Consider the following 72089-nt stretch of genomic DNA (forward strand, 5'->3'; position numbering starts at 1 on the left):
GTCCTTTGTGATTGACTTACTTCACTCAGCATAATGGTTTCCAGGTCCTTTCAGGCCATGCAGCATTTCATCCATTGTGTGGATGTCCACAGTTTCTTAATCCATTCTTCCACTGGTGGGCGTTTGGGCTGCTTCCAGTTTCTTGCTATTGTAAACTTTGCTGCTATAAGCATAAGGAAGCATTTCTGCACTTGAGTTTTCTTTATTATTTCTTTAGGCTATGTGCCTAATATTGGTATTGCTGGATCATATGAGATTTCAATTCCCAGTTGCTTTAAGTATCACCATATAGTTTCCCACAGTGGCTGTATGTTTTTACAAGTCAACCAACAGTGTCTACAAGTTCCAATCTCTCCACATCCTCTCCAGCATTTGTTGTTTTCTGTTTTTATTTTATTTTTTATTTGGGTTAGTATTGTGGGTGTAAAGGGGTAACAAATTGTGGTTTTAATTTGCATCTCCCTGATGGCTAGTGCCTGTGAGCATTGTTACATATGTTTATTAGCCTTTGTGCTTAATTTTTGGTGAATTTTCTGTTCATATCTTTTTCCCATGTCTTAATTGGGTCTCTAGTTATTTTCTTATCAAGCTGTTGTTAGGGTCTATATATTTTGGTAATTAGCCCTTTGTCCAACATGTTGTTGGTAAAAATTGTTTCCCATTTCACTCTCCTGAAGCAGTCCTTTGATGTGCATAAGTGATCTAATTTCAGCTGTCCCAACTGTCTGTCTTGTCTGCTGTGTGTGCCTCCTCCAGCACACTGGGTGGTCTATGTATGCCGTGCAACAGGGTCCTTAAGTTTGTCCCAGCCTTCTCAGTGATGATCCGGAGAGCTTTGGGGTTTACATTGAGGTCTTTATCCATCTTGCGTTCACTCTTGTGCATGGGGAAAGGTATGGGTCTTGTTTCATTTTTCTGTATATGGAAATCCAGTTTGTCCAACACTATTTGTTAAAGAGCCTGTCTTTTTAACATTGGATGATTTCTAGGTCCTTTGTCAAAGATTAGATGCTAGTAGGCTGGTGTACTTACATCTGAGATTTCTGTTCTGATTCATTGGTCCACGTATCACTCGTTGCACCAGTACCAGGCACTACTGTGACTGTAGTAGGTTTTCAGGTCAGGGGCTTTCTACTTCTTTTTCTTTCTTCCTTTCTTTCTTCTTTCTTTCAGAAGTTATTTGCTTATCCTGGACCTTTTTCCTGCTCATAAGAATTGATAATTAGTCTTTCCATTTCTTTAAAGAATTTATTTGGGATTTAAATTGGTATTGCATTGTATCTGTGGATTGTTTTAGGTAGTATTGTCATTTCCACTATATTATGCCTGCCTGTCCATGAGCATGGGATATCAATCCATTTGTGTAAGTTCTTTTTAGTTTCTTATAGTAATGTTCAGTAGTTTTCTCTGTATAATTTGTTTTTTAAGCTGTTTATTCCTAAGTATTTCATCTTCTGTGTGGTTATTGCAAATGGTATTGCTTTCTTTTTTATAATAGTTTTATGGACACATCTTTAAAAAATAATAATTTTATTGGGGGCTCATACAGCTTTTATCACAATCCATATACCCATCCATTGAATAAAGCAAAATCGTACATTTGTTGCCATATCATTTTCAAAAGATTTTCTTTCTACTTGAGCCCTTGGCATGAGCTCCTCATTGTGTTGGGAAGGTGAGCATCATGGAATACCAGTTTAATAGAAAAAGGTGTTCTTGCATTGAGGGAGTACTTGAGTGGAGGCCCAAGGTCCATCTGCTACCTTAATACTAAACCTATCAATATATACACATAAATCGATTTACACATAATCATATATAAATATATCTACATATGTACATGCCCCTATTTAGACCTCTGTAAATGTCCTTTGCCTCCTATTTCTTTCCTCTATTTCTTTATACTTTCCTCTTTTCCCACTTGTTCAGCCTTCATTTGGGTTTCAGTAATTCCTCTCGGTTACATTGCCCTTGATCAAGCTCTACCAGGCCTCTAATACTCTCCTCACTATTGATTTTAGATCACTTGTTGTTCCCTTGCCCCTGGGTTTGTTAACACCACTTCCTTTCCCCCTCTTCCCCCTCTACCATGTCCCCCTGGAACCATTGGTCCCATTGTTTTCTCCTCCAGATTGTTTATCCCACCTATCTTATCTAGATAGACCTGCAGAGATAATAATAGGTACAAAAACAAGACAGAGGAAAACAAAGCAACAAAAGAAAAGAAAACATCAACAAACCACCAACCAACAACAAAAAGAAAAGCCTATAAATAGTTCAAGGTCTGTTTTTTGACCTTTCCAAGTGTTTTCCTTCGAGTTTGATTGGGTCCCACACCCTGGCCCCAAAGTCTATTTTTGGTATTCCCTGGGGACTTTGTTGCTCTGCTCCCCTTGCTGTTCTGTTGCATTCCCTTATTGTTCTGCCTCAGTGTGGTGAGGTCAGTTTGGGAAGAATTCCTGCACTGTGTCTCCAGTGTTATCCCTGTATTACTATGGGTTGGTGAGGGACGTTGCGTCTCGTGGTGGGGCCAATCCTATTGGCTTCTCTGAGTGGGAATATCATCCTCTGGGCTTGGTGGGCCAGAATGTGTTCCATTCTCTCTTCCTCCCACTTCATTTGCTCCTGTGTTCTGATACAACATATCCCTCTCCCTGAGCTTTAGCTTCAGTGCTGTTGTCTGAAGTGAATTCTTCTGTGGGGAGGGGTGCTGTCCACATAGTTGGGATTGGGGCCGGCCCCTCAGACCTCTATATTGGTTCCTTGTTTCCAGCTCTTATCTGTACCTGCGTACATGCTCTGATCCAGCTGGATTTGTAAGGTAGAATTGGGATCATGATAATTGAGTGGGCGTGGGGGTAGGGGAAGCATTAAAGAGCTAGAGGAAAGTTGTATGTTTTATCGGTGCTACACTGCACCCTGACTGGCTTGTCTCTTCCTTGTGACCCTTCTATCAGTGGATGTCTAATTTTCTACAGATGGGCTTTGTGTTTCTACTCTGCACGCCCCTCATTCACATTGATATGATTTTTATGTTCTGGGTCTTTGTTATTGACATATCTTACACAATCCAGTATGTCCATTCACATTCAGTACTGTCGTTCAATCCCATCGAGTGGAGTTATACAATCATCAATGCTACCAGCCTCCCATTCCCTACCCCCACTTCCATGCCTTCTCCCTCTCATACCTTCAGGGAACCATTACTCCTGTTACTGCTTATGCAGGGTTATCTATCTTGACTTTCATGTACTGAATAATCTTAAATATACAAATGAACCCATGCAGGTCAATATAATTGATGAAGTAAAACAAGTAAAAACCTTACTAGTAAGGGAGGAAATATTAAAGAATTCATGGATAATTAGGTGGTTCATCAGTGCCATATTGCACCCTGGATTTGTCATCCTTTCCATGTGCCCCTTCTAAGGCTACTTACCTTGTAGGTGAGTTGTGGGTCTCTATTGCATTCACGGCCCTTCCCATCAATTTGGTTGCTTGTTTTAGAAACTTCTGATACATGATCCCATCAACACCTCATGATAAAACAGACTGGTGTGCTTCTTCCATGTGGAATTTGTTGCTTCACTGCTAGATAGCTGTTTGTGTAATTACAAATCTTTAAGAACCCAGACACTACATCTTTTAAAATATAATTTTATTGGGACTCTTACAGCTCTTATAACATACCAAATATCAGTTATATCAAGCATATTTGTACATATGTTGCCATCATCATTTTCAAAACAGTTTCTTTCAGTTGAACCCTTGGTATCAGTTCCTGTATTTTCCCCTCCCTCTCCGTTTCCCACCCTTGTAACCCCTTGATAAGTTACAAATTATTATTTTTTTCATATCTTACACTGACCGCTGTCTACCTTACCCATGTTTCTGTTGTTCATCCCCTTGGGGGTGTGGTGTTATGCTTCAATCATTGTGATTGGTTCCCCCTTCTTCCCTTTCCCCTACCCTCCTGGTATGGTTACTCCCATTTCTATTCCTGAGGGGTTTATCTGACCTGGATTCTGTGTGCTGTGATCGCTTATCTGCACCAGTGTATGTGCTCTGGTCTAGGCAGAACCGAAAGGCAGGACTGGGGTCATGATAGTGGAGGGTGAGGAAGCCTCCAAGAACCAGAGGAATATCATGTGTCTCATCAGTGCTATACTGTGCCCTTGTTGACTCATTCCTTCTTTGTGACCCTTCTGTGAAAGGATGTCCTATTGTCTACAGATGGGTTTTAGATCTCTGCCCCAGATGCTATATCTTCTAATAGTTGGGCACCATCATCTTTCTTTACCACATTTGCTTATGCACCCATGTTGTCTTCACTCACTGTCAATTTTAGAACATTTACTATTCTCTTGTACACATCATTATTGGTTCCCCACACCCCAGTAGCCCCCTCCACCTCTCTCATGCCCCCAGGAACCATCTGTCCAGTCATTGTCTCTGTAAGGTTGCCTATCCTTGGTTACTTGTATAGATCAACATAAAAAAAATACAAAATACAAAATACAAATAGTCACAAGTCTCACAAGAATAATGACATAGAGCCAATAAATACTTCTACATTTAGAGAAAGAAAAAGACATGTTAAAAACCATCCCTCTAGTCCCCATGTCTTTCAGGGTTTCCAGCTGCCGCTTCCTTCCCTCACCACTCATACGTCCTTATAGTCTTCAATCGTGTCCGAAAGACGAGCATCCTGAAAGTCCTCTCTGCTATTCCAGCAATCAGGGGTGGAGCAATCGTGGATGGAGCAGCCCCAGCCCACCACACCTAGTTACACCTTTAGTCTTTCAGTGTGCCCCTTGTGAATAGTCCCCATCCAGTTCAGATGAGGTGCCAAGGGTTGCCCTCCAAGTCAGAAGTCTATGCTCAGGGTTCCTGGGGGACTTCTTGATTTCACACACATTGCTGGTCTGCTTCACTCCCATCTTGGTTTGACCCCAGGTCAAATGTCTTTTTTGTAGTGTTTTTACTGGCATAGAGGAATCTAATTGAATTCTATTGTTAACTTTGTGTCCAGCCACCTTGCTGAACTCCTCGTCATCTTCCGCATGCTTTATGTGGAGACTTCATATCATCTGTGAGTAGTGAGAGTCTCACTTCTTCTTTTCCTATGTAGATTCCTTTGGTTTCTTTTTGCTGTCTGGAAGCTCTAGCTATACTTCCCAGCAAGATGTTGAATGAGAGTGATGGTAGGGGACATCCTTGCCTGGTCCCTCTTTTTAGTGGGAATGTTTCTACATTTTCCACATTGAGCATGATGTTGGCTGTTGGTTATTTATATATTTTTATTGTGTTGAGGAATTTTCCTTCTATTCCTATTTTGTTGAGCGTTTTGAACAGAAGTGGGTATTGAATATTGTCAAATGCCTTTTCTGTATCTATTGATATGATCACATGGCTTTTATTTCTTGGTTTATTTATGCGGTGGATTACACTGATTGTTTTTGAATATTGCACCATTTCTGCATTCCTAGAATGAATCCCACTTGATCGTGGTGCATTATTATTTTTCTTAATATGCTGCTGTATTCTATTGGCCTGGATTTTGTTGAGAATTTTCGCATCTGATAGGTCATATGTCAATGTGGGTGGGCCAGGATTCTCTCATGATATGATATAGCATGGTTAGTCAACTCCATAATGGGGTCTTCTGTGAAGTAGCCATCAAGCAGGTGTGGAAAGAGTAGGGTGGAGAGTCACCTCCTTAATCTGGTCCCAGTCTTGATACAGTTCAGGGAGGTTTCATTTGAGGTGTGGCCGACTCTTGGTATGCACTGACAGTGTGAGGAAGCGAATTTATTTCTGCTAGATTTGGATCTTGAATCTGGATCACTGATCTCCTGTTATACTGCCTAGCTTATTCCAAGAGCCGTCACAAGCTTGCCAACCTTTGGTTCATTCTACTAACCTCAGGTTATTCAGCTTTGCATTCAATTATTGGCCTGGCCTGTGGTCTTCCAGATCCATCTTCCTGATTCCTGTTAGTCATTCCCTGTGGCTACAGCAGTTAGTAGAAGCCTCCAGCTTACAACTGACGTATGGATTGGAATCAGACTCAACCACATCTACAATGATGTGAGCCATTTATTGATATCTCTTTCTCTATATATCCACATACAAGTGTCATTGTTTTGCTTCTCTTGAGAACCAAGCCTAACACAAGGTCTTTCACTTTGCAATATATATAATACATGTAAAATATAATACTTAAAAGAGTGAGCTTACTTGACATGTAACAAATGATTTGAATTGCCATGCTTCAGTCTGCATAAGATGGAACCAATTTGAATCAATCACAAATAATTAAAAAAAATTTTAACATCAGCAGATGGGTAGGCTAAACTTTTAGGCTGAAAACCATCCACTCTAAGTGAAGGATTGGTTTTCTTCAGTTCTGCTGCATCCCACTCACTGAGACAAGTTGGTGTCATTTGAAGCTACTTGGAATCCACAGCTCTTTATTGCCAAGATTTGTTGTTAGAACATAAAAATCAAGCAGTATCATGGCTTAAAGATTTTTAAAAATAATAAATTCTCTTTAAATTTTCAAGCTGAGAGCATACTCAGCAGAAATTTTAAAAATTAAAAAAGGAATCTCATAAAAGGTTTATGAATTTATTAACTTGTCTGCTTTACTCATTTCTTGAGGTATATCATTCATAAAACCAAATGCACAGATCTTATAACTGTCGAGTTAAATGGGGTAAATTCATATAACTACTGCCCAAATCAAGGAAAAGAGCATTTCCAGTGACATCCCATATTTACCTCAAGATAATATGATCTTTTAATTTAATCAGAGTTGAATTTAAATCACACTTTGAAGCATTAGACAAAGAAAGGGGTCAGGGGAAAACAGGAAAGGAAACGTCTTACGGAATCTAAAGTGACACAGTGAAAAATGTAAGTGACTCTTCACATCTTCAGTCTGATGACTTTAGTTACCTGTTGACTACCCCTTCTCTGTTTATAAATGACTTCACTATTTTTTAACATGATTGACATTAACCTCATGTAGTAAACAACATGGAATGCCTTAGACCCACCGTCACGTGGAAACATATTTCTAGTGAGCCTGGGTCAGGTAGAATGTGCTTTCTCATCTCATTTTGGGATGGAGACACTACATAGATTCATCTAATACATGACTTCCAGTCTTAGCCCAAGGTTGTTGAACTTTATAATGTGATTTTGCTTTACTAATTATTTAAAAAAAAACTTCCTTTGGGGGCATACACTACAGTCAAGGAGAGCAAGAACCATGGGCAACTTGTGTCAACTCCTCTATATGGAACTGGGTTAGGAGTGATCCACGGACTCTTTTGCCCATTCATACTTTCTTCATGGCTCTGAATGTGATCCAGGAAAATGCATAGGCAATAGCTGGCTTGACCCAAAGATGTGCCAATGTGATTGAGGGAAAATAAAAGCTGATGGGAAGTAGATTCGAAATAACAAGAAAAGTGAACTATAATCTGTTTAGGTATCTCCCATAACCACCCATTCATTCAAGAGTCATACAGCTTACAAATACGGAGTGGCTTTTATATACCAGACACTGTGCCAGGAGCGAAAGATGGCACAGAAATGGCTCCTCATCTCAGGAAATGCCTACAGTAGAGGGGATGTCGACCTATACGCAATTGTCATACAGATGACAAAGTGCACGCAGGACAAGACAGGAATACAGGAGGGGTGCTCAGTTCAGACTAAGAAGGTGGGGTGGATTCGGATCTGAAGGACAAATAAGAGGCTGCCAAGCAAAGAGGTGAGAAACATCTTCTTAAAAAGGCAAGGAAGTAAAGAGCCCAATATTTGGAAATCTGATTGTGTTTCATCCAGGGAGAATCACGCTCAGTAAACACAAAGAATGCTGTCAGTAAGAGATGTTACAGGCTAACTAACATTTCGAAGGAAAAAGCAAGCACGCATAGGATTTTATCTAACACTGTGTTAAACACAACAACACAAAGGTGCCTTCCAGTGTGTGTGCCAGAGTAAAGTTTTCAGGGAGTCGTTCTGAAGTACACTGCCAGGCCTTTCTTCCAAGGTGTCTGGGAAAAACACAAACCTCCACCCTTTTGGTTTGCAGATGATTCTTACCATCTGAGGCAGGGAGTCCGACAGCACCCATGGGTGGTGTGCTACAATCTAGCTTTTTATTACAGAGCGCTAAGATTGGAAGAGAGTGCTTTGAAAATGATGATGGCGGCATACGTGCAAATGTGCTTGACACATGGGAGGAATGTATGGATTGTGATAAGAGATGTAAAAGCCCCCAATAAAAGTATTTTTAAAAATCACCAAAAGAGACAAAGGAAGAGGTGAAGTCAGAGGAGAAGAAGGTGTGTGTGTGTGTGTGTGTGTGTGTGTGTGTGTGTGTGTGTGTGTTGGGTGGGGTGGGGGAGGAACTGGGGGCTGGGGGAAACAGGGATGTGTGGGGGGAGAGCAAGGGAGAAGAGAGAAGGAGAAAGTATTCTTTCTAGGTGATAATAGTGCCACAAAGTAAAATATTTTGGTTTCCTTGGTCTTTTTCACTCCTATTAAAACAATAAAAGGAAGAAGTGAAAAACAACAGGGAAATATGCAACCATCTACCACATAAAGGACTATTGTCTTGATCTAGATTGTGTCATAAAAACTGATGAAACAGAGCTCCTCTGTTACACTGGCCGGGCAATACATTGCTGGCATTGTGAAATTCTGAGATGCAGGCAGGCAGTCTCATCCACTTCTATGATTCCAACAGGCTGCCGGTTACCAAGGGTGTATGTGGGTGTGTGTTTGAGGTCTCTCTCCCCATTCACATTACGACATTTTGGAGCTGTGTTGCTAACAGTCGTTTGCTCAGGACCGGGTATGACGCATCATCATCATCATCAGTGTTAGTAGTACTCTTACGTGCCATCTGTTCTGACTTACAGGCATCCTATGCAGAACAGAACAAAACACTGCCTGGTCCCACCCCAGCCTCACAATTGTTTAGTTTGAGCCCAGGGCTGCAGCCATGATGTCAATCCATCTCGGTGGGGATCTTCCTTTGTTCTACTGACCTTCTGCCTTGCTGCTCATGGGTTCTTTGCAGGAACTGGTCTTTCTTGTTAATATATCTTTTACCAACTCTATTCAATTCCCCCTCCGTTCTTCTTCCTATGGTTCCTCTTTCTTTCTTTCTTTCTTTCTTTCTTTCTTTCTTTCTTTCTTTCTTTCTTTCTTTCTTTCTTTCTTTCTTTATTTCCCTTCATTAAGCATAAGGCAAAACTTAAGACCAATGACTGTTTTCATTCTGTGTGTTGATCCCAAGTTGTGGTAACCTATGAACCTCCCTAATAAAACCCTTAAATTGTGAGTGTGGTCTGTGAGTTCTGTGTGGCCATTGCCATGAACTAATTGTGCCCAGCATAGGAGTAGAGAGGCGGTGGGGGGTGGGCTGGGGGCTGGGGAGTGGTTGGGGTCAGAAGAGCTAGAGAAGGTGGACCATGGAGGCTTGCCTGGCCTCTGCCTCCTGGCAATAGGGAAGCCAGAGGAGGTCAGATACATACACCGCCACTGTCCATCACTCAGAGGGTTTCCCATGAAGTGACCGGGAACCACAGTGGCTCTCATCGGTGAGCTGTACTCAGCATTGCGGAGGAAGTGTAGGGTCACTAGGAAGCCTGGGTCACAGTAGAGTGCTCATTTGCTAACTGAGTGGTCAGCAGTTTGAACACACAAGTACCCATGTAAGAGTAAGATGGGGCAGCTTGTTTCATTGAAGATTACTAGCCCCTGGAAATCCGTGGGGGCAGTTCTACTCTGTCTTATAAATTGGCATAGGCTTAACAACAGCGAGTTCGATGTTTAGGTATAACGTCACTGTGAGTTGGAATCGACTCGATTATTTATCAAAGACTGCTTTGGCATGCTTGAAGCAAATCATTCACAAAAGGGTATGATTAGAGCCATGCTCAAATTCCCATTGATCTTCTAGGCTATTTTGTTATCTCAGTGAAAAATACATTTGTCACCTTTACGCTGTAGAAGAACACCAAGAATTATGGTCAATTTACACCACTGTACTTTCAGAAGACTGACAACAGTATTTCTCCTTTGGGATATTTTGGGAGGTACAGGCTACTTCTCCACCCAGTTCCTCCCACCTGCACGACGTGGTTGACCTTAGCAGCCTCTGCACAGAGCACCATGAAGGAATTGGCCACCGTTGCACATTGTTTTGACTCATCTAGCCTGGAGCTGCGGAACACAAGGACTTGCCACGTTCATCTCTGTGTCATGTTGCGTTAGGTCAGCATCCAAGAACAGTCTGTGAAATGAGTTGATACAGGGACCCCTGCCGCAGAACTGGCAGCACCACCTCTTGGAGTTCAGGTTCATTTAGTAAGCTGCCATTTGAAGCTTCCCTTGTTCTTTATGCTTCATGGGTCCTGAAAGCAATTACACGTGTCTCATTGTCTTAATATGATCATTTTTCTTATCACACCCTATTCTCCTTCATATGATGATTGTCAGCTTTTAGACACGATGCCAACACTTAGCCCCTCCTAATGCTCTTTTAAAAGGAGGCCTGGTGGCTTAATGGTTACCGACCACAAGTTTGAAACCACCCGTGGCTCTTTGGGAGAAAACCGAGACTCTCTAGTTATGGTTCAGAATTGCTCAGAGGCAGTTCTACCCTGCTACACTGTTGCTATGAGTGCACATTGACTTGATGGCAGTGAGTTTGATTTTGGAATACTCTTTAAGTTACAAGTACCAATGCACACCCAAGTGAGGAGACCTGGTGGTGTAGTGGTTGGACTGCAATCTGCATGGTCGGCAGTTCAAAACCACCAGCAGCTCCTGGGGAGAAAGATTAGGCTTTCTATTCGGTACACAGTTCCAGTCTGGGAACCCCACAGGGGGTCACAACCAGTCAGCATTGAGTTATGTTCCAGTGGACTTGACTTAGAGTTTCGACACTTGATCTTAGAGTTGAACATTGAAGTGTCTGCATGAGTGAAGGCTAGGCTGTTAACGAAAACATTGACGGTTCTAACCTACCAATGGCTCTATGGGAGGAAGTACCTAGCTATCTTCATACATTCCGTTACAGCCCAGGAAACCCATGGGGCAGTTCTACTCTGCCTGTAGGGTCACTATGTGTCAGAATCGACTTGATAGCACCCAGGAACAATATATTTCCATATTTCTTTATTTGTTTGTTTGGGGGGATCACATGCTCATGTAAAGAATATACCCACATATACAAACATTCTAATAGTCCTGGCACAGTTTATCCATGTGTGGTAGTTACATAATCAATTTGTGGAGGGATGTCAATTTGTGGAGGGGTGGAGTCTAGCCTGTCAATCAAGTCACAGCTTGATGATGTCATTTGGAGGCTCTAAGGAGATAAATAGCTTGCTGGAGGCAGGACACTCGCTCTCTCCCTGGGAGACATTCCTGACATGTGTCTTGCTGACAAGACACACGGAGTTATGCTAGTGTCCTGGAGTAACCACGTGGAGACCCACACCAGTTCTGAGATGGCTCTACCGCCACTGGATCCATAAGACTTTCTGCCCTCAGGCCTGTGATCTTCCTGCATTCAGCACTGCTTGTGCTTCATGTTCTGAAGGGGAATTTATAGACGGGTATCAAACATACGGGATAATATCGGATTTATGGCCTTGATCTGGACTGCGCTGGGATTCTCTGATTTTGTTTCTCTAGTTAACCCAGACTAACACACCATGCATAAACTGTGAATGTCTCACGACATTTTCAGAAGTGAATTTGGTCCTCCTTCCCCCATCTGTGAATTTTCTTTCATCCCATGCATTAAAAAACATCTCCACCTCATGTCTAGAAAGAACTTGAAAATGCAACTTGTGTCATTCTCCATCCTCTTTCAGACACGGTGCCCCATTGCTACACTCTTGAGAATGAGGATGATTGCTCAATTAATAGGAAATTACAAATGTAAATTTCTCTCACTTTTGGTTTACTGGTGAATGCTCTGGGTGTACATTTCACATGCTATAAAATCAAAAGCTCTCTCAAGTGAAGTTTTTCTATGTGCTCCAAAATATCAGTTAATGTCAGCAGTATGTAAAACACACAAACAAAAAAACTGGTATAATGTATTTATGAAAATATCGTGTGGGAGTGAGGTGGAGCAGGCTGGTTAAAAAACCATCACAAATCCAAACTCACCACCATAGAATCGACGCCAACTCATAGCAACGCTCTAGGGCACGATAGAACTTCCCCTGTGTTTTTCTGAGACTGTAACTATTTATGGGAGTTGAAAACCTGTTTTGGAGTGACTGATGGTTTTGAACTGCTGACCTTGCAGTTAGCAGCCCAACTCGTTACCATTCCTCCAACAGGGCTCATTAAAAATGTATAGGTTATTTGCAAAAAATAAACAGATAAAATTTGATCTTATTCATGGACTGTTAGAAGTGTTTTCCTAAAATATGGAAAAGAATGATCCTGGGCCTAGTGCTTGAAGATGGAAGTGAGAGAGTGCAGAGTGCTAAGAACTTGCTCAATCCCAGCAAATTTGTGCCAGGGAGTTTAGGAGACAAATACATGACAGAAGTTCACACGCACACAGAGCAAACGTCAGGTAATGAGATCGTTTTGCAAACAAGGACACATTTAATGGTTAGACAACCTGACAAAACAGCCATTTGGAAATGGAAAGTAAATAAATAAATACAAGAGAGACACGAGCTTTCAAACATTCAAAGGGGGGAAAGAGTTCTTTAGGAAAGCTGCACCTACAAACAGGCCTGTTCTAGCAACCCTAGAGATAAAAGAAAAGGAGAGAGAGAGAGAGAGAGAGAGAGAGAGAGAGAGAGAGATTGCTGGAACTGGAGACATTCATTCCACGTTTAAATATTTAGAATGTTCAGAAGCCTGTGAACACAAGACAATGTATTCCATTAAGGTCGACGTCAGCTCTTTGATGTGCAGCTGATATTTTCTTAGTGTGAGAAATATCAAGCTGACATTCTGCTGTCTCTGTGACGATTCTTTCCAAATGTCAGAGAGCAGAACCACGTTCGTGGGACGCCAGGGCCTTACGATAGTGTCAATTTAGAGGACATTCCCAGCGACTTCTTTTTCTTTTTCTTTAAACGTGCTAAATGAAGTATGAGAAGCAGGGTTGAGAGTTCTGGGGAGCAAGGAAGAGCGAAGAAGAAACCTATTGACAAGAAAATTCTAAATAATAGATTGATGTGCTCTTACATCAATTTCCATGGACCCCTCGCTGACAAGCAGGCTTCAGAGACTGACTGCTTCCTAATATTTCGGACAGCTGGAGTCTCGCTGTTCATGTTATTACACTTACCGACAACTGAGCCGCCTAACAGATCGCTGGAATGGAATTTGGGAAGGAGTCGTGAAGATAAGAACTATTTGATTATCTTGTAACGATCTTTAATACATAGAGCAGATACCCATATGAATATCCCTGACTACTTTTAATACTCACACGGGGCTTCTGGCTAAAATAAAAAATCAAATCACCTACTCGTATAAATGAAATAGTCACTCTTTTGTTCACCAATTTCTTTAACAGCTAATTATGAACTACCGAACTGCTGCTATTTTGGATATAACTCAAAGGAGGTTTTTGTTTTTTTTTAACAAATGGGCCACATCAGAGACAATTATAAGCTTAAATAAACCTTTGTCTTTCCAATTATGTGCACAGCAGGGCTCCTAATTACTTGAGTCACTGAAATTCTGTGGCGACCTCTGAGAAGCACGTTCCCTACAGTTCTTATATATACATTTCTGTTCTCGGAAACCAATATCCTTTGTTCTTTCAACCCCCTTCTTAAGCATCTGATGATGATAGGTCCCAATCTTAAATTCTGCCGCGTTCTTTCTCACTTCCGTAGGTCAACAGAAGGGGTCACCAGATGCCTCGGCTTATCTCATGACATGTTATTTTGGTTGCGAACAAAGCTGTGAGACTTCTGTGAGCCGGATCAGCTACTTTGGGGGAAACTTTAAACAAATTATGAAGGAGCACTGGAATTTTGTTCCCCAAATCAAAACCCAAACAGAATGGGCTGATAGGATAATTTTGTTACAATGTCCTTCTGTGTTGCTGAGTGTATGAGGAGGCTTCTTCAAGACATTTGCAGAAAAATCCCATGATCTTTTCAATTCCATTTCCTCACGGACTTCCTGAAGTCCCCTTATGGAAGAGGACGGTTTCCCAGACATGCTCCAACCGTCCCTCCACCCAAATCATTGCTGTATTTGAGCCCCTTGTTGCAGCCAATGTGTGGGTATGTTTTGGGGAGACTCTCCTGCTTTTTCACCGACCAAGCATTTAAGGATCCCTGGTGGCACTGAGAGTCAGGCACTGAGCTGCTGACCAAATGGCTGCCTGTTCAAACTAGACAGCGGTGGGCTCAGCTGCTTAATGTTCAGGAATGTTACCAAGCATGATGCGTCTCATTAATGACTGGTCCCTCTCAGCGACTCCCTGACAGCCTGGAAGGAATGGGAGGAAGTCTTGTCCTTCTTAGTTCTAAGGAGCATTCTGCTTGCACTTCCTTCAAACCAGATTTGCTGGTTTTTCTGGGAGCCCACAGTGTGTTCCATGTTCTTTGCGCACACCATCATTCAAATGTACCTATTTTTCTTGGATCTTCCATTTTCCTTGTCCAGCTTTTCCAAGCAGGGCATGAGGTAATGGAAAACATCATGACTTGGATTAGGCACTTGGATTAGACTTCAAAATGACATCTTTACTTTAGCCTGTTAGTGTGACACAAAGCCCTGGATTATGGTGCTGATTCAAAGATTGGATTGCCTGAGAGCCACAAAGGTCGGACCCACATGATTTTGTTTGCATTGAGGAGCACACTTATTGTCTTCATAAACTTGACTGTGGTCTCAAAGACCAAAGATTCCCACTGGTGCTTTGAGCAGAAATGCCTTTGGGAAAGCAATGGACGCATGAAGGGACTAAGACTGCTTCCAGGATGTTGGCGCACAGCTCCCTTTCATAGCCCAGGGCCACCCCAAGAACAAATAGCCGGAGGATGCCAGGGTGGCAGATCCACCCCGCCTGCTCCCATTAAGGGAAATGAGGCCCTCAGAGAGTCCCAGTCTTTGCCCAAAGTCCCAGCGCCAATTACAGCCAGACACCAGGGGGTTCTTAATGACTCGATCCTGTCATTTGACGGAGACTCCAGGCGGCTGCCCAGGTCTCTAATAGCTCCAGGAGGGCAGGGAGGCTCATTTGGTTTATTTACTGCAGTATCGCCAACAGTTCAATTTTGAGCTCAGCAAGGGCTAATTTTGCCTTCTGGTCACTTCCTTACTGCGTTTTCTTCTTTACTGTTAAGTCCTTTCTGCTCTGGAGCTACTGGAGCTGGATGATCCCCTCTGGACACGGCCTTGCCCACCTTGCCCAGGGTTCGCGTTGTTGTATGTGATTGGATTTCAATCCACAGCCATCCAATATGACAGCGAACTGGCCCGTAAGGTATCCTAGGCTGTAGTCTTTACAGTAGGAACCTGTGAGGGAGGTGTTGGGCTGCTAACCATGAGGTCTGCAGTTCAAATCCACTAGTTTCTCCAAAGGAGAGAGATGAGGCTATTTGCTCTCCCAAAGAGTTATAACCCCGGAGGGCAGATCACCACGTTTTTTCTCCCATTTAGTGGCTTTCGGGTTTGAACCATTTACCTACCTGATAGAAGGCGAGAGCATAAACCAATGCACTGCCAGGGTTCCTTAACCTGAACCCACCCCCCCAAAGACCCCCCCACCGCCCCCTGGCCCTAGCCACCCAAACCTAAACCAAACCCATTGCCCTGGAGTGGATGTGACCTATAACAACCCTGTCTCGGGGTTTGGAGACTGTAAAACTTCACAAGAGCAGCCGGCGGGTTCGAATCCCAGACCTTGCCATTAGCAGCCTAAGGCTTATTCGACAGTGCCACCAGAACGCCTTCCAGGGTTCCTTCCCCAACCAAACACACTGCAAGAATCGGTGCCGACTCCGAGCAAGCCTAGCGGGCAGGGCAGAACTGCCCCTGCGGGTTTCTGAGACTATCATGATTTACGGGAGTAGAAAGCCCCTTCTTTCTCCCGGGAGCGGCTGGTAGTTTCGAACTGCCAACATTTCCGATCGCAGCCCAACGGGGCTCCAGGGCTCCCTGGGGAAAAAGCCCACGTCAGGCAAGGGCACCACCAGGGGCCTGGGTGGGGTCAGGTTACGCCCCACCCCTCTCCCGATTGGCCACGCCCCCAGTTGCGCCGCTCCGGCCCGCGGCGCCGCGAGGTGCGGGGCGCCCCCTGGTGGCCGCGGGGCCGCGCTGCGCCGGGCGGCGGCGGCGGCGGCGGAAGGGGCGGTGCTGAGCCGGCGGCCATGGCGGAGGCGGTGCAGGAGGAACTGGTGGCCTTGGCGGCGATTTTCTGCGGGCAGGACGAGTGGGAGGTGCTGAGCCGATCAGGTGACTGCCCCCGCGCCGAAGAACTGGCGCCCTCGGACCACCGGCCGCCCGTGCCTGCCCACGCCCTCCTCCCAGGCAGCTGGGCGCCCTGGCCCGGCCCGGGGTCCTCGGGAGACCAGGGCCCCCCTGACAGACCGCCCTTTCCGTGGAATGATTGAAATGACACACGCTGGGGCGGGAGTGTGAGGCGGCCCCATAAAACGGGAGGAGTGTCGCTCCCCTGGTTGCAACGCGGTCCCAACCGTGAATCAAGCGACAAGTGCGCTGCCTTGCGCCCCGCGCCGGGTCCCCTCAGGAACCCCAAAACTGCTTGTCCTGCCCTTAGCTGTGGGTGCCCTCCGACCCACGTTTCCTTAGTCAACACCCATCTATTCGTTCCCACCTTAAAAAGAGGCCTGTTCTGACGCCACTAGCTTAAATCCAGCCATTGCTTTGTGTCCTTTAACTTCACAGCTTTTCCTACAGTTTTAACTAGTTACAGCTCTGGTGTTATCAGTGGCTAGTGGTCTGACGTTGTCTGGGAGCAAGGACCTTGTCTGTCTTGTAAATCACAACACCCAGGCACTTAAAACAGGCACGTGGTAGGCAGCCAGGGAATAATGAATGAGTGATTGAATTAGACGGGTGCGCAACAGTGGTAAAATTGTGCTCTTCCATGATGAACACCACCTTGGCCCATGGCCCCCAGTTACCGGAGGCTTGCTTGTTACTGTGATAGGGAGCCCGTTTCAGTAAAACTTCCAGACCAAGACAAACTAGGAAGAAAAGTAGTGTTCTGGTTGCCAAAACCGGCCAGTGCAAACCCTATGGCTCACAGTGGCCCCATCCGCAACCTCCATTGTAATGGTACATTTACCCTGTGCCTACGTGGTGGACGAGGGGGCTAGGCAGGGAGCTGCCAACCACAAAGTCAGCAGTTCAAACCCGTCAGCTGCTCAAGGGAGAAAAATGAGACTATCTACTCCCATCTGTCCTGTCCTATAGGGTCAGTGTGAGTCAGAATGTACTTGATGGCAGTGAGCTTGGGGTTCACTGTTGTGCATGGCGACAGCACGAGTCAGTTGCTTTATGGGAGTAAAATCCCTTGGCTTATTCCCATGGAGCAGGTGGTAGTCAGATGTAGGCAACCAGATCGATGTGAAGGAGTCGGGATGTAGTGGAGACCCCAAGCCCACTGTAAGATAATTGGACAGTCCCTCACAGAAGGGCCAAAAGGAAGGGATGATGAATCCAGGGTGCAGTATAGCACTGGTGAACCACATGACTATCCTCTAGTTCTTTAATATTTCCTCCCCCTGCTATAATGACTTCAAATCTTTCCCATTAACCTTGCTAGACTTGCATATCTTCATTGTAAATTTGAGATAGTTCCATGCTTGAAAGCCAACATAGATAACCTTTCAGAAAAAGTAAAGGGAGTAACGGTTTCCTGTGATTTTTTTCCTCCCACCTCAATGAAGATGGTGTGCAAGGGACCTAGGTTGTGGGTACACAGTTGAGAATACAAATCTACTGACAGAAAAATTTAGGAAAATGGATGATCCCTTGCAATCCACTTTCTCAAAGCCACAAAACCCCTGCCAGTGGATTGCAAGGGATCATCCATTTTCCTAAATTTTTCCTTTACTGTGACTCAGTTGGGAATATCCTGGGCAACTGAACTTGTGATTTTTTTCTCCCACCTTAATGAAGATGGCATGCAAGGGACCTGGGTTGTGGGTACACAGTTGAGAATACAATTCTACTGACAGATCAGAGAAACACTCATAAAACTAAGCACAGAAAGAGAGAGCATTTTCTATTGTTGTTTTAAGGATTGAGAACATCCTGAGCCCTTTATCTACTGTTAAATTGAGCATGACTTTCAAGCCATGCCTCCTAATTAATTTAATTCAGTGATCTGGCATCAATAAGTAATTGAATTATAAAAGAAGTCAGTGTAACAACTTAGGACATGTTGTTGCTGAAAGGTTCACTGGGGAGCAGAACAATTCAGTAACTGAAATGGGGATGTTTGATGGTGACAGCTGGGAATTAAAGGGCAGGAAGGCCCTTGCACAGATCAGGATGAAGGTGAGGCGGTCGGCAGCTGGCCATCACGCATGCTGTCCCTGTCTGGTGCAGTCGGAGGACAAATGCTCAATACCTCTTGTATCGAATGTATTGAACGGTGACCCCAGAAGATATGCACAGGCCCTAGCTCCTGGGACCTGTGACTGTGGCCCTTATGCGTTGTGAGGAGCTGACTTGGAGCAGCCCCAGGGGGGCAGAGTAGAACTGTCCCATAGGGTCTTCTAGGCTGCAGTCGTGATGGAAGCACATTGCCAGGTCTTTGTACTGCAGAGCTGCTGGGTAGGTTCAAATCACCATGAGTAAGGGAGTGTTTGAACTGCGGCACCACCAAGACTGCATACTGGACTGGGGGGGGGGGGGGCTAATCCAAGACCTAGTGACCTTGTAAGATGAGGCAATTTGGATCTAGAGACACAGGAGAGAAGCTGTGTGAAGACAAAGGCAGAGACTCAAGTGATACAACAATAAGCCAAAGAACACCAAATGTTGCTCTGTGACACCTAGGTTTAGATTACACCAAAAGAAACGCCAACCCATTGCCATCGAGTCCATGCCACCTCATAGAGACAGGGTAGAGGAGTGGAAAGCCCATCTTGAGCTCACAGAGTGACTGGTGGTTTCAGACGGCTGACCTTGAGGTTGGAAGCCCACTTGTAACCTATGCCACCAAGACACCTAGGTTTAGGCTTCCGGTCTCTAAAAAGGTGAGGGAATACATTTCCGTTGCGTTCAGCCGCCTGAGTTGTGAGACTTTGTTATGAAAACCTCAGGAAACCTAATCAGAGTGTAATATGAGGACAATTGGAGTTCCCGCAGGTGCTTCCCAGCTTTCTCCCAACAAGCTTCTTCCAGTTGCCACTGGAAACCAGGATTGACCTTCTGGTGTCCAGACAGCCCGGGAATGCTTAGGCTGCTGACTATTAAGGCCCTAACAGTGAAGAGACTGAGTAGTTGGATTCATTATAGTTTTATACTCACTGCCGTTGAGTTGATGCCCACTCACAACCACGCTACAGGGCAAGGGTAGAAAGCACTGCCTCTGTGAGTTTCTGAGACTGTCACTCTTTAGGGAGGAGAAAGCCCCATCTTGCTCCCAAGTAGCAACTAGTGGTTTTGAACTCCTGACCTTGAGATGAGCAGCCCAACGGGTAACCACTATGCCGCCAGGGCTGGTTTAATTTACACTGAGAATTTTCGTTAACTCTACGTTAGCTTCTTGACAGTAGTTATAGTAAGGTAGGAATGAAAGGCACTAGGGGTAACTGTCTTCTGGGTGCAGATTATATAAGCCCCCACATCCTGTGGGGCCAAATTAGGGATATTGTTTCTCCTGGAGCTGTACCCAAGCACCCAGGTATAAAAGAGTCGCGTAACAGACCGGACACCAATGCATCGTCCTCCGTGAGGGTACTCAGCCTAACTTCACAGAGAAAACAAAGTGCCCCTCGGCTGCAGAGTAGGAGATGGACTCATGCACTGCGCCCTTCTCTACCCATTGCTCCTTAATAGCCACCAGGCTGCAGCGTTAGGCAGAGAGCATCCAGAGCAAAGACGGGGTGCGGCTCGCACTAGGGCCAGGTGGAACTCTGCAGGGGTGTGATTAGAATTGTTCTTCAGCTTTGTTTTCCTGGTGGGGGAATGGACGGTCACCAAGCTTCCACAGCTCTAGTTACTGCCTATTATGTGTAGAAGGGGGGTTTCTGGAAATGATCTGAGAGATTCCAAATTAGCAAAGTGGAAGAGTTAAAAACAACCCAGCATCTTTAAGATGTTTGCGCAGTAGCTGCAGATTGAGAGTTTAGGCGCTTCCGATGCTAATCCTTGGCTTGGGCTGAGCCCTCTTATGAAATGAATCTTCGCTGGCTCTCCTTGGGCAATTCAGTTTCCTGTGGTGGTCAGAGCTGTGCCCACCGCTATACACTTGGTTCAGCCTTGAACTTCACTTCTGAAAGGTGAACGTGCCGCTTTGAGCTTCATTTATCTGTGGTTGTTTCGTGGAACCTTATTTTAAACCTGTATATTTAAGCATATTATATTTAAACCTGTGTATTTGTGGTGAGCTGCCTGGGAGGAGAGAAGAGAAAATCCATGTGCTTGAAGTAGGGGTGGCTGGGCTTCCCAGTGTTTTATGTTAGATTTCTTGGGTGGGGAATACCTCAGTCCTTGGCTTAGCATGAGAAAGAATTCATGCAGAAGCCTGATTTGGAGTCCAGGTGGGTTTTTAAAAGGATAGAAGTTTCAGGCTTTGCAGTTAAGTGAACACAGGACTACACTCCCACACATGGTGACCTGGGGGAGTTAGGGTGGGGATATCTATATAGAGATATATGTAGATATATATAGATATATAGAGAGAGACCCCAAGGCATGGCCGAGCAGAATGCAGAGGAGCAGCAGGAAAAAGAGCGGTGTGCTCCAGGTTCTGGCTTTTTAGGGCCTTTGGTTGGGAGGCATGGTTGATAGTACTGGTTGACCTCATTGGCTGAATTAAGCCCACCTGGCCTAGTTTGGAGCCAATCCAGGTGTACCGCCCACCTGGGTGAGCCCCCACCTTGGGGTCTGAATGGGTGCATGCCCTTTAGTCTTTGTCAGCTTCCATTGTCCTGGGGTGGGGGTTGTCATGGAGAGGAACAACGCCTGGGCCCTGTTCTGCTGCCTAACAGCTTTAAGGATCTCTAAAAATTGAGGAAGGGGAAAAAGGCTCTTCAATTAGATCAAGCATGATTGTGCAGTTGTTGCCACCATCATTTTCAAAACATTTTCTTTCTTCTTGCATTCTCTGATCAGCTCACTTCCCTTTATCCCCTCCCTCCCCTCCCCTTCCCCCAGGAACCCTTGTTATTATATTAAATATTATTATTGTTATTTCTACCCCCCTATCTTACACCATCCAGTGTATGCTTACCTCCATTCTGTTATTCATTCCCCTTAAGTGGGGCTATATGGTCATTATTGCTGCCAGTCCCCGCCCTCCCCTTCTCTACCCTCAGGAATCATTACTTCTGTTATTATTTCTGAAGGGCCTGTCTTAGATTTCATGCATTGAATGATTTTAATTATACAAATGAACATATGCAGGTCTAACAATATTAATGAGGTAAAACTAAGACCATACTAATAGGGGAAGGAGATATTAAAGCATAGTTATGTATTTCAACAGTGCTATACTGCACCCTGGATATAGCATGCCTTCTGTGTGGCCCTTCTGTGAGGGACTGTCCAATTATCTCACAGCTGGGTTTTGGCTCTCCACTTTGCCTATGCTCCTTCATGCCCATTTGGCTGCTTGTTTTTGAACTTCTGATACCTATTCCTGTTGACACCACATGATCACACAGGCTGGTGTGCTTCTTACATGTGGACTTTGTTGTTTCCCTGCTAGATGGTTGCTTGTTTAACTATAAGCCTTTAAAATGCTATATCTTTTGATAGCCGGGCACCATCAGCTTTCTTCACCACATTTTCATATATACCCATTTTGTCTTCAGCGATCGTGTTAGGAAGGTGAGTATCATACATTGCTACATTATTTAAAAAAAAAACATTCTTGAACTGGGGTAAGATTAAAGTAGAGGCTCAAAGTCCATCTGCTTCCTTATTGTATTTACATATACATATATACAAAGATACACATATAGACACTTATCTTTATGTATTTTCTTATATACATATCTATATTGATGCCTATATATAATTTTTACTTTTTATTCTTCTATTTCTTTTTCCTTTCCTCCTGGCCCACTGTCATGTTTACCCCTCGTTTGCCACTCAGTAATTCCTCTAGGATACATTTCTATTGATCAAACATGACCAGGAATACTGCCCCCTCCTCACCATCACTTTTAGACCCCTTGCTATTCCCCTGCCTCTTCGTTATTGGCTCATTGCTTCTCCTGCCTTCTCCTCTCATGTCCTTGCACCCCCACTCCCACCCCCAACCTTTGCTCCTGTTGCTGTCTCCTTGGGATTGGTGATCCTGCTTATCTTATATAGATAGACACCAAAAGAGAAAGAAAATTAAAAGAAAATCAACACACACACCCACACACACCAGCCCACACAAACAGTTCCATGTCTTACTATTGTCCTGGCCCTGAGTAGATGAGTATCCCTCTGTTAAATAACGAGCAGGCCCTGATAAAATCCATAAAATCCATGTCTATTCCCTGTTTCTTTCTGGGATCCATCTCCCAGGATCCACCTATCCAATAGTAACTTATACCCTTTTATTCCTCATGTCTGAGGGGGCGTGCCCTCTATAAGACCCCATGCCTCTTCCTGCAGCAAATTATTTATTTTAAAAAATCATTTTATTGGGGCTCGTACAAATCTTATGACAATCCATACATCCATTGTGTCAAGCACATTTGTACATTTGTTGCCACCATCATTCTCAAAACATTTTCTTTCTACTTGAGCCCTTGGTATCAGCTCCTCATGTTTCTCCCCTCCTTCCTGAGCCATTCTCACCACTGGTCCTGAAGGGATCATCTGCCCTGGATTCTCTGTGATTTCAGCTCTTATCTGTACCCTTGTACATGCTCTGGTGTAGCTGGATTTGTAAGGTAGAATTAGGGTCATGATAATCGGGGGGAGGAAGCATTAAAGAACTAGAGGGAAGTTGTATGTTTCATAGGTGCTAGACTGCACCCTGACTGGCTTGTCTCTGCCTGTGACCCTTCTGTAAGGGCATGTCCAGTTGTCTACAGATGGACTTTGGGTCTCAACTCCATATTTCCCTCATTCACATTGATATGAATTTTTGTTCTCAGTCTTTAATGCCTGATACCTGATTCTGTCAATACCTCATTATCATACTAGCTTGTGTGCTTCTTCCATGTGGGCTTTGTTGCTTCTCGGCTAGGTAGAAACTTTCTTTTAAATATATTACTGTTTCTTTCAAACATTTCCAAGGCAAATATTAGCATTTCCCCCTGTTGCTGTTGCCATTTGCTGACTTGGTCCAGGAAATTGCTTACGAGGGAAAAATGAAAATTGGTAAGGATTTGGATAGCTAGCTCAATAGCCTTTGTAGATTTATTTTTTCCTCTCTGAACTGCCTGGTTAGTGTGTTCACTGTGCTGTGTAGCAAAGGGGAAAACTCCACAGGCTGCAGGAATAACCTCAGAGAAGAACTTTTTAGGGGAAGTTCAATGGTGGAAGTCTCTTCTGACAGACCTAGGTTCCACTTCTGGTACTTTGTGACCCAAGGCCTGAGGCACACAAGAGCAGGAGGCTTTCTGCTCTCATAAAGTTGTATGTCCCAGAAACCCACAGGGACAGTTCTGCTCTGCCCTGTAGGGCCTCCATGAGTCCAAATTGACTCAATGGCAGTGAGGTTAGGTTCGTTTGGATCTGGCAAAATTTTCTAAGGTCTCATATTGCCTCTCTTAGGAGCTGGCTAAAGGCTAGTCCTAAAGACAAGACTAGCCTCTCCTCTACCATGGTGTTTTAGTTTGGATAGACTAGAGAAACAGATCCATAGACACTCATATATGTATAAGAAAAAGGTTTTTTTCTAACAATTTATTGGGACTCATACAATTCTTATCACAGTTCATACATATACATACATCAGTTGTATAAAGCACATCTGTACAGTCTTTGCCCTAATCATTTTTTTCTCCTCTTTTCTTTTTTTACATTTTATTAGGGACTCATACAACTCTTATCACAATCCATACATATACATACATCAATTGTATAAAGCACATCCGCACATTCCCTGCCCCAATCATTCTCAAAGCATCTGCTCTCCACCTAAGCCCCTTGCATCAGGTCCTCTTTTTTTTTTCCCCTCCCTCCCCTTTCCCCCTCCCCCATGTGCCCTTGGTAATCTATACATCGTTATTTTGTCATATCTTGCCCTATCCGGAGTCTCCCTTCCCCCCCTTCTCTGCCGTCCCTCTCCCAGGGAAGAGGTCACATGTGGATCCCTGTAATCAGTTCCCCCTTTCCAACCCACTCACCCTCCACTCTCGCAGCATCGCCCCTCACACCCCTGGCCCTGAAGGCATCATCCACCCTGGATTCCCTGTACCTCCAGCCCTCACATGCACCAGTGTACAGCCTCTGCCCCATCCAGCCCTGCAAGGTAGAATTCGGATCATGATAGTTGGGGGGAGGAAGCATCCAGGATCTGGGGGAAAGCTGTGTTCTTCATCGGTACTACCTCGCACCCTAATTAACCCATCTCCTCTCCTAAACCCCTCCATGAGGGGATCTCCATTGGCCAACACTTGGGCCTTGGGTCTCCACTCTGCACTTCCCCCTTCATTTAATATGGTATATATATGCATATATACATATATATATACATATACGCACATATACACATACATACACACACTTATATCTTTTTTTTTTTGCATGATGCTATATACCTGGTCCCTTGGCACCTCGTGATCGCACTGGCCGGTGTGCTTCCTCTATGTGGGCTTTTTTGCTTCTGAGCTAGATGGCCGCTTGTTCACCTTCAAGCCTTTAAGACCCCAGACACGATCTCTTTTGATAGCCGGGCACCATCAGCTTTCTTCGCCACATTTGCTTATGCACTCATTTGTCTTCAGCGATCCTAACCTGGAGGTGTGCAGTCAATGATATGGTTTTTTGTTCTTTGATGCCTGGTATCTGATCCCTTCGGGACCACTCGATCACACAGGCTGGTGTGTTCTTCCATGTGGACTTTGTTGCTTCTGAGCTAGATGGCTGCTTGTTTATCTTCAAGCCTTTAAGACCCCAGTCACTATCTCTTTTGATAGCCGGGCACCATCAGCTTTCTTCATCACATTTACTTGTTCACCCACTTTGGCTCCAGCCGTTGTGTCGGGAGAGTGAGCATCATAGAGTTCCAATTTAATAAAAGAAGGTATTCATGCATTGAGGGAGTGTTTGAGTAGAGGCCCAAGGTCCTTCCGCCACCTTAATACTTAACCTATAAATATAGACACATAGATCTATTTCCCCATCCTCCTATATATATTTGCATGTACATGTCTTTGTCTAGACCTCCATAAATGCCCTTTGACTCCTAGCTCTTTTGTCCATCTCCCTTGACTTTCCTCCTGCCCTACTACCATGCTTCATCGCCACCTGGGCTAGAGTATATCTCTTCTCTAAGCAACCTTACCCTTGATCATTTCCCACCAGGCCTGCCACTCCCCCCTCTCTACCATTTGGGGTCCCATGTTTTTCCCTTGTCCCTGGGTTTGTTAACACCACTTCCTTACCCCCCCTACCCCCCCACCCCAAGTCCCCCCGGAACTGTCGGTCCCGTTGTTTTTCCTCCAGATAGTTCATCCAGCCTGTCCTATTCAGACAGACCTGTGGAGACACTAACATGCACGAAAACAAGACAGAGGAAAACAAAGCAACAGTATACAACCAGACAACAAAACAACATAAACAAACCACTGACAAAGAACACAACAAAACAGTTCACAAGAGAAAAGCTTGTAGTTAGTTCAGGGATCGTTTGTTGGCCCTTAGGAGCATTTTGCAGTCCAGTCTGTTGGGGCACCACACCCTGGCCCCAAAGTCCACTTTCAGCATTCCCTGGAGAACTTGCCACTCCATTTCCTTGCTGTTCCGCTGCACTCCCCCAGTGATTTGCCTCGGTGTGGTGGGATCAGGTCAGGTGCAGTTCCCACACTGTGTCTCCGGTGCTGTCCCCTATATCGCCCTTAGTCACTGATTGGCATCATTTCTCATAGTAGGGCCAGCCATGTTGTTCTCTCCGTGGACTGGCTGCTCTACTCAGGAACATCATCATCACGGCCTGGTGGGCCAGGCTGTGCTCCACTCTCTCCTCCTGCCCCTTCATCTGCTCCCATGTGCTCTGATCAGATATGTTCATCTCCCGGAGCTGCAGAGTCAATGTCGTCCTTTGGAACAAATTCTTTTTGGGGGAGGAGCAGGAATCCACTTAATTTATGGTGCTGGGGCCAGCCTCCCAGACCTCTCCACTGGTTCCCTACTCCACACCGGGATATTGCATTCACACCTTGCGGCACTGGGTTGAAGTCTGGTCCCACTTTCCCTGTGGAGATATAAACAATACCCTCCCCTTGGGTGGATTAATGCCCCATGCCCCCACTACCCTTTTCTTCCTTGTATTCATCCTTTTGTAAGAAAAAGTTTTATATACAAGAGCCATTGGATATTGAGAAAACATCCCAGCCAGTCCAGGTCAAGACCATAAGTCCAATATTAGCCCATATGTCTGATACCAATCTATAAAGTCCTCTTCAGACTCACATGCAATAATGCCGAATGTAGGAAGATCACAGGCCAAGTGAGTGGGAAGTCTTGTGGATCCAGTGGTGGTGTAAGAATCTCAGTGCTGGCAGGGGTCTCCAGGTGGCTTATCTAGCTCCCAGGGCTCTGGCTGCTTCAGGGTAGGTCCACGTGGCTTCTCCTCAGAAATGTCTCACAGGGAGTGAGTAGAGAGAGAGTGTCTCCCGCTTCCATGAAGGAAATACAGGAGTTCCCAGAATCCTCAGGAGAGGACCATGCCACACAGAGGTCTCATTGGCTGTGACCTGATTGACAGGCTAGACTCTACCCCTTCACTGTGAGTCCTCTGAAATTGAAAAAAAACAAACAACCAAACCAAAAACCCAGATTATATAACTACCCCACATAGCAGCTAGGAGGAAGCCCTGATAAGATTTGAATAAAGGAACTTATGAGAGACGTGGTGATAGAAGCCACAGTGTAAGTAGTTAAGGAAAGACTGATTTGTGGGGATGGAGAGAGGGAGTGAGATTTGTATTTCCAGAGGACTGAGAATGAAGGAAAGGCCAGAGAATCAGTTTGTAGCTTAAAGGAATCAGTAGCATCTGGTTTTATCTTTTGAAATAGGGAGATGATAAATATTTTTGTGGACCCGAGAAGGCAACAATAAAGGGAGGAGCAGTAGAAAGTATAAGGATAAGAGAAGCTATCAAGATTGGAACTGCATCTTAGAGATTCATGGTGGGGCTCTTTGTGGAAGGGCAGAAGGCACTCTTTCTCCAAGAGAAGGATGAAAGGAGAAAGAGGAACAATGGGGGTGGGGAGCATGATTGCTAAGCCCTTACTCCCCAGCAGTCCTGACTGCAGCCACCTGCTAGATATGCATAGATGTGGCTGGTTCAGGAGACCATGGCCCAAATGGATCTGCATGCTTATTGCTCACAATTCAGCAGGCAGCATGAACTTCACGTTCTCTGCAAGTTCCCTGGTCTCTGAAGTCCAAAGCTGATATGGAGGTGGCCCTAGGGGAATCTGTTCACTCAGTGGATCCGTGGCTGAGCCAAGGAATCTTGCACAGGGAAGCGCCCTGTCTTGGGCATAGCTTGAAATGCTGCCCAACCTTTGCTCCGGACGACTGTGTCTTCTCTGCCATACTGACCAGAAAGCAGAGGTGCCCTCTCCCTCTTGGAAATGGTTGCCAAGACTATGTGCTTTGTAATCTCCTCCACCAGATGGTCTGTGTGCTTTTGCTCAGCCGGCGTTAGGAAATGCAAGTCTGGTGGAGAATGCGGTCTCTAATCTGTGTGTGTGTGTGTGTGTGTGTGTGTGTGTGTGTGCTTACACAATTACTGTTTTCTACTTTCAGTATTCTTCAAAGGCGTAGGTTCTCTTATAGTCTTCCTATTTCACTGTCCAGCTTCTACGTGCATCTGAGATGATTGAGCATACCGTGGTTTGGGTCAGGCACATGTTAGTCCTCAAAGTAACATCCTTGTTTTTCAACACTTCGAAGAAGTTTTGTGCAACAGATTTACCCAGTGCAATGCATCATTTGATCTCTTGAATGCTGCTTCCATGAGCATTGAGTATGGGTCCAAGCAAGGCAAAATCCTTGACAGCTTCAGCCTTTCTCCATTTACCATTTTCTTACTTTTACCTATTCGCCAATGTTACCTGTTGGTCCAATTGTGAAGATTTTGGTTTTCTTTACAGTGAGTTGTCATCCATACTGAAGGCTGCCATCCTTGAGCTTCATCAATATGTGTTTCTAGTCCTCCTCACTTTCAGCAAGCAAGGCTGTGTCATCTGCATTTCTCAGATTGTTAATAAGCCTTAATCCAATCCTGATGCCGCATTCTTCTTTGTATAATCCAGGTTCTGGTACCCTGGTTGTTGGGTTTCCTAAAGCCACCCCAACCACTGAATTAGGGAGTTCTGAACCAAAGGACCAGGTTGCTACAAGCCTCTGGTGAGAACATGTTCATCAACCCTCCGTCCATAACCTTGTCTTATGTGTATTTGCATGTAAAGATATTCTGTCTAATACATTGTTTTGATTTGCCAACATTGAACTTGTAGGCGGCTCCACTGTTACTCATGCCTGAACAAGGCATGCATGACATGGCCATTTCCTGTAAAGCACATCGTAGTCTCCTTGCAGGAACCGCAGCCGCAATGTCAGCACTGTGCGTGAGGCCTTCTTAAAACAGCACGATCTCCAGCAGTCTTGCAGCGAATAGACTGCAAGAAGGACACCTGTTAACCATCTGGAGCTCAGACAAGATGCCAGAGGGTCTTCTCGTTTCACCTGAGCTGGGAACATACGCATTAGGTGACCCCACAGTTTTCTGGTCCTTGCATGCGTCCAGATGGCTGCAACAGTCCCATGAGTGTTGGCTTTGGGGGTCACAAGTCAATATTGATGAATAAGTGAGCCCTGATGACGTAGTGGGCTACCCACTGGGCTGCTAACCACAAGGTCAACTGTTCAAACCCATCAGCAGCTCTGTGGGAGGGATGAGGTTTTCTGGCCTGGTCAAAAGTTACAGCCTGTGAAACCCACAGGGGCAGTTCTGTCCAGAGAGGCGCTATGAATCGTGCTCGAGTTGATGGCAGGGCGGTTGGTTTTGAGTTTTTCAGAGGTAAATTCTCTTATATAGAGTCTGAGGAGGCGTGTGTGTATTCATAAAGCAATGTAAAGTGTAGAAGGAGCCATCGAGGAAGGTTGCCTGGTTCTGCTCACCCTTTCATGTAACCACAACAGGGATTGAGTACTGTGGCAGGACTTGCGTCTTATCCATTATCTTTCCTAGGGCCTAGCAGGAATACCATGAAGGCATACCACAGTTGACAATCTTGAAAGGTGCTTCTCCACGGAGACAGGATGTGGGCGCTCTAGATAAAGGACAGGGAAGGTCCGCCCTGCAGGCTCTATCCCCAGCCAAACTCACCGCCATCCAGTCGACTGACTCAGCGACCCTGGAACACAGGGTAGAGCTGCCCCTGTGAGTTTCGGAGACGAATGCTGCCCCATCCTCCTCTCATGGAGCAGCTGGTGATTTCAAACTGCTGACCTTGTGGTTAGCACCCCCGTACTGTGTACCCACTATGCCGTCAAGGTTCCCCGAGAGCCCTATAAAGCCTGAGAAATCATCAATACGAGCTAAAATCACACACCTCACCAAAGAGAAGCAGTTCCAACCATCACATTAGGGGTTAGTTATTGAGATGTTTGACCAGTGTGGTCCTCGAGTGATGTTATGAATATCCAACTGTCCGTTTGCTGAAAAAGGGTCCCCACCTCTGCCCTCAGCGGTCTCTGCAGAGTGTGTTCAGCCCAACGATCATATGCCGTTGGCCGGACTATTTATAAAGCCCAGTTCACAGAGCAGAATATACTGCTCTCACGAGCGTGTTTGATACAAGAGTACTTTAAAGAGTGGGGGCAAGGAAGAGTTTTGATAAACCGGTGCCAGATGCAGAGCAGTGCTAAGTGAGCTTGGGGAAGTTTTGTGCTTCTACAGCACACATTGTATTTAGATAATGCGCCTTGCCATCCGGTCCTTTAATCGGGTGTTTACAATGCTTCTTGCCTGTTCTCAGGACAGCGTCCCAACGTAGAGCCATCGGTTCCAAGGACTGCATTATGGAAAAGCTGGTGGGTAACATGCGTGGGCATGTAGGAATTGGTTTCTGTGCCAGCGCCACGGGCTGGGCTGGCCAGGAGCAGTGTGAATGGTCTGTTAGGTCTCTCAGTGGCCCAGGCTGATGAGCAGCAGCCCAGGCATGACTGTGGGGAAGGTTTGACAGCCTCTGGCGTGGAGCCGGATGAAACCAGGGCGCGTGGGAAAGAAGGAAGGGCAGGGGGAGGCACGTTATCCGCACCCAGGGCTGCGCTGCGCTGCTCTGCTGATCTGTGTACATCTGTGTGCCCCCCACCCCCGAGCAGACGAGTCAGGCTGACATGTTAGCAGCTTTTTGAAAAGTGGGGTGAAGTGGTGTGGAACACATCAGAGGGGTGAAGCCGAGCAAATCGGAAAGAGAGCAGAGCATTTCATGGCCTCCCCTGTGTTCTCGCTCCCCTCCCTGCTCTCGGAGCCAGCAGAGGCGGAATCGATGCCGCGGCCTTTCCGTGCCGCGCGCCCTTCATGTCGAGGTGATCTTGATCCAGTTGAAGGACGAAGCAGCTGCCAAGGCAGTGACTGTGCACCGTGCAGTGCAGTCCTTGGTTTCCCCTCTGCCTTACAGTTGCAAGGGGTGCCAGCGTTTGTTTGGGGACACGTACTGGCCACAGAAGGACACAAAATGGCCAGTGTTGGATTGCGTGTGTAATTTGCTAGCTCATTTCTGGGTTGCTTTATCTTATTCCACATGTTTTTCATAGACATTGCTGCTGCCTTTCCTAGTCCATAAGAATGTTTTAGGGACTCCAAGAAATATCCATCAGGTTCGGATAGGAAAACAGTTGTGGGTGAAAAACCTTTTAGGTGACTCCTAATACCCACGAGGTGTTACAATTCAAACTCACTGTTCTGGAGCCAATTTTGACTCCCGGTGGCCCTGTCAGACAAACAAGAGTGACTAGTCCAGGCCAGTCCTGGGGGCTGGCGGACCTGTCTGTCTGGAGGAAGGAACCAGTAAATTACGGTTCTCTTAGCGTCTTGTGTCTGCACAAAATGACTCAACATTTTCTCATCCAAAATTAACTGACATTTGAAACAAAAAAGTTTAACTTGTTAGTTTTCCATTCGAATTGAAATTATGTACAGCTAATCATCATGTTTGGATGCCTTCCAGAGACAGATGGCACCGTATTCAGAATTCACACCCAAGCAGAAGGACCGACGGCTGTGGATACACCCGTAGAACTGGTGTTTCATTTACCTGTCACTTACCCTCTGTGTCCACCTGGCATCTCGCTTAGCTCCGACCACTTAACCAGGACCCAGTGTGCGGTGGTGCAAGAGAAGTTACTGGAGCAAGCAAAGAACCTTCTACCGGAGCCGATGGTGCACCAGCTCGTTCTCTGGGTTCAGCAGAACCTCAGACACATCCTCAACCAAACAGAAGCAGCTGGAAGTGGCAGTAAGAAGTGTGCTTCTCCTCCCAGCTCAGCAGCAGACGATGGACTGTGGATAGCTCTTTTGCATATAGATCACATGAGAGCCAAGACTAAATATGTCAAAACTGTGGAGAGGTGGGCTTCAGAATTAAGGCTCACGGGAAGACTGATGTTCATGGGTAAAATCATACTAATGTTACTCCAAGGAGACAGGAACAGCATTAAGGTGCTTAAAAAGTTGTGTGTTGGATGTGTGTTTGATTATCTTGTGATTAAATGGTGTAGCCGTGGGTAGGTTTTATGACCGTGGGGCTGATTAATCACCAAGCTGTTTCTGCCCTCGCTATGACCATGCGAATGGGTCTTCATTTTCTTTTTAAAGAACATCTTTATTAGTTCCTGCTTTCAACTACAAACTCACAAAGCGTGAACAATAAGCATAAAATTCTATTTTTTAAAATGAGGCCACTTTAACCCCCCCGTTAATTACAGAAACAACATACATGTGATAATAAACATGCATGTTGTTGCTGTTAATGAGCTGTAAGCCTCGAATTTATAAATGTGCACTGAAGGTTTGTGCATGTTAATATTTCTCTCTACCATTAGGCGCAGCAAGGGGTAGATTTGCGGGTAGTCTGCAAAACTTTTAACACCGTGGCAGTTAAAAATACTTTCTGACAATTTAATTTGATATCTATAATACCTGGAAAGAAGAGCTTGTCGTGTCTAACCAAGACTGAGTGTTAGCAGACGAGGAGTCATTAGGACTGGCAGCGTGTCACCTCCTACCTAACTTTTGCTTTCCAGCTGACTTGTCCCAGCAGCTGCTTTCAAAAGCGTCATCCTCAGGTTGTTCAGGTTCTCGTTCTGAACTTATCTCAGCTGTTTTACGTGGAACCAGGCAAGTAGAAGTGCTTATTATATTTTACATCTCAAAAGAGCTACAAATCACTTAATAGAGCTTTGGCTTTCGGATAGGTTGGGTCAGGCATGATCATAATTGAACTCATTTAAAACAGTACAAGCTATAATCATGTAAGCCAGCTTTGCAGAACAGTGGCCTGTGTTTTCATGGTGGACTCTTACACAACACCAAACTGAGATCTGGTTAATTAGATTAGTGCTGGGCTGTACCCTGGAGGTATAAGAAGTAATTCACATTAAGATAGAGCCTGAGTTAGGGCCTGACAAATGGACCCCGTCTTTACTTAAAAATTTTTAAAAATATAAACTAGGATTCAGTCCATATTTTAAGGTTATTTATAGTGTGTCCACAAAATGTGATGCTTTGTGTAAAATACCGATTGACAAAAGTGAATACAAATTAACTTCCTCGCTCATATTCCCCCAAAGGCTCAGGTTTTTCTTTTACGCCAACATAGGCATATGAGGCTGTATGCAGCTCTGGTGCAGATTTGCTACCCAGATTGTGTTGACCAGTTAATTTGTATTATTCATATGACTCGAACCATTTGCAACATGGAAAATGCACTTTTTTCTAGAATTAAGAAAAACTTTCTAAAATTGCACTTCAGGTAATTATCTTATGTTTAAGCATATATTTTGAAATTCAGGATATATGTATATTCTCAGACCTTACAAATCTTAATGGGAGCAGACTGCCTTACCTTTCTCTCATAAGTCGCTGGGGGCTTTGAACTACCAACCTTGAGGTTGGTGCCACCAGGGCTCCTCGGTGCCTGTTACAGAGACCATTCCTTGGAAGTGGTAAGTGCCGCTTGCCTGATGACCTCACTGAGCTGCTCATTAGTAATAAAGCAACAGCAGCAGGCACTCGACTAGTACGGGGGCCCAGACCGCTGGTGCCAAGCACACCTTCAAGTTCTTTCCACGTTTGATGGGACTTCAAAAGGTTTGGGGGGAAGCTCTGCTGTCTTTTTATTCCGGTTTTTCCCACACACCTTTTGAAGCCCTTCTTGTAATACTCCCCCCCCCTCCGTGAGGTAGATGCTGTTTATGAGTCTCATTTCCGGAGGCAGTAACCCAGGCACAGAGTGTTGCAATAGCGAGGGCCCAGCGAGTCACGGTGACGAGGCGTGCGGTCTAGATTCCTGAGTCGGAATTGACCTCATGCATCGTCTTTGCTTTTTGGTGAGTCTGTGATTATCTCACTCTTCATTCCTGCACTCACCAGACCCACTGGGCTGCCAACTATAGAAAAACTGGGTACTTCTCGGACCGCTTTGTTCAGTAAAAAGAGTTCTCTTTAGGCATGGAAGTCAGACTGCCGTTTCATGGTTCCTTTAAAACGAGGCCTTTAAGATTCAGAGAAGGGTTTGCATTTAACTTACTGCCTTATCATTTAGGAGTACCTGCTTCGCCAGAAAACCTCCAAAGTCGACGTGGACTCAAGTGGAAAGAAATGCAAAGAGAAAATGATTAGCATCCTGTTTGAATCCAGAGCGCAGGCCGGACAGAAAAGGTATAATTTGGCACGATTGCAGACAGGAAGGCACCGGATCGAGGACTACCCTCTGACAGGGCTAGGCATGTCCTGAGCTTGTCTTGTGCCATGCAGGTTTCTGGCATTCGAAGTCAAGGAGCATCCATCGATGGTTGAGCTGCAAAAGGAATTCGAAGCTGCCGGGCTTCAGCAGCTCTACTCCGAAGTTGTCCTGGGGCTGGTAACGTGAAATGGAAGGCAGGAATCGTCTAGTAAAGCAGCAGTGTTTTGGTTATGTTTCTTTAGGTTTTTTAAATTGTTATTGAAAATGAAATATAGGAGCAGTTTTGAGTTTCTCTGAAGCAAGATGATGTGTGGGGTAATGTCAACTCTGTTATGTGAAAAAATAAAAAAATATATAAAACAGGAAAACAACCTATATTCTGATTTTTTTTGCCAGGAAATTCTCAGCCCAATTTATCTGAGAAGTAGATATAAAATAATGATTGTAAATGAACGTTGGTTTTATACACAGGGTTTGTTTGGAGCCATGTGATTTTCTGGCTGATTTTCTTTTAACTAAATAATTTTTTCAATGGAATCTTGTTTTCATGTTTACTTAAGCCACTTTTTAGCATTTGATCATGATTTTTTCCTCATTCACTCTATCATAGTGAATGTTTTAAATTGTAAAGAAAACTATGGCCCTGAATTCCTTGTGAGATTACAGAATCTGTCGTTTTATTTCAATACAGTCCCAGCGCATTGTACAGAACTCGATTGATACTTGGTCCTTTGGGGTCCAGGGGTTGCAGGGGACTAACGAGCTGCAGGGCGCAAAGGCCAATTTAAAATGAATTCTTATTTGAAAAAGTTGCCTTCTGGTTTTACAAGGAGAGAAATGTTACACAAAAAATGAACTTGGCCTCCTGTATGGGTGAAATTATCCAGTGACTTTTTTGATAAGGATTTCTCATAAACTTTGTCAAGGCATGGCGACTCTGACCGAAAGAGAGAAGCAGCTGCAAACGAACAGATGGTGCCCGAGTTGATAACAACTGAGAAATGATACTTGTGTGCATGAGGTCACTTGGGCTTCTTACATAAGGGCCAAGTGATGGGAGAAGGACCAGGGGAATTCTTAAAAAAAATTTTTTTTATTAATAAATCTTTTTATTGGGGCTCATACAACTCTTTTTTTTCTTTTACGTTTTATTAGGGGCTCATACAACTCTTATCACAATCCATACATATACATACATCAATTGTATAAAGCACATCTGTACATTCTATGCCCTAATCATTTTCTTTTCTTTTTTTTCCCCTTTTACATTTTATTAGGAACTCATACAACTCTTATCACAATCCTTACATACATCAATTGAGCAAAGCACCCTTATACATTCGTTGCACTTGTCATTCTCAAAACTCACCGTCCACTTGGGTTCCTGGAATCAGCTCGGTTTCCCTTTATTTTCCCCCCTCCCTCTGGACCAGGGGAATTCTTACTGTACTCTGTAAAGTTGACAGGTGTCCATGTTCAGTGACAGCTGTAGGGGGAGCTAATGGAGGAAAGCATGGTAGCCTGTCGAATAGTGCTTCTTGACAAGGCTGCTCTGTGACCATGGCAGTTCAACCTGATTATCTCATTTTCAGGGACCATTATAAATTAATCATACCTGCCCAGAGTCGCTGCACAAGGAGCCCTGGTGGTGTAGTGGTTTATGCCATAAACTGCTCGTCTTAAAATCCGTGGTTTGAACCTACCAGCCACTCTGGGGGAGAAGGATGGAGCCGAGTGCCCCCCTATAGATGTAAGCCAAAGGGGAGTGCCCCACTATAGATGTATCTGAAAGCCAAAGGGGCAGTTCTACTCTGTAGTACCGGGTACGATGAGTCATAATCAGCTTGATGGCGGTGGATTTTTAGACTCTTGCAGCACAGTGGGTTAAGTTCTGGGGTGCTAACCAAAAGATTGGCGGTTTGCGCTCATCAGACCGAGGGAGGAAGATGTGGCTCTGCGCTCCTGTGAAGATTTACGGCCTCGGAATCTCCAAGGGGCAGCTGTGCTCTGTCCTACAGCCCCACCGTGTATTGGAATCTGCTCAGTGGCAGTGGAGGAGAGGTCTGCCAGTCTGCTTCTGCAGCGCAGCCACAGCCTGGACAGCACCCGGAGCACAGCTCTGGGCTCACACGGGCCCTCATCACTTGGAATGGGCTCGATGTCAGGTAACAACAATACTCATAATAATTTGGGGCGCTGCCAATTAGAGGGGAATTGGAAGGTTCTTCACATTTATTTTATCTCATTTTGGCTGTTTACGAATTTTCCTGGAGAACTGGTAATTGTATTTAGATTCTGTAGGAAGGAGACATGAAAGGAGAAGCTACACAACTGATATGCAAAACAAGATAGGCTTAAAAATTATGAGCTGGTCACCATTATCTTTTCACTGACTTAGCATAGTGTTAGTGAATATTAAAACTGTAAACCAAAACAACAATCATAAACAGAACTGCTTTTAGTAAGAGAGGTTGAAAATATTGACCATGTGGTTGAAACTGGTTGGGGGCACTCAAAAATAACGTTTAAAATGATCACTAATAAGCTCAATTAGAAAAACATAGTTCATAAGACAATGACCTACATCCTGCTTTGGCGAGTAACAACGAGGGTCGTAAAAGCTCATGAGTGGTTAGCTAAGGTACAACTATTGGTCTATCCCCGTCCAGAGCAAAGAAGGGTGATGAAATCAAGAGCTGCATGGAAGCAGTCCAGTGGACTAATGGACCACTCAGACATTAATCTCTACAAGCCTGAGACCAGAAGAACTAGATGGTGTCCGGGTACTCTGAAAGGGATTACTTTCCAAGGTTCTGGATGGAGTAGAAGAAAACTATGGAGCATAACCCCAAATCATAGAAGAGATTAGGCTGAAGGAACCTCCGACACTATCGCCTTTAGTCGCTGTTTAGGTCTGGGACTGAGTATACCCCTGTAGCTCAATTTCCAGACAGGTCCATAAAGGGAACAAAAGCACTAGTGAGGGATACATACCTCGGGATAACCAACCACTTTAGATTATAAAAAGAAGCACCAGAATCACTAGGAAAGAAGGACAAATGGAAACAGCAAACAGCAGGGAAGTGGAATAAGTGATGGTACATTAAGGAGATCGAGATGAGATCCATGAGATGAAACAAAAGGCATATGAATTGTCGAGTGTTTAATGACCTTTGCTGTACACATTCACCAAATTCACTGTAGAGTTAAACATTAGGGAAGCAAATTAAAAAAAATTTATTTGGGGGTCTTAAATCTCATCACAATCCATACATTCATCCAGTGGGTCAAACACATTTGCACATATGCCGCCATCATCATGTTCAAAGCATTCCCTTCCCACTTGAGCCCTGCTATCAGTTCCCCATTTCTTCCCCTCTCTCCCCTCCCTCACGAACCCTTGATACGTTATAGATTATTATTTTCATATCCTACATCTTCCTCCATCACCCTTCACCCACTTTTATGTTATTTGTCCCCCTGGGAGGGGGTTATAGATTGGTCCTTGTGATCGATTCCCCCTTTCTCTCCCTACCCTCCCCTAACCCTGGTAACTACTCATTGTTGGCCCAGAGGGATTTATCTATCCTGGATTCTCTGTGTTTCAGGGTCTTATCTGTAGCAGTATGCTCTGCTCTAATCCAATTTTTAAGGTAGAATTGAGGTCATGATAGTGCAGGGAAGGAAGCACCAAAGAACTAGAGGAAAGTTGTCTGTTTCATCGGTGCTATACTGCACCCTGATTGGCTCATCTCTTCCCTGTGACACCTCTGTGAGGGGATGTCCAATTGTCTACAGATGGGCTTTGGGTCTCCACTCCATGCCACTCCCCTCCCCCTTCACATTGGGTATGATTTTGTTCTGGGTCTTAGATACCTGACACCTGATCCCATTGACATCTCATGATCACACAGGCTGGTGTGCTTCTTCCATGTGGGTTCTGTTGCTTCTGAACTAGGTGGCAGCTTGTTTATCTTCAAGCTTTTAAGACCCCAGATGATATATCTTTTGATAGCGGGGCACCATCAGCTTTCTTTACCATATTTGCATATGCAACCATTTTGTCTTAAACAATTATGTCAGAAAGGTGAGCATCACAGAATGCCAGATTGTTAGAACAAAGTGTTCTTGTGTTAAGGAGTACTTGAGTTGAGGCCCAATGTCCATCTGTAACCTTAATTCTTAACAGATAGATATGAGTACATAGAACTATTCCTCATTATATATACTTACATATGTACATGCCTGTATTTAGACCTCTATAAATGTCCTTTGCCTCCTGGGTTTTAACTCTTATTTCCTTTTACTTTTCTCATGTCCCATCATCATGTTTGGCCATCATTTGGGTTTAGTAATTCCTTGCTGCTACATTACCCTTGATTAAGCCCCACTAGACTTGATTTTAGTTCACTTATTGTTCCCTTGTCCCTGGGTTGGTCTCCCCCACCCCACTTCCTTTCTCCCACCTCCCTTTCTCCCATCTCCCCCCAGAACCATTGGTCCCATTCTTTTTATATCCAAATTATCCTGCCCATCTTATCTAGACAGACATGCAGACACTGTAATAAGTGTAAAAGCCAGGCAAACAAAACAATAACAAAAAAGCCAAAAGAAAGCCACTGACAAAAATGGAAAAGCCTATAAACAGTTCAAGGTCTGTCTGTTGGCCTTTATGAGTGTTGTCCAGTCGGGTCTGATGGGGTGCCACCCTCTGTCTCCCAAGTCTATTTTTGATATTCCCTATCTGCTCCCCTGCTGCTCTGCTGCATGGAGGGCTGCACATTTTAAAAAGTATCATCTAAAAGTAGCAGTAGCAAGAGCTTGGGTCTGGATTTTATCACAACAGAACCGCTAGTTCTCGTTATTTTACTTTAGAACTCCTATTTCTCTTTATTCTAGTTTCTCTTTAAGAGCCAAGGGTTCTCGACTCCTCTGTGTAAAGTGTCTTCCTACTCCATATTTTGTGAACTTTCATCTTCAAATGTCACTCTACTGAAGAAGAGCTGGAAGCAGGCCAAATGGAATGCTGGAAATTAATTTCTTTAGCTTAATCATAGCGTATTATATTCTATATGTTGACACTGTTTAAGAAAGTATTGGTTATAGTTACTTTCTTGCATGTTTACATCTAAGCCTTTTACAAATAGGAGAGAGCTTCAAAAAGTTTGGGAAAATAGAATTAAAAGATAAAGAGATTTTTTTCCCATGCACTTTTAAAAAAAAGTTCCTTTCCATACGCACATCAGAATATAAAACTAAATCGAGATTTACCTAGATTTATTTTGACTGATTAAAGGAAAATTTTACATACCAAAAAAGCTATGAGTCTATTAGGCCAGTTGTCCACAGCAACAAATCCAGTGACACTACATAGGAAACAGGCCTCTGGTGATCTTCCTCTACCCACAACTGAGGGATGGGAGGTAAGGCGTTACTAAACAGAGTGCATTGGACAGATGAATGTAGAAGATCAAAGGCATAAATCTGAGTTGAACAGTCAAACCTTGTCAGTTGATCCCCTCTCTGATGCATGTGGGCCCTGGTCTGGTTTACAACATTTTTCTATAACTGTGTTAGTTTATATTAGGGTATCTCTGGTTAAGTCATTAGAGGTCACCCTCTTGAAGTTGTGTTATATTTTTTGGTATATGAAACTCAGGATCAATGAGCCTGTAGGGACAGAATGAGAGTTTCAGGTGGCAGGGGATACAGTGGTTGGTGTGTGGGTGGGGAGGTAAAAGGGAGACGATGTCAAGGAGTCCAGGAAGACAAAGAAAGCTTGGAAACTGATTGTGGTTGCCATTGTACAATTCTGCTTGACGTGACTGAACTCTTCAGACTCAGCGTAGCCACATACCAGTGGCGCAGAATGGTGAATCAGGAAGCAAACCAGTGAGTACTGGGTAGCGTAGATCCAAAGCTCAGCGGGCACATGGCAGGGCGGCGACAGCTCCCAGAGTTGGGTGGCTTACATAGGGCCACCCTCGAAGGCATGCACAGAGTCCCAGTGAAGTTCCAGTGGGGAGGAAGGCGAAGTGGCGGAGAGAACAATCATGTTACACAAAAGGCTTATGACATCAAGACATTGTCATCCCCAGGCTGCGACTGGATTGACAGATTTAACGCCACCCCTAGCCGGGAGTGTCTATTTGACATCACTTCTAACTACCACCGAGACATACTGGTCTTACTTTCATTTTAGTACGAGAGGAAGAGAGCCATAATTGTTTCCATTGATGTTGTTGCTTTAAACTCTTTGCTGTATTCCTTTCAGCTTGGTGTATGCCTGAAAAGATGGGAACTTCTCTAATGGCAAGCCAGCTTCCTATAGAAGAAAACAACCCCACCCTACCCTCCCAAATGAAATATGAAAAGCAGACTCTTAAAAGTATCTAGATTCAAAAAGGTAGGAAGAATTGCTAGGCTAAAGCTGAGAGCAGAGACGAAACCAGAGAGATGCATTTTCACTCGCCCAAGGAGTGTTTGCTGATCTGAAAGAAGTAGATAAAAGGCTGCGTTAATTTAAGGCAGCTTGAAAATCTATGGAGAACAGATTTCTGGGGAGGAGAGGAGGTAGTATCAAGAGACGAGACTCTGACATGGATTAAGGACCAACAGGAGATAAACCAGTCATCTGTGACTACAATGAAGACTTGAGTTATCTCTTACGACCAGAAAATGTTAAACACTGAACTTGGAATATGGGAACTCATGATTCTAATGTTTGCAGGTCCTCCAAATCTTTGGAAGAAGATAATATCATTCAAGGCCTCATAGCTAAACAATTTTATAATATAGTATCACAGCTGCATGAGGGGACAAGATGATCTGAGTAAGAAATAGTGGCAACAAAGGACAATAAGTACAGACCCACGGTAGCTGTGGATCCTGGAATTATTCAGCATAGATCATGAAACAGGTACTATGCTAAAGGAGATAAAGCCAAGTTGAAACGGGAATTAAGAACTGTCAAAAGTGACATAGATTTCAAAACAAAACATCAAAACAATGAGAGATTATAGAGCTGAAAAATTTAAGAATAGATGGTTAATTAGATAAGGCCCAGTTGGCAATTCAGTAATCAAGCTAGGCATGTATTTCAGACAATAGATTTTAAAAAGGAGATTTGGTCTCAAATTAGAAAAGCTGGACAGAAAAGGGGGCTGAATAGTGCTAAGTGAGGGAAAACAAAAGGGAGGAGCAGGGGGACAGCTTCAGAGTTCAGAAGCTTCTAAGAGCCCACCTCAATCCAAAAGCCACCAGGTGCCTGGCACTCCCAGGAAATGGAGCCCGATTGGTTACTCAACTTTGGTCTCTGTCCCCTGCAGTGTGGGCACTCAGGAGTGACAGTAGCAGCATCAGCACCAGTGAGGGGAAGTTCATGTTGTTGAGTCCATGCAGTCTCCAGCCCTGTTTATTTTGTACCTGCAGCTACTAAGCAAGTCCTGGGGTGGTAGGGAAAGAGATGGGGCGACATTCGTAAGATGGATCAGCTTGTCCATTAGATTAATGGGGAGTTTTTCTGCAATACTTACACTGATACACATTCTCATGGAACACCAATATCCTCACAATCTGTGCTCTTCCTGAGAGGTCCAATTACATACTTCTGCCCTACATCTACTTGTCATCAGTCTTGACCTTGTTCTTTCAAAGTCCCTGTTCTCCTGGCCAACTGCCCATGAATTATTGTAGATCTACACGCTGGCCATCTCTTTATTAAGGTGGGAGACCAGAAGAATTGCTCAAAGCTTTGCACACACAGAGGATTTCTGTTCACATATATTTTTCAGAGACACTCAGATTGTAGTGGTAATTGCAAAACCAATGAGGGAGAACCATCCATTAACCATACCTGAATCCTTTCTTCCTCAGTTGGCAAATTATTCCCCAATGGACCATAAGTTCAGACTGAAGAAGAGGAAGCTGTGCAAAAGGAGTAGGTATTATAGAAAGGGACTCACTTGATCATGCAGTTTACTTCTGTCTTCAAGATCTGCTTGAGCCTGATCTTGTACGTACGTATCACTTCATTTGGACATTTCCAATTTTATAGATGAGAAAATACCCAGTGTGTGATAGGTAGCTCAGGTTATATAATCAATTAGTGCCCAATGGTTAACTGTTCAGTTTCCTCTCAGATCCAGTAGCAAGCTCAGACCTCTATTTAAAAAGAAGGATAATTATCTACAAAAGATGGCATTCTTTTGGCTTAAAATCCTAAGTTTATATGAGCTTGCTAGGGGCTCTATGCACCACCCCCATAGGTCAGGACTACACTGAGCACTGTTGGATCTTCAAAGAGTCCCAGGAAGGGAGCAAGGAAGTTTGAACTGCAGTTTGGATCTGTGGACTCTGATGGCTTTGGGCCCAGAATTGCTCTATAAACTACAACGGTCATTCAGTAAATGAGTCAAAAGATGACATTTCAATGTGGAATGAATTGCCTGTGAATCCAAACATGCCTAGGAAACATTACATCCAGGGGAAGAAGTGCCAGGTGTGGCTACTTGTCTTACATATTTGGATATTCTATTCTGCCCCACATTACTGAACACTTACCACGTCGATAGGCTTCTGAGGTTTTATTAATTTTATCTCACAATTTCAGTTAAGTACAAAGCAACTTCACAAAGATCATAGAAAAATTCCATTGTCTTCGAATTCCATTTTCCCACAACCATTTGAAGCCCCTTTGTATGTGTATTTTGAACACTGTTACTTTTTCCTCCCCGGGCCCATCGCCCATTAAGGGGGTCCACATGAGTGGTCACTGATCATACAACGCCAGAGGACCGACATGGTCTTAGCATAGACACAGTCCTGAAGTCAACAGGTGCTGTTCGACTTGCTAGGTAAAAATGAATTGCTTCTGGTTTAAGGGGAAATTGCAAATAGAGACGAAAGCATTTGCCCTGTTAAGAAATAGATACCGTGTACCTAATCAGTGGCAACTATAAGTAAGGTCACCAGCTGCTTACACCTGATAAAACCCCAAAAAGCAAACCCGTTACTATCGAGCCTGTTCTGACTCACAGGTTGCTTGAGGTGAGAAGCCTCGTGCTTGTCCAGCCGGGCTGACAGGGTTCTAAACTTGCTCATCCTCGTGCAGTTGAGAAAACCCATCTGCAAGAACAGTCTCTTCAATGGAAGACTTGGAACGATTGGGTGTCCATGTAAAAACAAATTGAAAATGTACTCCTATTTCTTATCATAATCAAGATTACTTCTAGATAGATCACAGACCTAAATGTGAAAGGCAAAACAATTTTAGAAGAAAATATAGGTATCATTAAAGGTAATTATTTAGAGATCCACACCCGTGATAAAACTAAAAGACAACCCAGGATGAGGTTTTAATGAGAGTCAGGATGGACATCACCTTTGGGAAGAAGAGAGGGAGCTGTAATCGGAAAGAGATGTGAGGTTCAAACATTTTAGTTTTTGACCTGGCTATATCTATTCTGTGTTCAGAGTGGGGATTTGTTAGACATTTCCTTAAACCACACAGCTTCCTTAATGTTTCTGTATTTTTCTAGCCCATAGAAGCATTTTGGCTTAAAAAATGACCGAATTAATATAGTACTGTCTTAGTTATCTAGTTCTGCTGTGGCAAAAACACCACAAGTAGATGGTTTTAGCAAACAGAATGCATTCTCTATCAGTTTAGGAAGCTAGACATCTGAATTCAGGGTACTAACTCTTGGAGCAGTTTTTCTCTCTGTTGGATCTCTCTATTGGAGGAAGGTTCTTGTCTCCTTGGGACATCTGTGGGCCCAGTGGTCCTTGGAGAGCTCACGTGTCTTCTTATGTCTAGGGGGTCCACGGTGTAGGGGATCTGGATCCAGGAGGAGCCCTGCTCCTAGATCTTCTTTCTTGGTGGTCGTCAGTGCTAGCTCACAGCACTCTGTCATTGTTTCCCGAGTAGCTGGATGAGTAGTCGCACTGTTAATAGATGGATTTACGGAAACCTGAAGAAGACGTCTCTTTGGAAACATATTAGAGGAAATCATCAAAATTTGGCAGCTCTGTTGCTGTTAGAAGTCCATTTAAAGAGAGGGCTTAAAAATACATTCAATTCATTAACACAGAAAGCTTGGTAGCAAATGGTACAGTGCAAAATAACGTCCCAAAATAATTCGATACAAGACAATTGTTTTAACATCATCATTTTAAGTTTAGTAGGTTTAGTTAATGCTTTATCATGCAATAATTTTGGTGCAATGTGAACGGATGAAGGACCCTTGGTGGTACTGTGGTCAGGTGTTGGGTTGCTAACCACAGGTCAATGGTTCAAATCCACCAGCTGCTCTGAGGGAGAAAGATGAGACTCTCTGCTCTTGTAAAGATTTACAGTCCCAGAACCCTTTATAGGGTCACTATGAGTTGGAATTGTCTTGATGGCAGTGAGATTTTTGTGTGTGTGTGAGATATTGTACTGTGTGTTAATATATTGTGTGTGTGCATGTGTGTTTTCTTTTAAGAAAGAACTTTCTATTTATTCTAGCTGCTCTAAGACGGCTGCCATAGGAGTACGGGTGCCGGATAGAGTGCAAGATGCCTAGCTTAATTTGAATTGGACTTAGTGGTTTTACTATGATTTTATTGTCTTTGAGCACAAAATATGTGTATTTAAATATACATGTATATATGTAGATAAATACATATATATGGATATAGATAAAGGTATGTTTGCACTACTTTTGACTCTTTAATTTGCTGTTTGTCATGTAAAAAAGAAAATGTAAATATTCAAATAATTGTATAAATATTTCTATATATGTTAATGGTAATTATGCTGTTAAAATTTAGAATTTTCACGCAGTAACTTGATTTATCAGCTCACACCAAAGTCTGGATTTGATAAATGCAAATAGCTTTTAAGTTTTGCTACCATTAATTTCACAAGGCAGGAAAATGGATTTGAAATTCAAAGATTGAAAATGGAAGCCATTCCCCATCCTCCATATTATGAAATACAGACAAAAATCGCTAGCAGCTGCAAAATTGCCAGTGGTGCACAAAAGTTACCAGGAAATGAAAAAGTTGATGAATGAAATCTTTCTTTTTATCAGTTAGTCATTTCAACTAACTTAATGCGTCTGGTTACTTTCCACCATTTGGCTTTTGACTAAATTGATTCTGACCAAATGACCTGGATCATAGGTTTCCATTTCTTCAGATGATCTGAAGGTATATGCTGTATTACTCTCATCCCTTGCATGAAATATCCCACCATTAGCTTTGCTTTTAGTCTCCCGGTGATGGAAATCATTAACATGCTCAGCTGCTCATTGAAAAGTTGGAGATTCAAGTCCACTCAGAGGTACCTCAGGAGAAATATCTGGTGATCCGTGTTAAAAAATCTGTCCTGCATTCCATGCTGCACACTTTCTGGACAGGATCACTGAAGACAAATGTGTGCATAAGCAAATGTGGTGAAGAAAGCTGATGGTGCCTAGCTATCAAAAGATATAGCGTCTGGGGCCTTAAAGGCTTGCAGGTAAGCAAGCAGCCATCTAGCACAGAAGCAACAAAGCCCACATGGAAGAAGTACAGCAGTCTCTGTGACCACGAAGTGTTGAAGGGATCAGATATCAGGCATCACCAGAACAAAAAAAATCATATCAATGTGAATGAGGGGGAGTGCAAAGTGGAGACTCAAAGCCCATCTGTAGGCAACTGGACACCCTCTTGCAGAAGGGTCTAGGGGAGGAGATGAGCCAGTCAGAGTACAGGGTAGCAACAATGAAACGTGCAATTTTCCTCTAGTTTCTCAATGCTTCCCCCCTCACCTATCATGATCTCAATTCTACCTTAAAAATCTGGCTAGACCAGAGTATGTACACTGGTACAGATAGGAACTGGAAACAGGGACTCCAGGGTGGATGATTCCTTCAGGACCAGTGGTGAGAGTGGCGATACTGGGAGGGTGGAGGGAAGGTGCGGTAGAAAGGGGCAACTGATTACAAGGATCTACATATAACCTCCTCCCTGGGGGACAGATAACAGAAAAGTGGGTGAAGGGAGATGTTGGACAATGTAAGATATGGCAAAATAATAATTTATAAAATATCAAGGGTTCGTGAGTGGCGAGGGAGGGGGATAAATGAGGAGCTGATACCAAGGGCTCAAGTAGAAAGCAAATGTTTTGAGAATGATGATGGCAACAGATGTACAAATATGCTTGACACAAGGGATGGATGGATGGATTGTGATAAGAGTTGTATGAGCCCCCAATAAAGTGATTAAAAAACAAACAAACCACTCCGTCCCTGAGAGCCCTTTGGAGCACAGTTCTACTTACAATAGTCATGAATGAGAATGGACTCAGCAGCAACTGGTCTGATCCAGCCTTGCCTTTGGAAGCAAGAAAGTTGGTCCATTATTTTTCTCATTCACGTCAGTCGCTTCTGTGCCATGTTTTCACTGCCACAAAACATTGGATATTGAAGGGAATCTATAGTCCTCTCAGTAAGAATGAAGCAGTTTTCAAAGCAGGTTAGCAACTGGATGAACAGCAGTTTCCTTTGGCCGGAACAACAGCTTTTGCGTTAGAACTGGCCGTAGTAACAGATTCCACAGGAAGCTATATGGCTACTAACCTTTGAGTATGAAAAATGTGTGCTCAGGGGTATGTATTGATTTTTTTTCTATAAAAGTGAACTCATCTTCTTTGGACATATTTTGAGAACTCTAAACTTGGTTGACAGTTCATTGTTGGCAATGGATACAATGGAGTAGTTATTAGGAAGGAACCCTGGAAATGGGTTCCCTCCCGAGTAGACCCAACCTGATGCATTTTTGTTGTTTCTGCTCTTCTCTTCCACTGAGGGTGATTTATCATTGCTAATCTGCAGCAACAGACCCTTCATGCAATGAATGAAGCACTTTCTTTTTCTTTTTTTTTAAACATTTTATTAGGGGCTCATACAACTTTTATCACAATCCATACATATACACACATCAATAGTATAAAACACGTCTGTACATTCTTTTCCCTAATCATTTTCGAAGCATTTGCTGTCCGCTTAAGATCTTTGCATCAAGTCCTCTTTTTTCCCCTCCCTCCCTGCTCCCCCCTCCCTCATGAGCCCTTGATAATTTATAAATTATTATTTTGTCACATCTTGCCCTGTCCGGTGTCTCCCTTCACCCCCTTTTCTGTTGCCTGTCCCCCAGAGAGGAGGTCACATGTAGATCCTTGTAATCGGTTCCTTCTTTCCAACCCACTCACCCTCTACCCTCCCAGTATCGCCCCTCAGACCCCTGGTCCTGAAGGTATCATCCACCCTGGAATCCCTGTGCCTCCAGCTCCTATCTGCGCCAGTGCACAACCTCTGCTCTATCCAGTCTTGCAAGGTAGAATTCAGATCATGGTAGTGAGGGGATCTACAGTGGCCGACAAATGGGCGTTGGGTCTCCACTCTGCACTTACCCCTCCATTCACTATGGTAAGGTTTTGTTTTTTTTTATGATTTTTTTTTATGATGCCTTATACCTGATCCCTTTGACACTTCATGATCGCACAGGCTGGTGTGCTTCTTCCATGTGGGCTTTGTTGCTTCAGAGCTAGATGTCCACTTGTTCAGCACTTTTTTAACTTTTATTTATTTTTAAAATCGTTTATTCAAAAAAATAATTTTATTAGGGGCTCATACAACTCTTACCACAATCCATACATACATCAGTTGTGTAAAGCACATCTGTACATTCACTGCTGATGCACTTTCTAAAGTGCTAGTGATTTCCCTAAATTCCATGCATACATTCTTTCACTTCTTTATTTCTTGAAAATGTCATCCATTCTTATAGCTTTTTTAGCCCCCCCACCCCCATGCAGTCAGGTTTTGTTGAATTTACTCCTCAGATCTTAACCTGTCCCTTGAACTCTAAACACAGATTTCTGTCTAGCTGATATCACTCCTGCTGTTAGATGCTGAGCGAGTTCCAGCTCACAGTGGCTGTATGTGCAACAGAACAAAGCACTTCCTGATTCTGCGCCATCTGCACAATTGTTGTTATGTTTGAGCCCATTATTGCAGCTACTGTGTCGATTCCTTTTGTCAAGGGCCTTCCTCTGTTTCACGGCTCCTCTCCTGTCCTCCTCTAGGGACCCATCCTTTTGGATAACATGTCACAAGGACATGACAGATTCCATCATCCTCCATTCTAGAGAACATTCTGGCTACACCACTTCCAAACAGATTATTAGTTCTTCTGGCGGTTTATGATATGGCCCATATTCTTTGTTAACACCATATTTCTAACACATCAATCCTTCTTCCAGTCTTCATCATTCACAGTCCAGTTTTGACATGCATCTGAGACAAGATAATCTAGAGGTCATAAATTTCCAACATACTTAAAATGAACTCATTAATGATCTCATTTTTTGTTGCTTAAAGTACTGGACTCACAGAATTAAAGTTGATTTTCATTCTCACTCCTTACCGCCAATTAGCTGCCAAGTCTGCTTCCCAGTGACTCTCATATTAACTTATCTCTTCCATTCTCATGCCTGTGTTCATACCTGCGCTCTTTTTCTGACCATAACCTCGTTCTCCCTCTTTTAAAGGGATTATAGTTAATAGTCCCCTTAAAGCTCTTGGAGTCAGATTTCTCTCGGAATGTAGATTTACTTTTAATTCATGGATAGTTAGAAAGGTGAAATAATGCACCAGGGTATATTACTATTACATGTAATGTTAATATATTACAGTATATTACATAATTCCCTAGTGGGGACTAGGGTAGCATTCTGTAATAAATCACTATTATAGCGTCAGTGTAATGTATGATTGTTCACTCCTAGTAAAATAACTAAAGAAGATAAATGGCCTTACATTATTTAGTTCAGGAAAACTGTGATGCCAAATAAGTTTAGGTCAGAATAGCTCTTCAAGTAAATGATGGAAAGTACTTTTTTCTTTTGCTTTTGATTTTAGAGATTTTCTTGGATTTTTGAATTGTGATAACGATAGACAGCACCAGATGGGCCTTCTTCTACTTGCCTCCCTGTCATAGTGTGATAGCTTGTGTGTCACTGTGACACTGGAAAGCTGTGTCACTGGTATGCCAAACACCAGCAGGATCACTCAAAGTGAACAGGTGTCAGCAGAACTTCCAGACTAGCAACAGACTACAAAGAAGGGATACGCTGTTAAGTTCTGAGGAATTGGCTAATGAAAACCTTGTGGATAACAGTGAAATATTGTCAGATATAGTGACCAAAGATGGCCCCCTCAGTATGACTGAGGAAGGGCTGTCTTCTCAGAGTAGAGTTGACCACAGTGACATGACTGGTGTAAGGCCTTCGGGAATAAAGCTTTCGGACCTACACAATTCAAAATGAGAAGAAACAGCTGCAGACCTCAGTTAACAATTGGACCTTGGAATATACAAAGTGTGATTCTAGGAAATTTGGATGTCATAAAAAGTGAAGATGCATATTCTAGGAATTCATGAGCTGAAATGAATTGGTATTGGCTAATTTGAATCAGAACATTATATGGTTTGCTATGCTGGGAACGACAAATGGAATAGAAATGGTATACCATTAATTGTCACAAAGGATTTTTGTGACAGGTAGGTTTGTGGTGCCAACATGGCCATTGAACACCTGTGAGATTAGTTGTAGGGCAGAGAGATAAATGGCTCAGTGAGCCTCACCTCTTTCTCTCTTGCTCTTTGCTCATTGGACCAGTGTGCAGCTGCCTTGCTTGTTCTGTGCCCCCATTTGCAAGCTACACTACCTGTGGGACACTTAACCCATGGGCTGTATCACTGTAACTTGAGGTTCCTTCAAGACCTGCTTCGCCACGCTGTTGGAAGGTACATCCCTTGAGCTGGGGACTGTGGAACCCTGTCATCTGGCTGACTGTTGGTGACCTGCCTTGCTGTTTGCTGCCTGTGCCTGGATAGCTTGAATTGCTCTGCAGAGGACTACCCGGCAGCCCTCAAGACTTGAAGGACTGCCAGTGTATTAACTGCTTCATGGAAGTGAGTTGTACTGAGCCATTTGTACTGCTTTAATGATTAATTAACTGTTTATTTCTTATGTTATCTATCTATATATAATTATTAGTGTCCCGATTTTGTTTCTCTAGAGAACCCTGTCTAACATAATATGTCAAGATTGATTTTGAGGTACAGTGCTGCCTGTGATAGAACTATATCTATCTGAATACAAGGAAATTCACTCAATACAATTATTATCCAAATGTATGCACCAACCAGCAAAGCTAGGTGATAAAGAAATCATACAATTTTACCAATTTTTCAATATGAAATTGGACAATAGACATGTTCAAATCTTGTCCTTTGAATATGGTATCCTCTCTGAACTTTGATTTTCACTTACTTTACCAGCCCATTCTATTTTTTCTAATTGAGTTAATATCATTTTCTTACATAATCCCCTGTCTTCTTTAAACCACCACCTGTCCGTGGGTTTGTCCTACCGGGATAGCTTGCTTGTGTGTTGCTGTGATACTGGAAGTTAGGTTCCTGGTATTGGTAAACCAATAGAGTCACCCATGAGTGCCCAGGTTTCAGTGGAACTTCCAGGCTAAGGTTAAGGAAATGGTCTGGTGATTTACTTACAAAAATTGGCCCATGAAAACCTAATATGGACCCAAGGGCTGAAGTAAAAAGCAAATGTTTTGAGAATGATGATGGCAACAAATGTACAAATGTGCTTGACACAATGGATGGATGTATGGATTGTGATAAGAGTTGTGTGAGCCCCCAATAAAATGATTTAAATTTTTTAAAAAGAATAAACTGATTTTTAAAAGGAAAGAAAGAAAATACACACAAAATTTCACTTAAAAAAAGAAAACATAATGGATTAAAATAGAACATTGTCTGACATGGTCCTGGAAGTTAAACCTTCAAGGCTGAAAGGCACTTAGCAGAAATCAAGTGCCATAACAATGGGCTCCAGCATGCGGAGCATCACGAAGATCATGAAGGATCTGCCAACAATTGTGCTGCAGGACATGATGAGATCACTATGAGTCGGAACTGATTCGAGAGAAACTAACAGAAACACCGACAACTTCTTTATTTATTATCATTTTATTGGGGGCTCGTACAACTCTTATCACAATCCATCCATCCATCCATTGTGTCAAGCATACTTGTACATTTGTTGCCATCATCATTCTCAAAACATTTTCTTTCTACTTGAGCCCTTGGTATCAGCAGAAACTTCTTTCATAAATTGTTTGAGCTGGGTAAAGGATACAAGGAAATGTGAGGGAAACATAAATATCTTAATCCAAGTACTTTTAAATACCTCACCAACTCCATATCCTGTAGACAAGTATTTTCACTTTTAGTTTTTGTTCCTAATGTTTCTAATAAAGTTCAGGCCAAACAGGCATTCTTTTATTTTTATGATTACAATCTGTCAGTTTTCCAGTTTCTCATAATTGGAAATTTGCCTAGTGCCAATTCACAAGACTTAAAATTACACAGTACGTATTGCTTGGAATTTTCCCAAAGATACAGGTTCCCATGGAAACAACAGGAAGAAAAGAGCTACACTGTGAATTTAATGTATGCTCACGTGTTGCTTTGCTTTAAGCCCACTACTAGGTTTACGTTGTCAGCCCACACATGTGAATTCCCAATGAGCCCAAGTTGAAAGAAAGTACAGAGAAGGGGATCATATGTTAAACTAACCCCAGTATTGGGAAACCCTGAGAAAACAAAACACAGTTAATAACTCCCAATACTGGGGTTAGTTTATGTTCAATATAATTGGCATATCAGATGAATGTAAAACATTCTTAATTTACTTTCAGATTCAAAGTGTTTCTAAAAGAATCTTATGAAGGGAAGAAATGATCTTTGGATTTTGAGAAACATCAGCCATCCAACATGTTTTCGAGGTGTATTCTCATTCATGGTCTAGTTTATTTTATATATATATATATATATATATATATATATATATATATATATATATATATATATATATATATATATGATATAGACATAGACATCTGTCTCTCTCTATATAATTTAAAAATAGATATAAATAAGTTCAGTTTTGAGGACCTGGAACAAAGCTTGGGGTATCAAGAAATTAAACAGGAGTGTCTCTGAGTCCGCATCGACTCCGTGGCAGTGAGTTGGCTTTGGTTTGGTCAGCCTCCTCATGCATCTTTGAATCCCTTCCACTGCCGAGATTGAGGAACAAATTCTTCCTTCTCCTGGGACCTTTTTATCCTTATTGATGTCTCCTCCTCTTTTACCATTTCTTCCACATTTTATGGCTTGATGGTAGCAGGGATTAAGTTTGATAGCCTCATCACTCAACAAGTGTATATCTTCTTTGACTCAGGATGCCAGTCAATCACAATATGGCTTTAGATTTCATCTCTCTTTTATTGCCTGTCCTTTAGATCTTGGGCTACTATAATGGAGCACCACATGGCTTCACATCAGGACAGGTGTGCATCAGGGTTGTAGCCTCTCACCGCACTTGTTCAATCTGTATGCTGAGCAAAACATCAGAGAATCTGGGTGATATGAAGAGGGGTGTGGCATCGGGATTGGAGGAAGGCATATTAACAACGTGTGATATGCAGGTGACACATCCTTACTTGGTGATAGGACTTGAAGCACTTGTTGATGAAGATCAAGGACTATAGCCTTCAGAATGGATTACAACTCAATGTAAGGAAGACCCAAACCCTTACAACTGGACCAAGAGGTAACATCATGATCAATGGAGAAAAGGTTGAAGTTGTCAAGGATTTTGTCATAATTGGATCCAACAATTAATGCTCATGGAAGCAACAGGCAAGAGTTGAAAAGAAGTATTGCATTAAGTAAATCTGTACAAGATCTCTTTAGGGTATTTAAGAGCAAGGATGTTACTTTAAGGCCCAAGGTGCGCCTGGTCCAACTCATGATATTCTCCATTGCATCATTTGCTGTGAAAAGTGGACAGAAATAAGGAAGAACGTAGATGAAAAGATGCCTTTAAATTGTGGTGCTGGAGAAGAATATTGAAAGTACCATGGACTATTAAAAGGACAAACTGATCTGTATTGGAAAAAGTCAGGCCAGAGAGCTCCTTCGAGGCAAGGATGGCAAGACTTCATCTTACGTATTTTGGACATATTGTCAGGAGAGACCAGTCCCTGGGGAAGGATATTATGTTTGGTAAACTGGAAAGGTGGCCCAAAAGAGGAAGGCCTTTAAACCGGTGCATTGCCATGGTGGCTCCATCAATGGGCTCAGGCATAGGAATCACTGTGAGGGTGGCACCAAAGTGCGCATTGCTTCATTCTGTTGGGCAAGATGGGTTGCTGTGGGGTAGAGCTGACTCTAGGCACCTAAAAACAACAACAACTATAACAGAAACACAAGTGGGTGCCTTTAGTGAGCAGAAATCTATTGACGCAGCTTAGGAAGTTTGCAGCCTGAATTCAGGGTGCTGGCTCTAGGGGAAGGCTTTCTCTCTGCATCCAGGAAGAGAATCCGTGTGCATTCTGAGCTTCAGCCTCTGGCCAATCTCCCTGTGGCCTGGCACCTCTCTTCTCTCTTCTCTTGCTTAATTAAAAAAATCTTGTTATACATTGAATTACACTCCTCAAATATGTGTTGTAAATCCCAACCTCCGTGCCTGTGGTTATAACCCCATTTGGGAATGGGTTTTCTTTGTTGTGTTAATGAGACAGGATTAGAGTAGAATCTGCCTCAGATCAGTCTCTTCCAGACAGAAAAGAATGAGTGGTCATATATGTAGGACTCATAGATTGTGGAGCTACACAAAATGGAAAAGTCGTCTATTTCAACTGCTTACCCAAGGCCACTCATACATCTGGTGGCCAAATGTAGACTATGCCGCTGGTTTACACTAGCTCTTTGAACCAAAGGAAACAATCAATTGCTTTTGAATCCATTCTGGCAATGGCCTTGCTAAAGCAGATTGACGGGATTTCCTTCTGAGGCACTTTTGGGTGGCTTTCAGCTGCCAAAGTTAGGGTTAACTGTTTGTGCCAGATGGAACTTCTGTCAGTGCTTTAGTTCCGTCAAGTGCTTTAAGAACTTGAGGAGGTAAGCAAACAATTGCTTGATAGTTTTCAGCCTGCTAGGGAAAAAGGTCTCTTTCAATCTAGCACATTCAAGAGGAGAAACAATTTTATCCTTGTACTGTAAAATTGTCTCTGAACTTGTAATAAAGTCAGTGAATATTCGCACACATAAACACCGCTTCCTTCACATTGCCTTTATTTACGTGTGCATAGGATGTATAGTCCTCAATTGCCTGAATGTGCTGTCCTCATCACTTCATAGGAGACCGTGTAGTGCAGTGGGTAACCCATCAGACTGCTAACAGAAAGGTTCGAATCTACCCCCGATCTGTGGGAGATAGATGAGGCAATCTGCTTCTATAAAAACCACAGTCTTAACTCCCAATAAAATGATTAAAGAAAACAAAAACTACAGTCTTGGAAACTCCATGGAGCAATGGTTCTCCGCCCTGTAGGGGCAAAATAAGTCAGAATGGAGCCCCGTGGTAGTGGGTTTTATTCATGTTCACTGTTTATTAAATGACCAAAGGACTCTGGGTTGCCATTATCACTCTATATATCACAGAATCTAATATTTATTAAAGAAAACGTAATTTAAAATGCTTTGCCATTAGAGAAATAAACATATAGTAAAAATTTCCTTTTGTGTCACACTCTTATCTAGAAAAATAGAATCTGAAAAATTATAAGTCTGACTGACACTAACTTCTGCTACAAAACGTGTAGGAGGCAGCTGTGATTGTTGCTGCATAGCACACATACAAAGTTCTTTTTTGCATTGAATCAAAATCTACTTTCCTTAACTTCCATCCCTTGATGGCGGGTCCGGTCTCTGGAGCAGCAGAGAAGTAGTGTGCTCTGCTCTCTAAGACAGTCCTTCAAGTGTTTGAAAGCTGATATTATGTCTTCCCCTCATCCACACTTTCCCAGTTGTTTGAATAATTTATAAAAAATTATAGTTTCTCCCGTTCACCTGACCATTTGCCTTTGATTACATTCTAATTGGTAATGTCTCTCTTAAACGATGGCATCCAGAATTGAATTCTATATTATAGATGTGGCTTAACTAGTCAGGAATACAATAGAACTGTCATCGGCAGTGATCTGTGGGGCGTAATTTCTCAGGGAAGTCTCATCCTTGAGATTGACTAACTCCCTCCCAAGAAGGTGACTCATAAGAAGGCATTTGGTAAACTATAATGTGCTTTACAAATGAAATACTTTGCTATAATTCACCTTAAGGGCTTTATTAACCACAACAAATAATCAAAGAATGTGTTTCTTTTGCCATGAACAATGCTGATTTCAATTCGTTGAGACTGCAGAGTTAGCAAAAAGGCTAACAATATTTTTCCAGAGACAATATATATAGAAACGTTATGTCTCAGCCATTATGCCAGGCCAGGCTGCAGGTGCCCAGGATCAGCAGACAATATGCAGGCCATTGGCTCACAATCAAAGAACCAGAGGCTGAAGAACTAGATACAGGATGATCCAGACCTAGTGAAAAGCAAGCACATTTTCCACAGTGTCCACTGACATAGGAAGTAGGTCACATCCTGGAGGCAATCGATTGTTTCAGGTCTGTAACCTGTGTAAGAAAATTACAGTCTAGCCTAATCTTACCTCACTATGGACATTTACAGTTGATTGGCAGTGATTACATTATGAGTGATTAGCTACAAAACCAAGCTCATTGCCAACGTGTCAATTTTGACCCCCTAGTGACCCCATAGGTCAGGATAGAATTGCCCCTGTGGGTTTTTGAGATTGTAGCTCATTTTTAAAAATCATTTTATTGGGGGCTCTTATAACTCTTAGCACAATCCATCCATTCATCCATTGTGTCAAGCACTTTTGTACATTTGATGGGATTAGGAAGTCTTGTCTTTCTCCTGCACAATAGCGTGCGATTCACAGCTCAGTGCATATCCACTACACCACCCCAACCAAGTTAACATAAAACCTTAACCATCAAACTCCACTTCTTGTCAACTTGGCAGCTGTACACATCTCCTTAGGCCATACGTAATCTCTACATAAGACACTTCTGAAGATAATTTCCCCTTACATGATGCACTTAACAGGCATGAGCACAACGGAAAGCTCACCAACCTCGTTACATCTTATATTTTACAACTGAGCACAACAAACATTTGATGCATACACAAAAGGACGAAATATTTGTAACCATCACAGTCCTCATTTCTGCAAGTGATCATGTGGTTAGAGTTGGTATTTAAAACTACTGTCCCCACCACCCACTCCACATTTCCTTTTCCCTCAGCAAGCACCCACCCGGCTGAGGTTCTTAATTGGTGAATGACCCAAATCTTCATTCCCGAAGAGTGAACCATTAGGGGTTATAGCAGAATTGCATTGCTGTAGTGTACCATTGACTTTAATCCCAAGGCAAGGTAGTATTCATAGGCACCCTAAGGAATTTTCCGGATTACAGATATATTCCTTTTGACCTCCATAACAGAAATCATATCAATCCCATTTCCCCTTGGTCAGCAGGATTAATCAGCACTGTACTGTAACCCTCTTTGGTTGTTGATCCAGAGATATGAGGAGCCTGAAGTGTCCATGAGGCATTCTTAGTTTCCAGTTCAGTGGAATCAGGGCGTGTCTCCAGGTGGAAATATTCTTCCCTTTGGAACTAAGACATCCAGGTTCGAGAGACAGGAAGCAAAAATGCTGCTACTGGGTGGTGCTACTCTGATTTGCACCCGTTAGCGCTAGGATTCCTGCATCACTACTCTTGGAAAAACAGTGCCACGTATTTGACACTGGTTTAGAGCATATATAGTCTCTAGAGAACATTGCCCCAACCCTGTTACCACTTAGCTGGCACTGTTACTGTGTCTTTAGAAGGCAATTCCATTGTTCTAACAAGTCAGTTGCTTCAGGCTGAAGCTTTGTGTGCAGGGAAGGCAAACCTGTCTCCAGAGTAGATGTCTATTCCAGTAAGAACAAAACACTCTCCTTTCCATGGTGGAAGTGGTCCAAGTTTCCAGTTGACCTCCCAGAGGAGTGGACTCATATCTCACACTCAGCCTGAGTCTCTGCCACTGCAGAGGGAGCACTTGGCAGTGGCAGGAGCCAGGGTAACTTTGTAAATGGAAGTCCATGCTGCAGAGTCAAGCTGTATTCTCTATCTCGGCCACTATGGTCACTTTGCTTGGGAGCCCTTTTAGCAAGGACAAGAGTGACTGGGGAAAGGGGTGCCTGGTATCCCCAGAAAATGTCATCCTAGTCACTTGATTGTTAAAATCCTTCTGCAGAGGTGACCCCTTGGATAACATTCACACGAGACACAATTATCTTCACTGTACATGTATGCATGATCCATACATTCATGCAGTGTGTCAAGCACATTTGCACATATGCCACCACCATCATTTTCAACACATTCTCTTCCCACTTGAACCCCTGATATCAGCTCCCCATTTCTTCCCCCTCCTTCCCTCCCTTCCTCCCTCCCTCCCTCATGAACCCTTGATAAGTTATAGATTATTATTTTCATATCTTGCATCATCCTCCATCACCCCTCACCCACTTTTCTGTTCTTTGTTCCCCTGGGGAGGTAAGGTTGATTGATCCTTGTGATCGATTCCCTCATTCTCCCCCTGCCCTCCACTAATTCTCCTGGTATCTCTACTCTTATTGTTGGCCCTGAGGGGCTTATCTATGCTGAATTCCCTGTGTTGTGGGCTCTAATCTGTAGCAGTGTGCATGTTCTGGTCTAATCCAATTTGTAAGGTAGAATTGAGGTCATGATAGTGGGGGGAAGGAAGCACCAAAGAACTAGAGGAAAGTTGTGTGTTTCATTGGTGCTATAGTGCACCCTGACTGGCCCATCTCTTCCCTGTGACCCCTCTGTGATGGGATGTCCAATTGTCTACAGATGGACTTTGGGTCTCCACTCCATACCTTCCTCCGCCATTCACATTGGGTATGATTTTGTTCTGGGTCTTAGATGCCTGACACCTGATCCCATCGACAGCTCAGGATCACACAGGCTGGCGTGCTTCTTCCATGTGGGCTTTGTTACTTCTGAGCTAGATGACTGCTTGTTTATCTTCAAGCCTTTAAGATGGGCAATGAGAAGGTGGGTGAGGGGAGACGCCGGGCAGTGTAAGATAAGATAAAATAATAATTTATAAACTATTAAGGCTTCATTGGGGAAGGGAGAGCGGGGAGGGAAGGGGAGGGTAAAAAAAGGAAAACGAGCCGATTCCAGAAACCCAAGTGGAAAGCGAAATTTGAGAATGACAAGGGCAATGAATGTATAGGGGTGCTATGCTCAATTGATGTATGTATGGATTATGATAAGAGCTGTATGAGCCCCAATAAAATGATTTATTAAATAAATGAACACTTCACCAAAAAAAAAAAAAAGAATACAGACGCTATATCTTAGATAGCTGGGCACCATCAGCTTTCTTCACATTTTGTCTTCAGTGATCGTGTCAGGAAGGTGAGCATCACAGAATGCCAGATTGTTAGAAGAAAGTGTACTTGTGTTGAGGGTGTACTTGAGTCGAGGCCCAATGTCCATCTGTAACCTTAATTCTTAACATATAGATATGAGTGCATAGTTCTATTCCCCCCTTGTTATATATGTATTTACATATATACATGCCTGTATTTAAATCTCTATAAATGTCCTTTGCCTCCTGGTTCTTCCCTCTATTTCCTTTTACTTTCTTCTTGTCCCACCGTAATGTTTTGGGGTTTAGAAATTCCTCGCTGCTACATTGCCCTTGATTAAGCCCCACTAGGCATCCTCCACCCTCCTCTCCATTGAATTTAGTTCACTTGTTATTTCCTTGTCTCTGGGGTGGTTCCCCCAACCCCCCTTCCTTTCTCCCATCTCTCCTTGTCCCATATCCCCCTGGAGCCATTGATCCCATTCTTTTCATCTTCGAATTAGTTATCCCACCTATCTTATCTAGATAGACATGCAGATATATTAATAATAAGTGCAAAACCCAGGCAAATCCAAATAAAACAACAAAGGAAGTCAAGACTAACAAAACAATAACAACAACAACAGAAAGAAAGCCACTGACAAAAATGGAAAACCTATAAATAGTTCAAGGTCTGTCTGTTGGCCTTTATGAGTGTTTTCCAGTCGAGTCTGGTGGGGTGCCACCCTCTGTCTCCCAAGTCTATTTTTGGTATTCCCTGAGGATTTCATCACTTTGCTCCCCTTGCTGCTCTGTTGCATGCCCTTAGTGTTTCACCCCAGCGTGATGGGGTCAGATTGTGCATAATTCCCGCACTGTGTCTCCAGTATTGTCCCCCACAGCACTATGGTTTAGTGAGAGATACCGTGTTTCATGGTGGGGCCGACCTTATGGCCCTCTCTGTGCGTTGTCTGCTCTGAGCAGGAATATCATCCTTGGGACTTGGTGGGCCAGGATATCGTCCCCTCCCTCTCAATTACTTATCATTTCTCCCGTGTGCTCTAATCAGATGCGCCCCTCTTCCCAAGCTGTAGCCCCAGTGCTGTCCTCTGAAGTTCGTTCTTCTGAGGGTGGGGGGGCAGACGTCCACATAGTTGGGATTGGGGCTGGTCCCGCAGACCTCTCTATTGGTTTCCTGGCACATGCGGTATGTTGTATTCATGTCTTGGAGCATGGGGTTGCAGCCTGGGCATTCTCTCCCTCGCCTCTGGGGATATAAGCAACACCCCCCCCCCTTGGGTGGGTTAGTGCCCTGCTCCCCGCCTACCCATGTCTTTTTTCCCTCTTCCTTTCCCCTCTTATTTAGTTTGCTGCCATATGTATCCCTGGATTTGGTTTGGCCCCTGCTATAATTGCTGGACCTCACACCAGGGATGTATGTATATAGTAGCTTTTCCCCTATGCTCCAACCTATTGCTATTTTTATAGTTTGCTTATTTTCATTTGTAAATTTTTCTGTTTTTTCCTGTTATTAATGTCTAGCTTCATTCCGTTGCAGTCAGAGACCTAAAATGTGGACTGTCCAGTAGAATTCTCCATGTTGACTGGAGTAAAATGTATTTTATGTTGATTTGAGGTGGAATGTTCTATATATGTCTGGTAAGTCAAATTACTTTGTAGGGCCAGTCAGGTCCTCTGTTTCCTTGTTGATTGTCTTTCCAGATGTTCTGTTTAACATTAAAAGTGATGTATTGAAGTCTCCAACTATGATTATAGTACTAACCATTTCTTTCTTTTTTAAAATTTAATTTCCCATTTCTGCCTTCAACATATTTAGTATTTGCTTTATGTATTTATGTTTCCTAATATTAGGTGCATATGTATTTATGATTGTTAAAAGTTCTTCATTAATTGACTCCCTTGTCACTGTATAGTATCCATATTTATATCTTCTGGCAGTTATTGACTTTATATCTACTTTGATATTAAGATTGCCAGCCAAGCTCTCTGGTTATTATTTGCATGTAATATTTTCCCCATCTATTTACTTTCAACCTATTGGTTTTCTTGGAATTAAAGTGTGTTTTCAATAAACTGTATATTGCTGAATCATCTTTCTTTAATCTATTCTGCTACTGCATGCATTTTGATTATAGTATCGAGTTCATTTACATTTACTATAATTAATGATAAAAAATGACTTCTGCTAGTTTGTTATCTGTTTTTTTATGTGCTTTATGCTTGCCTTGTCTATATAGGGTTTCTAAGGTTTTAAATCATCACTGAAGCATCTTTCTCCCACAGAGAGACTGCTGGCTTTGGATCCAGACCTTTCTGCTCAGTGTCTAAGTGTCCAACCAAATGTGAGTTATGAGTTGCTGACTGCAAGATCACCAGTTCTAATCCACCATCACATTGTGGGAGAAAGGTGAGGCTTTCTGCTTCCTTCCACAGATTTCCACCTGTGGAAACCCAAGGAAGCACTTCTACAAGGCTAACATGTGTCAGAATTGACTCAGTGGCAAAGAGCTTTCGGTTGGCCATCTAGATGATTCTGACTCATAGTGATCCTATATGATGGGGTGACCTGTTCTGTAGGGTTCCAAAGGCCATATAATCTTCACAGACGCAGGTTGCCTCATTTATTCCCAGCAGAGTGGACTGGTGAAGTCAAGCTGACAATCTTTTCCCTTAGCAGTCAAGTATTTTAAGCACTACGCCACCAGGGCAAGCAAATTTTGTTATTCCTGTTGTTAGCTGCTATCAAGGTGGTTCTGACTCTTAGCAACCCTGCCCAGTCCTGCACCATCCCAAATGTGGTAGCCACATTTGAGCCCATTGTTGCAGCCACTCAACAGCCCCCTACTTTATGAAACATGGCATCTTCCCATGCACTGGACCGTTGGATCACGTGTCCCAAACGAGGTGAACTTCCATCACCCTGACGTCTAAGGTGCATTTTAACATTACTTCTTCTAACACAGATATTTTTAAAAACCATTTGGGTCATATTTTAGAACCATATAATTTTATTTATTTAAAATCATTTTATTGGGAGCTCATACAGCTATTATCACAATCTATACATCCATCTATGTATCAAGCACATTTGTACATTTGTTGCCATCATTTTCAAAACATTTTCTGCCTACTTGAGCCCCTCATTTTTTCCCCTTCCTCCTCCACCCTATCTCACGAACCCTTGATAATTCATAAATTATTATTGTTTTTTCATGTCTTACACTGACCAATGTCTCCTTCACTCACTTTTCTGTAGTCCGTACTCCTGGGTGGGGGTTATGTGTCAATAATTATAATCAGTTCCCCTCAAACCATATCCTTTGAATGAACTTTAGTCATCTCTCCACTACTCTCTTTCTGATAGCAAGGTTATTCCCACCCCTCAATTATGGTTAGAGGGACATCATTGAATGCTTATTCCCTGTAAATGCACTGTGGGCTTCCACTGTCACCCATAGCTTTCTGCACACTGGAATCTCACAATTTAAGGTCTGATACTGTTCCTTCCTTCAGATTTGGATTATATAATTTACAATCTTTGGATCATGGATGTTGTTGTGCTTCTTCCATGTGGCCTTAGTTAACGTCTAACTTAGACGGCTGCTTGTTTAAAGACAATCCTTTAAGACCTCAGACACTATTCTTTCTGATAGCCAGGCACCCTCTAATCTCCTCGCCACACTTTGCTACAGCACCCATAGCTTCTGTGTTCCCTTCATAAGGGCGAGTATTGAAGAGGGCCATGTTGCCAAAACTAATTGTTCTTGGATTGGATCTATGATTAAATACAAGCCCCAAATCCATTCCCGAATCTATGCTTTTTTTAACAGTCTCTGGCTCACCTTAGTAACATCCTTGTTAATTTATGGTAGTGAATCTTACTGATCATCCCTCTGGAGCATACAGACATTCTGATTATTGATTCATCTAGGGTACTAATTTTAAAACTTTCTTAAGAGAGGGAAATTGAACCAAGTGTAGACTAACAACATATCACAAAAATTGTATTATTCACGTGCGCAGATTAAATCCTTATGTGATTGGATGCTATTTGCACAAATAATGGGAATTGGTGGTCAGGAAAAACTTTTAATAGTATTCACTGACAATGCCAGATAATACATATAATATATATAATATGATACATATAATATAACAATAATGCATATGTCAATACGGCAAGTAGGGCACTGAAGTCGTACATAAATGTTAGTCCACCTACTGACAGATCAATGCTCCTGGTATAGCTGTTTTCTTCTTCTTCGCACACCATGTAGCTTTGTTCTTAAGTCTTCAACTTACTCTGAAACAGATGTGTTTGATCTTTTGGGAAACACAAAAAGCAAATCTGTTGCCATCAAGTTAATTATGACCAACGGGGACCCTCTATTGGGTTTCTGAGGCTATAAATCTCTGTGGGAGCACACAGCCCGCTCTCTCTCCAGAGGGCACGTTAGTAAGTCAGTAGCCCAGCGCTTACCTTGCAGTGCAGCCGAATTCAAACGCATCAAATGCTCTCAGATTTATTTGTTCTTCTGGAAGACCACGAGCTATTGAATATTCTTCAGTGACACTATCATTCAAATGCCTCAATTCCTCTCTGGACTTCCTAATTCATCATGCAGCTTTCACAGGCATATGAAGTGATGGAAATCACCACGATTTGAATCAGGAACACCTTAGTCCTCAAGTGACTTCTTTGTTCAACGCATATTTAAGAACTCATTACTAGTCAGTAGATTGAAACGTATGTGTATAAGACAGAGCTTTATATCCAAGAGCAATTGAATATGGAGAAAACATCCCAGCCAATCCAGATCAAGTCCATAAGTCCGATATTAGCCCACATCTCCGATACCAATCTATAAAGTTCTCTTCAGACTCACGAAACACAAGCAATGATGCCAAATGCAGGAAGACCACAGGCCAGTGGATAGGAAGTTTTCTGGATCCAGTGGGGCATTGTAAGCATCTCAGTGTTGGGAAGGGTCTCCATGTAGCTTCTTCAGCTCAGGGCACTAGTGTAGTTCTGTGTGTCACGTCAGCTGTAATGTCTCCCAGGGAGAGAGAGAGAGAGAGAGAGAGAGAGAGAGAGAGAGAGAGAGAGAGAGAGAGAGAGAGAGAGAGAGAGACTCTCATCTCCAAAGAGGAATCCAGAATTCTCAGCAGGCCATGCCCACATAGAGGCCTCATTGGTTTGACCTGATGGACAGGGTAGACCCCACCCCTTCACTGCTAATCTTCTAACTTGACAAATGGTCATGTAACTACCACAGATTCATAGTGACCCTAAGGACAGGAATAGAACTGCCCCATAGGGTGACTAAGACTGTGTATTTTTAAAGGAGCAGCTAATGGGCTCAAACTGCAGACCTTTTGGTTAGCAGCTGAATGCTTAACCTCTGTGCCACCAGTTTCTCTTATTAAATGTTAGGAGAGTATTATTTCAAACCTTAGCCATACCTGGTGTTACAGTTGCAGGTTGACTCTTATAGATTGATATTATTTTTTAAATGAGGTTGACACATTTAGGAGTATACTACTTTTTCAAGATGTCCTATCTCTTTTGTAGGAATATTATTCCTTAATAAAAATGAGTACATTTTCTAAATCATGAAAATGTGTGGTGGTTATAGTTTAATATGTAATGTGTCAAATACGTCAAAAACAAATCATATTAAATACATAAATATTCAGATTTTAAGTCAATTTTTTTAGTGCTATTGACATTGGAAAAATCCTTAAAGACTATAACCCAATAAATTGCTTATAGGATTATATGAATAGTATTCTGATACTTAGAAAGTAAGGAAAGTTTAGAATTCTGGGGACTCAATCATTTATTCATACCTTTTATCTTTTTTAAACTGTGACACGTACACTTTCTCTCTCTCTCTCTCTCTCTCTCTCTCTCTCTCTCTCTCTCTCTCTCTCTCTCTCTCTCTCTCTCTCTTTGGAGCCCCATAGTAGGGCAAATGGTTGACTGCTAATCAAAGTTTGGAAATTTGATTTTACATACAGGTGTCTCAGAAGTGAGGCCCAACAATCTTCTTAAAAGGCCCCACATTTGCGGTGGAGAGAGAGTGGAACACATCCTGGCCCACGAAGCCCCGAGAACAGTATTCCTGCTCAGGGCAGCCAATGCACCAAGAGGACTGTAAGGCCGGCCCCACCGCGAGACACAATGTCCCTTACTGACCAGTAGCGCTACAGGGGACAACACTGGAGACACAGTGTGTGGATTGTGCCTAATCTGACCCCACCACACTGAGGCAAAACACTAAGGACTTGCAGCAGAGCAGCTAGGGGAACAAAGCAATGAAATCCCTGGAGAAGACCAAAAATAGACTTTGGGGCCAGGACATGGCACCCAATCAGACTGTACCATAAAACACTCCTAATGGTCAACAGAGGGACCTGGAACTATTTATAGGCTTTTCCTTTTGTTTGTTTGTTTTCTTTTGTTGTTTTGTTTTGGTTTGTCTTGTTTTTGTGTTTATTATTGTCTCTGCATGTCAGTCTAGATAAGACAGGGGAAATAAACAATCAGGAGGAGGAAACAAGGGGACCAATGGTTCCAGGGGAACATGGGAGAGGGGGAGGCAGGGGAAAGAAACGGCGGTGCCAACAAACCCAGAGGCAAGGGCACAACCAGTGATCTAAAATAGATGGTTAGGAGGCCGTAGGATACCTGGCGGGGCTCGATTAAGGGCAGTGTAGCTGAAAGGAATCATTGAAACCTGAATGAAGCTCACACACAATAGTGGGACAAGAGGAAAGTGAAAATAGAGGAAATAACTAGGAGGCAAAGGACATTTATAGCGGTCTAAATACAGGCATGTACATATGTAAATATATTTATGACAATAGGGAAATAGATCTATGTGTATATGCTTTTATGTTAAGTATCAAGCGAGCAGATGGACATTGGGACTCAAATACTCCCTTAATGTAAAAACACTTGGTTCTAATAACCCAGCATTCTGTGATGCTCACCTTTCCAACACAATCGGAGAAGACAAAATGGGTGCATGAACAAATGTGGTGAAGAAAGCTGATGGTGCCCAGCTATTGAAAGATATAGTGTCTGGGGTCTTAAAGGCTTGAAGATAAATAAGCAGCCATCTACCTGAGAAGCAGCAAAGCCCACATGGAAGAAGCACACACACTTGTGTGATCACGAGGTGTCCATGGGATCAGGAATCAGGCATCAAAGATCCAGAACAAAAAATCATATCGATGTGAATGAAGGGAGGATGGAGTGGAGACCCAAAGCCCATCTCTGGACAATTGGACATCCCCTTACAAACGAGACACAAGGAAGAGACGAGCCAATCAGGGTGCAGTACAGCACCGATGAAACATACCACTTTCTTCTACTTCTTTATTGCTTCCTTCTCCCCACTATCATGACCCCCAATTTTACCTTACAAACCCACTAGACCAAAGCATGTACACAGGTACAGATAACAGCTGGAAACACAGGGAATGCAGGACAGATAAACCCCTCAGGACTAATAATGAGATTAGAGATACCAGGAGGGGAAGGTCAAGGTGGGGGGAGAATGGGGCAGCCAATCACAATGATCAACATATAATGCCCTCTCTGGGGGACAGACAACAGAAAAGTGGGTGAAAGGAGACAATGAATGATGTAAGATATAAAAATAATAGTAATTTATAATTTAGCAAGGATTCATGAGGGAGGGAGGGTATGGGAGGAAGGGAAAAATGAGGAGCAGATACCAAGGGCTCAAATAGAAAGAAAATATTTTGAAAATGATGTATAAAAGTGTTTGACACAGTGGATGTAATGTATGTATTGTGATAAGAGCTGTAAGAGACCCTAATAAAATGATTTTTTTAAAAAGGCCCGGCATTGAAAACCACCTGGAACATAATTTAACTCTGAAACCAACGAGATGACCACGATCCCACCTTGCCCATTCCCCCTTCTTGGAAGTTTTTGTGGTGGGGTCACATAATCTACAGGGAGCCTGGCTTTATGGAACTAGATTGGGGATGGGGTGGTCATACAATTTAAACTTATATAACTAGTCACAGAAATTCCTTTTCTATTGGCTTTTCTTTCCTTTTAATTCAGTGAAAGTTGTGATCCTGAATTTGACAGACTTTCCTTGTCTTTTCTGATCTCCCAAGCTTTCCACCTCTGGCAAGGTGCAGTTTTACCTCTTTTACATTGCTCATTTTAGTGGAAAATTTAGTATTTTCCTTCTGCAACCCAAAGATATGTGTGTTTTCCTTCTGTGCCATATACCCAGTCTAGTTATTGCAGGTTTTATTCTTTTAATTTTAACAATTATAACACAAATAGATAAACCGTTCTAGTGAAGGAAGGAGTGATTTCTTTCTTTCTCTTGTGAATTTAATCTTCTGAAGCTGGGTATTATTTGGTTAATTATACACCATAGAGACATGAATACACCGAAGAAATATAAATGCTTGAAAGGCATCTAGTTCTTACTATTTTGGGCCATGTGGGTACGTGGGTTTTGTATCAATATTAGTGTTTTCTAACTTCATAGTGTTTTCTTCCAGCAAAGAACTGTCTCTTTTTTGAGAAAAGAAAAGAAAAAAATTGCTTATAAATGAGGCCATTTTGCATATTAATTAGGAGGTCTTTGAACTCTAAGAATAAAATCTGTTGATACTTTGTGTTTGGGAACAATTATGCATCTGAGGACTTTAATTTTATGCTAACAACGAGACAAGCTTTACACTTTGTTTTGTTTATATTTTCTAAAGATAATTTAATGCAAATAATCCATCTATATACTACAGAGAGCGTGTCGGATGGCTTCCCTATAGTTAAGATTGCATCAGCACTCATATTATAAATCTCTATTACCCACGGTTTATAATTTAATTGAAAAAATCTACTGCAGGCAGAAATTCAACACTTAGGGTTTCAGGCTAAAAGCAATATTTCTCTTTTAAAAATTGCCTTCCCTATTTAATTTCATAGTTAATGGAAATATAAGGAGGACCGTCCTGGAGCTGATTTTGAACAAAGCCAAGCAATCACTGTCAATGGCTAAAATCATTTCTAAATAAAAGTAGTTGATATCACTGGCCTAATGCCACAACGTTTAAGCAAATGAGAAAAGACAAGAGTGGAAGCTGTTTATCCGTTGTGCGGCGCGCACACACACACACACACACACACACACACACACACACACACACACACCCATAATCGAGCAAGAACTTTCTCTCAGATCAGCTCTCCGACAAATGTGTGGCAGACCGTGTTATCTGAGGAACTGCGCTTCCTGTTTGATCCCACACGGAGCACTTTCCTCCTTCCCGTGGGCCTGGGTTCCATTGCGGCTTCTGCCTTTTGTCAAGCTGAGAGAGGGACAGGGGTGCGCTGGGGTTCTTTATCTGCTATCAACATCTTCATCTTAGGTTTATGCTTCAATTACCTTGACAGCTTCCAGGGGCTAATTAACAGGCATAGCGGTTCCAGCCTGCTTCCACAGCAGAATTGAGACGATCGCTCTTTAGACAGTGGTGGTTTTGTCATCAGCTTTTGAGCCCAAACGTATAGAGCGGAAAGGTTAACCTGCCAGCTAGCACACACTCTCCAGTCAGACTGCACTGCAGCTTTACCAAGCCCACGGAGACAAAGAGAATGTGAGCTAGTCTGAACATGATGTACTCTCTTTCCCTCACCCCATCAACCTTTTCCTATTTAATTCTGACTTGTAATGCGGAATATGAAATCTGTGCCACGATTTCTTAACCCCAAAGAGACAGTCAGAAATCTGCTCTAAAATGGCTGGGCTCTAGCTGTGAATGCACTGTGCTGCTACACCAGTTTGCCTTTGAGACCCCACGGGTGAGATTTTCAGGGCGATCATAGAAACTCGCACTTTGTACTGGGCTTCGCAATCCGGGAGGGGTCTTAGTATTGATAACATAGACGGTGACTCAGCAAGTCGACAGGATGAAGATAACTTACTTGCCACAGCTCATGCAGGACTCACAGTGTTGTCCTCAGCTCAGAACTGCTTCAGTAGCCTAGTGATTCCTTGGTGTTCGCTGTTATCAAACCAGTGCCATCTCATAACACCCTAGTTAGAAACCAAAACACTTCCAGGGCACGCGCCATCCTCACCATTGTTGCTATCTGTGTGCCTAGTGTGTCAGCCACCATGTATGTCAATTCGCCTTTTTGCGGGTCGTCCTCGTTTTCATTGCCCCTCCACTTTGCCAAGCCTGATATCCTTCTCCAGGGACCGCTTTCTGCCGACAACACGTCCAAAGCACAGGAGACGAAGCCTCGCCATCCTCAAGTCTAAGGAGCATTCTGGCTGTACTTGTTCCTAGGCCGATTTGTGGGTGGTCCCCGGTACTGTCAATATTCTCTGCCAACACTGTGATTCAACTGCATCATCTCTTCTCCAGGCTTCCTTATTCAGTGACTCGTGAGTGCTCTGTAGAAAAAAAGCCAAAGCAAAGCAAAACACAAACCAATTACTATAAAACAAACCCAAACCCAACCCAACCCAAACCAGCTGCTGCTGGACCCTTTGGACTCCTGGTACCCCATGTTTGGGAGTGAAAGTGTGCTGGAGGCGAGCTGCTCTGAATAGGCTGTGAGGACTTTCTCCCAAGGCGTCCCTGAATGGATTACAACTGGAGGCTTTTCAGTTCCTAGCCAAGCACTTAACTCTTGATACCACTCAGGGACTCCTTGGTTCTCTGTGGAGAACTCATACTTTTAACTTTGTGGGATAGAGTCGAATGCTATTCTGATGGGAATGCTTTGTATTTATCCGACATCTATTGTCAGAGACCATGAGGGAATTCATAGAATTTTAGATGCATAAATGAAGAATTCAAAGGCTGGGTAAGATTTATATATAGCTAAGGTACATAAAAAAAAGAAAGTCATGGGCTTATTCTTCTGGCTCTGTGATTGAAAATTATTCTTAGTGTTGACACTTTGATTATATCAGAAACATTGCTTAAGTATAAAGGTTTTGAGACCACAATATAGAAGACATGTGATTGTGCAGTCTTACGAGGTTTTTTGAGAAAAATAGTAGATAATGATTTTCCAAGGATGATTTAAATATAATGAAGTAGGGAATAAGCTAGAAATCCCTTAGGGTTGCTTTGAATCTGGAAGTACATATTTCTTATGCATGGTGAAAAGCAGACTGTCTTCTGATACATACAAACTGATTAGAATTTTTTTGTTCCTATGGTAAGAATTTTAATAAATCATTCATTGACACCCCCATCTTTTTTTTGAACGGCTAACCCTTTGGTAGAAGCCCAATGAGTAACCAGCCATACCACCAACACCAAACGAAACCAAAACAGAGCCACTCCCATGGAGTATACTCGGACTCACATCCTAGTGAGGCTTCTGGGCTATAAATCCTTGCCGAAGCAGATACTCTCCTACTTTCCCCATAGTACAGCTGATAGAGTTGAACCATCAGCCTTGTGGCTCGTGATCCAATGCTTACCAGACAGTGCCACTAGGGGTTCTTAATGCAGGCAGGTGCTTCTGAACTTTTTGTTATGTAATTTGATGTTCATGGTCAGTTAGGTGTTTTGAATACTAGGTGATTTTAGTCCAGCTCGCCAATTCATCAACACTTTATGTAATTGAATGGTCATACTATTGGCCATATGAGACTCAATGTCCTCTTTTCTCCTCTCTTGCTGCACGCTGAGCAGATGGTACATTTCTATCACCTCCCTCCTCGCCTCTTCATCCCTCCAAGCTCTGCTTTCTTATGCCTGTATCCCAAGGCTAGTGGGACATCCTTAAGGCAGTATCCAATAAGATAACATTAGTCGGTACATAACAAGGCAAGGAAATGGACTGGAAAGGGAATAAGTTTGGGGTTTAGACCAGAGGTTGCTAAGCTTATTCTGTAAATAGTTTAGGTTTTGTGGGTTGTATGAGCTCAGTGACTATTGCTCTCGGCCACTGCAATGCTCCAGTAGCCATAGAAGGTATCGAAACAATTGAGGGTGCTTATGTTTCAGGAAGCTCAATTATTGTGGTAGTTACATAATCTGCTGTCAATGTGAGAGGATTAAGAGTGAAGGGGTGGAGTTGTGGCCTGACCTCATTTGGAGGCACTAAGGAGATAAGTAGCTCGCTGGAGGCAAGATGCAGCCTCAGTCCCGGTGAGACATTCTGGTTGACAAGCCATGTGGAGACAGGCTGATGTGCCAGAGCCTGGGAGCTGGAGAAGCCATGTGGAGACCCCTGCCAGTGCTGAGATGCTTACACCACCAATGGAACCACAAGATTTCCCACCCACTGGTCTGTGCTCTTCTTGCATTTGGTGTCATTTCATGTGTTTCGTCAGTTTTAATTGGTATCAGACATATGGGCTAATATTGGGCTTACGGACTTGATCTGGACTGGGCTGGGATGTTTTCTCAAAGTTCAATTGCTCTGGTATGTGGAGCTCTTTCTTTTTTTCCCTCTTTCTTATACATATGTGAGTGTCTATAAATTTGTTTCTCCAGTCTACCCAGACTAACATAACTATGAACACTGAAATCTGAATTTTAGATAATTTACATGAATCACAAAGTATTCTTTTTATTTTCCCCAACAATTTACAAATGTAAAAGCCATAAATACAAAAAGTTACAAATGTAAAGAGCCATAAATACAAAAAATGTATTTATGGCTTACCCCATAAGCCATAAATAAACAGGGGGCAGGTCCTACTGGCCTGTTGGCAGAGTTTGCTGAACCTTGTGTTAAACCAGCCTGGATTAACATAGCAGCTCCATTATTTACTGGCTGCGTGCCATTGAGTGAGTTGGTTTACTTCTTGGAATTTCAGTTCTGTCAGGAACAAAGGAATCCTAGCCTCTTCGTGAAGTATTTTTTTAGGATTAAATTTGATGATGTGTATAAAATACCTAGTGCAGTAATTAAAAATGGCTGGCACTTTTAGACTGGTAAATATAAAGGGAATACACTTTTTAAATCATTCATGATTAATTTACCTGATGACTTTTCCTCTTCGCTTAAAATGCAAAATCCTTCATATCAATAATTTAAAATATTACAAGCTCTTAAACACCACCCCCGACACACACACACATAGATAAGAACAATACCTACTTTTTTTTGGCTAAAAATTAACCTTAGCCAGGCATTGTGTGAAGGTCTTTGAATGCAGTCTCCCATGTAATACTACATGACCTTATGATATAGGCACTGTGAGCTTGCTCATTTTATCTATGAAAAAGTTGA

At 43.1% G+C, this 72089-nt stretch overlaps 1 protein-coding gene across 2 annotated transcripts; it reads left to right on the forward strand.

Moving 5' to 3' along the window:
- Positions 1 to 16394: 16394 nt before the first annotated feature.
- RWDD3 (RWD domain containing 3) lies at positions 16395 to 34687 on the forward strand. Of its 2 annotated transcripts, XM_075558667.1 has the most exons (4): positions 16395 to 16488; positions 31594 to 32084; positions 34189 to 34304; positions 34401 to 34687. In XM_075558667.1, the coding sequence occupies exons 1-4, from the start codon at positions 16404 to 16406 to the stop codon at positions 34513 to 34515; spliced, it is 807 nt and encodes a 268-aa protein (XP_075414782.1). In that variant the 5' UTR covers positions 16395 to 16403; the 3' UTR covers positions 34516 to 34687. The 2 variants fall into 2 exon arrangements, with proteins under 2 accessions (XP_075414782.1, XP_075414792.1); XM_075558677.1 differs by lacking the exon at positions 34401 to 34687 and having other exon boundaries at positions 31594 to 32037; positions 34189 to 34383.
- Positions 34688 to 72089: the final 37402 nt, after the last annotated feature.

The sequence above is a fragment of the Tenrec ecaudatus genome, chromosome 1, assembly GCF_050624435.1.
Source record: "Tenrec ecaudatus isolate mTenEca1 chromosome 1, mTenEca1.hap1, whole genome shotgun sequence".
NCBI lineage: Eukaryota > Metazoa > Chordata > Mammalia > Afrosoricida > Tenrecidae > Tenrec > Tenrec ecaudatus.

What these genes read in the sequence shown, in the direction of transcription:
- RWDD3 (XM_075558667.1), top strand. Translation starts at nt 16,404, where the DNA reads ATGGCGGAGGCGGTGCAGGAGGAACTGGTGGCCTTGGCGGCGATTTTC. An exon ending in GGAGGTGCTGAGCCGATCAG is followed by an intron (nt 16,489 to 31,593) that starts GTGACTGCCCCC and finishes GATGCCTTCCAG; the next exon opens with AGACAGATGGCACCGTATTC. An exon ending in GAGACAGGAACAGCATTAAG is followed by an intron (nt 32,085 to 34,188) that starts GTGCTTAAAAAG and finishes CTTATCATTTAG; the next exon opens with GAGTACCTGCTTCGCCAGAA.